This window comes from Microtus pennsylvanicus, chromosome 10 (genome assembly GCF_037038515.1).
Source record: "Microtus pennsylvanicus isolate mMicPen1 chromosome 10, mMicPen1.hap1, whole genome shotgun sequence".
Lineage (NCBI taxonomy): Eukaryota > Metazoa > Chordata > Mammalia > Rodentia > Cricetidae > Microtus > Microtus pennsylvanicus.
The window spans coordinates 3,425,860-3,497,948 of record NC_134588.1 but is presented as its reverse complement, the minus strand read 5'-3'; positions in this window follow the sequence as shown (position 1 = coordinate 3,497,948).

The following is a 72,089-nucleotide window of genomic DNA, read 5'->3' as shown; positions in this document are numbered from 1 at the left end:
GTTAAGAAATCAAAACTGAAAAATGGAACTCAGGTTGGAAACATGCTTTCAGGTATGTTATCAAGATGACTTTTAATGTATATCTTTTGCCAAACACTATTATTTAGTTTGACTAATCTCTTTCCCAATATCTAGATCTCTTCATTTTCTAAAAGTGGTTTTAGCAAAAATAAGTAATAGCCATATTGACTGATATTAGAGGTAATTCTCATACAGTTTCAGAGATTTAAGTTTATTTTTATTGAACTTCCCTTTTTGAGTGACGTCAGTGAATGTTTCTATATTTTGGCAATCTTAAATGTCGTATACTAAAAACAATGACAAAAATTTTATATTCATATTTGGTTCAGAATTTATTTATTTATTTTAATTGTGTGAGTGTGTATGTGTCTGTGTGTGAATGTGTGTGTGGTGTTTGGGCATATGTGATGTACTTGTTCACAAAGCCCAGAGAAGAGGATCAGATGTCCTCATCTATCACTCTCTTCTGACTGATTTGAGATAAGTTGCCTTCCTGAAATAAAAGCCTCTGTGTTTTAGCCTAGACTGACAGATAGCATATCTCAATAACTGTGTCCTGTGTCTGCTTTCTCTGATAGTGGAGTTACAGAAGTAGGAAAGATACCTATGAAGGTTTTGGTATCTGAATGCAAGTACTCAGGTGCTTGTTACCACTCTACCATCTCTCCAGCCTCTGATTTAAAGTTTAAAACATCATTAATACAAACAATTACAAAAGACCAAAATATATGCTATGTATTTCCATTTGCAAATGTTATAACAGTAACTATTGCCATTGGGTCCAACATAAAATATGATACCTGTATCTGAACGTGTGACTCAGAAATAAAGGAAGGGAAAATGAGATAGGTATGGTGAAAAAATGGTTTCAGAAAAAAAATATGTAATTACATTAAATTTAAACATACTCTCTATTTCTGACTCATATCCGGTGGCCCTCTTGAGAAAGAGACCTGGTCAGTCATCCTTATCAACTTAGACAATGAAACCCAATATGGACAAATTCTACAGAACTTTAATGGAGGTGGGTCTTGTATCTATCTGTTGCTTTCATTGGTTAATTAATAAAGAACACTGCTTGGCCCTGATAAGACAGAAAATTAGGTAGGCGGAGTAGACTGAACAGAATGCTGGGAGAAAGAAGCTGAGTCAGGCAGTCACCATGATTCTCCCACTCCAGACAGACGCAGGTTAAAATCTTTCCTGGTAAGCCAGCTCATGGTGCTACACAGAATATTAGAAATGGGTTAGATTAATATGTAAGAGCTAGCCAATAAGAGTTTAAAACTAATGGGCCAAGCAGTGTTTAAAAGAATACAGTTTCCATGTAATTATTCCGGGGCATAAGCTGGCTGGCAGCCAGGAGCAGGGCAGTAGGAATGTGACCCACAGCTCCTTCAACAGAACTCCCATATATATGGGCTATCCATGAATGTTTCAGCATTGCCAGGAAATAAATTTCAAATTTGGTAAATAGAGGAACAGATAAATTAATAGATGTAACAAATACACAAAAGACAATTTATTATCAATTGTCCACTACAGTGTAAAATAAAGGTGAGTTTTTCTAAAACTTATTTTAGCTATGGAATTCAATCTTCACTGGAGACAAAGAAAAAAATAGATACATATATAGACATACTGATAGATGACAGAAGATGACAAATGACCTATTATGAGATAATGGATTTCTGCCTTTTCACAGTTGAGGATTTCTTCTGTTTTTCAGTAATCATATATGTTATTTAATAGTTATGATTACTATAAATCCTTTTAATAAGACATGTAATATGTGTCTTTTATTCCAATTTTTTAAAATATCAAAGTATAAATGTTTTCATATAGTTCAAAAAATTCTATTTGGTGGACTTGAGTTTGTTATCTTTCAATTCTTTAGAATATCTACTACTTTGGTGGAACATACTAGTTCTAAGATAAATTAACATGTATGCAAATATTTACAAATATACATGCATACATATATACTTAAGTCCATGGACTTGAAATAGTATGTAAGCCTGTGAGAGAGAAACACAGAGTGACAAAGAACTAAAAAAGCTCCAAGCATGATGGTATGGACTTGCAATTTTACCTACTTATGAAGCTTAGACAAGAGGACCTCAAGTTCAAATCCAGCTTTGCCAACTGAGATCTTGATTCAAAATGTTAAAACAAAATAGAAAGGAATAAGAGAACTACAAGATACATACCAGTGTTGTGGACCATAAGCTTAATAACAAGATTATAATATAAGAACAGTGGCAGACACAGAGATAGAGAATAATAATTTAGGTAATTCTTCTGATTTTAAAGTTTTATTTTTGTATTTATATTTATTGTATTTTTTAGAGAAGTTTAAATTAATTAACATGGAATAAAGAACTAACATGGCCAGTCTAAATAAGATTTGAATATCTGTATATCATATTTAAATTTTTAAAATGAACAATTACAAAAGTAATACTAACAGGTCTCACTAATAATTTAATGTACAGTATTTATCATAAACATTGGATGCAGTTTTTATCATGTGGATTAGATGTACCTTGGTATATTTTCAGTTTTCCATCTATTCTGTTAAATAATCTACAAAGGATTAGTATATTGGCAATAGTTCTGAGGAACCATATCTGTAAGTAGATTCATCTCCATCACACAAAGATGTGGTTGACATAACTTAAAGGAAGATGAGAGAGATGTTTCTAGATCATGCTTTAAGTTTTTATATCTCTTACACAAGATTCCTCTCCAATTACAGTGTTCTCATTGGTTTTGGCTATTTGAAAAGTAGGCTTTTGTATTAATACCAATCTAAAATAATTAACTATTTTCTGAATTATAAAAATTTAAAAACTAATTTCTTATAAATTGAGGTTTTATATATTATAAAATTTAAGGTTCCCATATAGAAATTCTTTGTATTTTTCTGATTTCCAAATATCTTCATATTGTAGTCAAAAAGAAAACTAATAATTTTATGTTACATTTAAAAAATACCTATAATGTCAAAGCAGTTTTTTCCTGAAATAATTGCTTCAGCATGGCAGCAAACAAAACAGAAAGAAGTAAAAGAACTAAAAGATACATACCAGTGTTATTGACCACAAGTTCAATTACAAGATTATAATATAAGAACAGTGGCAGATACAAAATCAGTTTTAATATTTGTAATCAGAAAAATGTAGAATTACTGTAACAAAACAAACATTTTGCAAGTAAGCTTGTGCAAAAGACTCACTTAAACTATTCTCCCTAATCCTAGGGAGTGGGCAGGTTCACTAAATTAACTATTGTTTTGTTGAGAATTTCATACATGAATGATGTGAGATGTCCTTCTGTGTATGTGTTGCTTTGCTGGTTGATGAAAAAAATATGCTTCAGCTTGTACTGGGCAGAATAAAGCCAGGTAGGAAATCTGAACAGATATATAGGGAGAGAGAGTCTGTGGAGTCAGGGAGAAGCCATGTAGCTGCCAAAGGAGAAAGATGCCAGCTGACAGCCAGAACCTTACCAGAAGGCCACAACCTTGTGTAAGATTAATAAAAATGGGTACATTTAAGCTAGAAATATGCCTAAACTTTGGGCAAACAGTTGTTATAATTAATATAGTTTCTGTGTGATTGTTAGGCCCTGAGTAGCCTGGAAAAGAAAGAGCATGAATATCCTGAGTTTTGATCAAATCAACCCCACCTTCCTGCCTTACTCTCATGACACATTTCCTTTCTCTGAAAACTCCATGTGTTCTCTATCTCCTTCTCTCACATTTAGACATCTTTGGTCTATTTGTTTTCACCAGATACTTTTTTATGTATTAGATTTTTAATATCTAATACCAATCCAAGTTCCTACTCTGTCCCCTCCTTCTATTCTCTCCACTCCCTCCCACCCCACCCCCATCTAATCCTCAGAGAGGCTAAGGTACATTGCCTTGTGTAAGGCCCTAGACCTTCCCTACTATATCTAGACTGAACAAGGTATACATCCAAAGATAATAAGATCTCCATAAAACAGTATATGCAGCAGGGATAAATCCTGGTGCTACTGCCAGAGGCCCCTCAGTCTGCCCCAGCCATGCAACTGTCAACTACATTCAGAGGAACTAGTTTGTTGACCAGATACTTCTGTGTGTGTCACTATGTACTCAGGCATAAGTAGCATTTCAGGATCAACGCCTTTGAAGGAAATAAAGTTCCCTCCTTGGTAGCCTTGATTGCCAATAGCTTCCCAGCTATAGTTGGAAATTCTTGAGAAACTTTCCCATCCACACTGGGATTCTGGTTAGTCTCATATTGTGGAGATTTTACTCATTCAGTTATAGTAGCTATAAGTTAATTTGTTCAAGGGTCATGGCATACCCAGCAAATATATTTTTTACTGGAGGCCTTGACTACTTTGGCTTTTACAAATTTTCCAGAAACCTTTTTCAATGATACATGAGCTACTGGTGTCAGATATATTCCCTTTAGAGCTGAAGAGTACACAGCCTCTTATTCTTCTCATGTTCACCCTGATGTGGATCTCTGTATTCATCACCATGTATCACCAAAGACGCTTCACTGATGAACTCCGAGAGATTCCCTCAGCAATGATAGATGAGAATTTAGTTGACTGTTTATTATGATGTTTGTTTAGCAGACTAAAAGTAGCAGGTTCTTACTTAGGGTATGACCAGGCCAGATATAAGGAGTTATGCCCCAGTAAACACTAACAGTTGAGAGTTACATTTTGTGGAGTTGATATTAAGCTGTACTGTTGGTGACATTTCTTCATTGATATCACAATTCTAAGATTCTGGGATGAAGGGAAGTTAGTAGGAATGAAACTTTCATGTGCGTACTGGATTAATTACTCCATGTCCTTTGTTTACTGTATATAGTACCATCAGCAATAGAATATCAGCATCAGTTTCTAGAAGGAAAACAGGAGCAATGATAATGGACTGTAATGTTGGGGTTCTGTCAATGACATCCCATCAATAAACAACTTGAAAAACAGGAAATTTATTGTGTGTGCACGCGTGTGTATGTGTGCCCATGTGTATACATGTTTATCGTGTGTGTGTGTGTTGAGAAGCTTATATAATAGATTTTCATAGAGCATTTTAAAATCTTTCCCTGTGTTCTATCCTGGACCACATTTCCCCACAAACAGCTAATTTAACCATTCCTGCTCTGTTGTTTCCCTTCCCTTCTTCATAACATAAGTATTTTCTCTCTCATGGAAACCAGTGATCCTTTACTATTTTCATGACTTTTATGGGTACTACAGTTTAAACACAGATTTAAATTTTAAATCTACTGTCAACATATGACAGAGAACATGTATCTCTCTCTCTGAGTGATTGTCTTTCCTATTCCATCTATTTATACATATTTTATAATTTATTTTTTCTTCACATCTGCATAACATACCATCATAAATATAAACTATTGTTTTATACATTCATCAGTTTACAACATCCAAATTGTCTTCATTTTTGACTAATAAGAATACAGCAGGGAAAATATATATCAATATTAATCTTTATAGTAAGATGCAAAGTCCTTTCAGAACATTTATTATTGATAAACCTATTTTGAGAACGAATTTTAATTATGGAATTTTTAATTGCTTAAAATTCCCAATTCAAATGTGTTTGATAATAATTTTCAACTTTGACAAATCTAAGCACAATTACAACATGGTAATAATACTTAGCAATTTTAATTAGACCCATTATCAATAATAAAAAGAAGACTTTAAACATAAATGTTTATTACTGACTATTTTAGGATATAGTATTCTATAGTTCTAGGTATTAAAAGTTAGTTCAGCTGTTCAAGGCAATAGCTTCTCCTCCTGGGAATCTAAAACCCATGTGGAGTGACTCAGAATTTACTATAATTCCACCTAAAGCAGGTTTATTGTCTCTTCTGGTCTCCAAAAATACCAACACACAATGAGTTCACATAAATATTCATGCACTTGGTGCATATGTGTGTGAACACACACACACATACACACACAGAAAGAAAAATATTAAATACTAGATATTCATCAGAGAAAGAGACAGAGATAGAAAGAGAAAGTAAAAGCTAGAGGTTTCCATCAAATCCCTCTTACTCAGAGATCATGGAATCCTATGAAAGAGGAGTCAAAATATGAGACAAATAAGAGACAGAAACACAAAGCTGCATTGGGAAGGGAATTCAGTGAATCCTGCATCCTGAATCCATGTTCATCTATATTCCACATGCTTATATACTTTACTCCAAAAGGGAAGGGAGTAGGCATCAGACTTCATTAACATCATATAAAGAACAGACTTGAATTCTTCAACCTTTGGTTCGTGGAGAGGATCCATATCAATACCCAAAAAGCTAACTGACCACACACGAATTCAAAATCTCTAGATTGTAGTTACATTTGTTGTCAACAATTTTGATAGAGAAAAAACAAATTTAAACTCTCTAACCTCCAGTCAATGTGGAACAGGTTCACATCTGTGGGTCCTCATAATCAATTTCAATATGAAAGACTGCTTCATTTTATTCTATTTTATCCTGTAATGCTTCATTTTTATTTCTTAGAAGTCTGTGTTTTTCTAATGAGAAACAGAAATGAAGTAGATCTTAAGTGGAAGGTATGTGGGATAAACTGGGGGGAATTGAGGGTGAGGAAATAATCAGGATATATTACATAAGAAAAGTACATATTTTCAATAAAAGAAAAATAATAATTAAAACTTTTGAAAATGTTATTGAAAACCTTAAAGTACTAGATATTTATCTCTCTGCATTTTATCACTTCACATTCTTCTCTTCCCTACAAATTCTTCCATTCTCCTAACCACCTCATGACATTTAATTCTTTAATGTAATTATTTTTACACATATTGTTACACACTGTAGGAAGCACTTGCTAATGTGTGTGTATATACAACATACTGAATTCATTTAGCATTGTGTGTATGTACATTTGCCCAAGGCTAGTGACTTAAGATTGAATGACCTATATCTACAAGTAACTGATTCTCTCTTTCTCAGCAGCCATTTATTACTTGGACTTCTTCACAAGGTGTAGTACTTGGAGGAATTTCACCAATGTTGATATGCCAACAAGTGATATAAATTTTGTTCAGATAACCATATTATTAAAAGTTCATGGGTACATTTTCCAAGTAAAGTCTATGTAACAATATCTATCAACAGGAATCCTGGACTTCCAGCCCTAATAATAGTTCTATCCCTTCTTATATGATGTTCTCTGAACCTTAGGCAAAATTAATTTAATGTAAATGTATCAGTTGCAATTGAGCACCCATGGGCACCTGTTCTCTGTATTTTGATCAACTTCTTTAATGAGGAGTTAAAACTACACTTGCCTGTCTTATAAAGCATTTAGAATATAGCTAAAAATTACACTACTTTATAGTATATGTTGTCTCAATCCACCAATGCTGACTAAGTGTTTATAGTATTGGTCATGAATTCCCACCCATTGGACAAATTTTAATTCCAATTAAAAAAAACTTTTGGTAATCCCAAAATTTATTTGGTTATATACTCATGCATATTTAGGGATATATCAGTGGTCCAGTCATTGTGGTTTATAGCAATGGCAGCTGTTGACAGTTTACATAGCAATTTTGGAAACTATAGGGAGAAGACTTTTTGCTCAGTTTCAGCAAAATTAGGTTTCTCTAAGTCCTGCACTGGATCTTCAGCAGTTGGATCTTACCTTCAATTTCTTGAAGCTAAACAGAGGAAAAGTTGTTTGGAAGACACTGTATTTCCATGAAAACAAAAGAGAGGGTGTCTAATACCCAGCAGTGGATAATTTGTTAAGTGGCGCATGGCTCTGCTTTTTATTACTTGATTGAATTGAAGAATCTAAATGATTTCCATGAGCTGAAATTATGTTTTGTTTTATAATTATCCACATATTGTAACTTAACATGTGCTTCATTGTTTATAATTTACCACTTATTATATAGGTTCATAATGGCATTTTCATAAATAAACATCCTTGCAGTTTGTGCTAATTGTCCTCTTAGCCTAGTTCACATTTCTTGCTGGCCCCCTGCCTTCCCAGAAAAAGAGAAGATATTCTGCTTCTGGTTGCAGCATCAAGGAATATTTTTTAAACATAACATATTGTACTTCATACAGAGGCATTCTACAATTAAGTTTAAAGCCTTATATATCAAGAGATTTGAAGAAATACAGTCACCCCTACATCACCAGAATGTAATATAACATTGTAAAAACATCTCAAAGATAGTGTTTTTAAAATGGACTCCTTAAAGGTCATTGTTTAAAAAACTAATGCACTCAGATTGAATATTGAAAGTAAATATCAGCAGTTACTTTCCAGAACATGTGGTTTAAAGATTTCTTACACCAGGCAATGATCTTGGGCAGCTTTCCTGGAGCATAAATACAATTTAACACTGGTTTCTAAAGTCTCACTTGATTTGTGACTCCTGACAGTGTCTAAGCAAAAGGATTAATGGCAAGGAGTACAGTGGCTAGACTGCTTAGTGCTGACTTAGTGTGCATGTAGTTTTCAAAATTTGCTTTATAAAAAAGATTTTCCTCAATTATGTCTAATACTGCCAGTATCACATTTCAATACGATTCATATTCAAAACATATTTGTTCTAATCCTGTTTTCCATTTTGGTCTTATTTGTCAAAGGGCTATGTGTTTTTCAAAGTTGATGACACTAATTTATATCTGTGACCATATATTTTTTATAAAATTGTGTAGAATAGTACCATAATGCCTATTTCTATATATAGGGATTCAGTATTTAAAATTTTTTTAAAATATAATTCTTACTAATAACCTACTGTCATTTGGCAAATATATATTTTTCTGTGCTATGTAAGCATATTGTTTTAAATGGTTTCAGAGTTCATTGAATAATTGTTCCTCAATTAATAGAATCTCACACAGAATAAATGTTAGTGTATCAATTAGGTCCTCAAAGAGAACATTCATTAACTTTGCAACAGATAACTTAATTGTACAAATAACCCAAAGCATTGTAATTACTATGTGATTATATTCCCATTTCTTTATGACAAAGGGAACTTATAGTTCAAGTTACTGGTGCAAGTAAAATGGAAATGGGTATGAGATTGTTAATCATCCACTAAACACCCCATTTTTGGCTCCATTCTCTGTGTAGTGTAACAATTTTCTGATAAATAGATTTGAACCCAAAGATGAACTCTTGTTTTTCATTTTAGTAAAAAAAAATAAACATTAATTGGGAATTACTAGATGCTCTGTGTTACTTAGGTTTTATTATTGGTTTATGTATACTAATATTTATAATTTAATTTGTGTTCAGGCTATATAGTTATACAATAGATAAATTTAGAAATATGAGATACATCATGATTATATTTTAGTGTTTGCAAATATACATTTCAGGAGATTAATGCTAGTGACTGTTTATAAAAGGATTGATGTGGGATTTCCCTCTATATGCTGTGACTACCATTAATGAATAAAGAAACTGCTTTGGACCTATAGCAGGGCAGAACTTAGATAGACAGGGAAAACTGTAGTAAATGTGGGAAGACAGGTGGTGAAATCAGGAGAAGCCATGTAGCCCCACTGGAGCTAGATAGAACTTTGCCCAGTAAGCCACAACCAAATGGTGATACGCAGAGTGCTAGAAATAGGTTGAATTAAGATATAAATGCTAACCAATAAGAAGCTAGATTTAATGGGTCAAGCAGTGTTTTAATTAATACAGTTTCTGAGTGGTTATTTAGGGGCTGAGCAGTCAGAAACAAAACAAGCAGCCTCTCATTCAACAAATTGGTGCCAGTGTGGTTGTCTAAGTCCATGTAAAACCTAAAAAAGGTTGGATAAGAATTCTTAATAATACAAAACAAGGTTTAGCTACATTTATTTCCATGAATGGACTTTGCTTGATAGAGGCATGCTGCAGCTCCTTTAAGAGACATTTTCCTGACTCAGTGGTAGCAAAAAAAAAAGCCCTGCCATTTTGAAATGCTGGCATTCTGGGCCCTATTGCCAGCGCGAACTATGACTCTTTACATAGACTAGCTGTGTGCCTAAAACACAGCTCAGAGGCAGCAAACATCTCTGCCATATTTGGTTGGGTGGAGCAATAAGGCAGGGCCATATATATGCTAGCAATGCCACAGCATAGGTTTTTAAGAAGTGCTTAGCATTTTAAGAAGCACTTCTGGACAGTAAAGAATTACAGACACACAATAGGACAGATTCACACATAAAAAACCTCTAAATGTGTCACAGTGTTGGATAAATGTACATGGGCTTAGGAAAAAGAAGAAAAAAATAAATATAAACAGCTATAAGGAAGTAAAGATAATAAAATAAGTATTAAAAAGTAATAGAGTTAAAAAAATAATTGTTACAAGGAAACGAGGCCCTTTGTTTGTCCTAGCTGCTGGGCTAGCTTACACCCGAAACAACCACACAGAAACTGTATTAATTTAAGCATTGCCTGGTCCATTATCTCTAACTTCTTATTGGCTAATTCTTAGTTAACCCATTTCTAATAATCTCTGTATTACCACGTGACTGTAGCTTACCGGCAAGGATCTAACCAGCATCCATCTCAGGCAGGAGAGCCACAGCATCTCTCACTCTGCCCTTCTTCCCAGCATTCAGTTCTGTCTTCTACACTGCACTAAGTTCTTGCCTATCAGACCCAAAGCAGTTTCTTTATTCATTTAAGCAACACATGAACAGAAGAATCTCCTACATCAAATAATTAGTCACATAAACATGGAAAATACGCAGAGAGTCTGGATTATGAATATTATTGTGATTTCTTTCAATTTTTTGGCTGTGAAGAAGCTAAGTACAGAGAGACATTTCATTGTTTGGGCTGCTAAGCTAAACCAGTATTTATGTTCTAAAGATATCATTACTTCTAAATCTGGGTCAAAGGATATGTTGATTTGGAAAAGAGATTCTGCTTTTGTTTCCATAGGAAATGAGGATGTGTGGGTTTCTTCTAGACGAATATGATTTGATGGACCAAGATCCCCTGAAAGGTTGCCTTGAATACCCCTCAAAAATTACTTCACCCAATAAACAACAGAGACCAGTTTGGAAAAAACTGCGCCCATAATCCCAAATATTGTTTGTAAATGATTTTGACATTTAAATATGGTTATGTTATAGAGATTTGCATTGGCATGGGTTTTGGTTTATTGATCCAAATTTAAGGTCAATTTTGTTATATATGTATTTCTGCTTTCGATTAAGGTATTGCATTTGTGCAACTAATTTAAAATGTAATGTTTAATTAAGAAATACAGGTTAATAGAAAACCATCTATAATAGTCATATTCTACTCATGTTAGTCAGATATTCTATATGGGCAGATATGTAATGTATTTCAGATGGATAGGCATTTTTCAAATCTTTCAAAGATTACAGAATATGACATTGAAAATGTTTAAAAATTTAGGACTTTTCATGACAGTGAGACAACTATGCTTCTGGCACCTCCAATCAACTTCAAGAGGAAAATGGGCACTGAAGAGGCTTTGTATGGAGTATGTTAGCCATTGGGCAAAAACAAAACAAAACAAAACAAAACAAAAAACAAAAAACTGCTCTCTCTCCTGGACTGCTTAATTAGACATTCAGGACCCTCAGAGAAATGACTGCTGAACTTGCCTAATGGTGAGATGATCGTTCAGGGTTCCTGCTTTATGAAAGATCAAAATGACTGCCAGACATTCTTTAGGACACAGTAGGAAATGACTGAAAAACTGCCAATATAGGCGAAACTATCATTGAAGTTTCCCACTTTATGGAAAAGTCTGCTGAATACTATGGGCCTGTAGGCTGAAGATGGATGTCCCAACAGTACAGATGAACAGTGAGATGGCTCTGTCAATTCAAGAGTTTTGGAAGTTGCTTAAAATGAACTCACTGTTTACTTAGGTAATATTATATATCCTTCTGGAGTCTTTGATGGAGTTGACAAATTTATAGTCATAGTTTTCCTTCATTATGATAAAAGATCAAGTAGATAGAAAAATTGTAACAATAATTCTTCTTTGATACCTGTTTTGTTATATGTACACTTACTATGTTAATGTTAAAACATTCTTTTATATTTAAACAGAAAGGGGTGATATGGTATTCCCTTCTGTATGCTGTGAATACCATTAATGAATAAAGAAACTGCTTTGAACCTATAGCAGGGCAGAACTTAGATAGTCAGGGAAACCTAAACTGAATGCAGGAAGAAAGGAGGTGAGATCAGGAGAAGCCATGTAGCCCCATTGGATCCTGATGGAACTTTACTCATTAAGCCATAGCCACATGGTGATATATACATCACTAGAAATGGGCTAAATTAAGATATAAGTGTTAACCAATAAGAAGCTAGTGCTAATGGGCCAAGCAGTGTTATAATTAATATAGTTTCAGAGTGGCTGTTTTGGAGCTAAGCAATTGGAAGCAAAACAAGCGTCCTCTCATTCAACAAAGAATGATTCATTCTAGTTCCTTTCTTCCATAAAAATGGTATTTATTAATTCCATATCTGATCATGTCTAATAAAATTAATTCTAAATTTCAGAAAAAACACTTTTTTTATCAACATGGACAAGCCTCAATATTTTGAGATGAGATATCTACACTAACAAAAATAAGTTCATTATTTTTTTCATCTATAAAGTTTTCTTGGAAAGTTATTTTGAATAATGTTCTTTGCAATCAAAATTATCCACAAACTGTATTTTTTATAATTTACTTTAGGTAACTAATCTAATTATTAAATTTAATACAAGTTTTATATATTTATATATTTTATCTAAGTTTTAAATATCCAACATAACTATTTTTTAAAATGGTCCATGTAAATCTTGAGTTCAATTCTCACCACTCACATGAAAGTCTGCCTATAATTCTAATTCCAGTGGTATTTTGGCAGAGACAGGAAGATCGTTAAGTCTTGTGGGGAAATTAGTATAGGTGAATATACAAAGCTTGGGTACAGTGAGAGATCCTGTCTCAAAAACAAACATGAAAAGGCCAAGAGAGATAATTCAGGTATGAAGAACACTTATTCATCTTGTAAAGGAAACAAATTTGATTTGTAACATCTACATGATGGTTGGCTCACAATCATATATAATTTCAGTTGTACGGGAACTTGGTTTTATGTGGTACACACACAAACATTGAGACAAATCGCTCCTCCACATGAAACAAAAATAAACAAATTCTGAAAAATCACTGAGAATGGTGATAGGTGAAGACAGCCACAACTGATCTCTAGCATTGATCCCTCCCATGTGCACATACTCAAACATACATGAAATACAATGTGCCAGGAGTTTATAAGTAAATTCCCAAATTCCTATGGTGTTGTGTATTACAACACAACAAATTGATTGAATAAAGTCAATTTCAGAGGTTATTTCTTTTCTAACGTGTTTCCCACTACTGGACTTTTATGCTGCACAGGTTTATATAATTCAGCTAAACTATGTTTCTTATACTCATATAAGCATATTTTACAATTCAAATCCCAGGGGGCAGTTATTTCTAATATAAGTATACCCCTCTCTATCTTATGAAAGTTGAATATTCATATCTCTCCTACATTTCTCTGTTGCATCCCTAAATCCCTTAATGGTGATATTGAAAAAAAGGTCATCAGGAATTAGTTTAGCTATGAGGATTCAGATATTCTGAATGTGTTTTATGGCCTTATGAAAGAGATTTCACACAGAAACTCCCCTTTCTGCAAGTAAGGAAAGAGCAAGACTTATCATCTATGTAACAGCACAAGTCCCATCATCTTCTGCGTTTTCATACATTTGAATCCTAGTCTCTCATCTACAAACAGTTACAAACGAACTTCAGTGTTTTATATGTCATAATTATCTCGGCAAATGTACACATCAGCAGATTCCAGCTCCCTTTATGCTCTTTGAAGACTGTTTCCCTATCCAACTATCCTAGGAGAAATTGACTCACATCCACCTTGATCTGAAGAGGTTTTTTTTTTCCCCATATGCACTGGATAACTGGAATATTCATTCTATTTTAACTTGTTTTTTACTTTGTGTATGAAATGTCATGTTTACTTTTCTTCCACTTCTATTTACATAAAAGCATTCTTTATTGAAAATAGTTTTGCTTGCAATATATTCTGATCAAGGGTTTTGCTTTTCCAACCCCACCCAGATCCTCTCATACTTCTCCATCCATACAGTTAAATATCCCCCAAATACACTAAAAAGTGATGTGTGATCTCTGCTCTGTATGCTGTGAATACCATTGGTTAATAATGAAATTGGTTTGGCTTGATAGGGTAGATAGGTGGGGAAAATTAAATTGAATGCTGGGAGAAAGGAGGCAAAGTAAAAGTAAGCCATGCAGCCCCACTGGAGATGGATGCCAGAACTTTTCCCGATAAGCCACAGACTCATGGCAATACGCACATTAATAGAAATGGATTAAATTAAGAAGTAAGGGTTAGCCAATAAGAAGCCAGAGCTAATGAGCCAAACAGTGATTTAAATAATATTGTTTCTGTGTGGTTATTTTGGGGCTGAGCAGGCAGAAACCAAGAAGTGGCCTCTCTCCAACAAAAAATTAGCTTAACATTGCCAAATATGGAAGTATAATATAAAAGCATGAGACCAGTGAGACAAAAACTGAGTCCTTAAATAAAGAAATGGGAGACAAATGTCTACAAAATATTTTGAGTTCTCCTTTTATGACCTGTCATTGGGCCTACCCTGAAGAGTCATTGGTGTATCCACTGAGACTCCATTGTAGGAATGGTTGACAAATGAAGATAGCTTTTTTATTATGAAGAGGAACTCTTGTCAACTTATTTCCCTTTGTTCTGTGACCCCATCTATCTTGAGCCTGTCCAGGTCATGTGCAAGCTGCCACAGTCTCGGTGAGTTGATATATGTGTCAGTACTGCTGTACTAACAGATGCTGTTTAACAACCTTTAAAAACTTTTTGTTGTGACATGTGCTGATGATAGCTAATGCTAGACTGGCTAAAGGGTATGGAGAATGCTCCTCCATTGCTGGTAACACTGAAAACTTGTACAACTGCTTTGAAAATCAGTATGGTGATTTCTCAGAAAATTAGGAAACTAACTCATGACCCAGCAATAACACTGTTGGGTATATATTCAAAAGATGCTCAATCTTCATACAAGTACAAGTGCTCAACCATGTTCATAGCAGCATTATTTTTAGTAGCCAGAACTAGAAAACAACCTAGCTGCCCCTCAACCAAGGAAAGGATGGAGAAAAAGTGGTACGTTTGCACAAATGAGTACTACACAGAAGAAAAAAACTGACATCTTGAAATTTGCAGACAAATGGATAGATCTAGAAAAAAGAACATATTAAGTGAGATAACCCAGACTCAGAAAGACAAATATAATATTTATTAACTCATAAATTGCTTATAGATATAAAGCAAAGGAAAAAAATCAGGCTATAGACCACAACCCCAGAGGAACAACTAGACAACAAAGAAGACCCTAATAGAAACATACATGGATCTACATAGAAAGGTTAAAAAAAATAAGATCTTCTGAGTAAATTGAGAATGTGGGGATCATAGAAGTGTCTAGAAGGGGAGAGGAGGAGAATGGGAGGGAAGTGGGGAAAACGTTTATTTCAATAAAAACAATAAAAATAAAAAGAAATAAAACAAAAACAGAAAATCATTTTGTTGCAATTTTAAAACTTTATTGAAAACTATATAGAGATATTTTGCAATAAATGTAGCAGACAAATTGTATTATGACAATCATCAAAAATAATTCGTTGCAACATTTCAAGGCTCCCAGAAATACATGCCAATCAGTACACCACCAGAAGAGAATGCCAGACTCTCCAGAACTAGAATTATGTATGGTTTTCAGCCAGCTACTATGTGAGTAGGAACTAAATCTGTGTTCTGTGCATGAGCATCAAGGGTTCTTTACTGTCAAACCATATCTCTAGCCCATTCATCTTATTGTTTAAGATGGGATCTCTCATTTAATCTAGAGCTTACAGATTCAACTTGACTAGATGGCCAGGAAGGCACAAAAATCCTCCTATCTCTACTTTAACAGAAATGAGATTATAGGCAGGCTTTTATGTGAGCACAAAGAACAAACTTTAGGGGTCTGTATGTGTGTGTTCATGCATATACACAGTCATACAGGCATACACACTTATAAGTAAATATGCATAAGCATCTATACATATGTAAAAATTGACTCATAATTTTTGAATTCAATTCATTCATCCCATACCATAATGGAGTCATCTAAATTTTCCGCATATATCAATAATCTTATAATGCAATTGTTAGTAGTGTGCTCCTACATAAACAATAAGAATACATTTACATCTTAATTACTAGATTTGTAGTCAAAATTTTACTTGTATGTACTTTTCAGATATGCTAAATTATACATTTTGAAATGCTTTATCTTGATGAACACATATTTTCATTGAGCAAACAGTTATAAATAAAATTGCTATGTAGAACAATCATTGTTTATTTAGTTGTTCTTTAATAAAACAATTTTATTATTCCAAAAATAGAAGCAGTATATAAAATTAATCCTTGAGATATATCAATGGATAGTATTCTCCATATTTTATTTTAAACTATTATGGTGTTTGGAAGTATATGACTTATTTTGTTCTCTGTAATTTTGTTGTTACAGATGAAGTTGAACATAATTTTATGGTGAGTGTTTGTTAGAATTTACATAAATTAGTATGCTAATTTAAACTATAGAATTGTATTTTTTAAGATTTTCTTTTGATTAAGAGAATATATTTATGTAACATCTTTGTAGTCTTTATAAACACATGTAAAAACTATTAAAATTCTAATTTGATAATATACACTATATACCAAAAATTTGCTAAATTTCAATGTTCGTATATATTTATCAGACTGACTTGCTATGTGTTATTTCACCAAGTCAGTTTATAGATGAAAACATGATGTATTAATTTAATCTTTATGTGGACATAGTATTTTGTGGACATAATTATACCAACCATTAAGTAATGCCATTATTCTTAAGCACCAGATGTGCTCAGGTTAATTTCATGTTACTAACAGTAAAAATATGCTCAATCATGAAAGTTGTGGAAACATGACCATGCTATCTGTAGAACTCATAAAAAAGTTGTAGAGCATTATTCAATATTGCTGAATTTAAGGGAAAACAATGATGAATAAAAAACACATGGAAAGAGGATTTTAATTTCAAGAAATTCTTGGCCCCTCTGTTGCTTTATGTGGTAAACAGATAGTGCACCTGTGGTAAATTTGACCAAATGGATTTTCAGTGCACATTGAGACAGAATCAAATTGTGAGGTGTTATCATAGTGTTATCAACTATTTATTGATAGAAATAAAATAATGCATTTTATAAGTGTGGTTTTTTTGTATTTTAATAGCAATTAGTTACAACACCTTGTCAAGAAAAATAGCAAGCATTTGTTTTCATGAAATATACAACCACTATTTATTCTAAGTTTTACTATTATTTTGCTATTTTAGTAATAAAAAGTAAACAATGGAATAAAGGATTCCCAAATTAAATTTACTCCCTTTAAATGTAAACAAACTTTTACAAACAATTTGGGCATAGTTCTCTCCAAACTTATTCTTCCTTTTAGTTTGTCTAATTATTTGGGGGGGGTGTGGTGAATTTTCATGGAGACCTTTCTCATTTCCTCTGTCCAGCAAGCACCATTAGTCTGGAAGGAATCCACAGTTTCTCATTCTCTGTGGAAACAAAAGTAGAACCTCTTTTCCAAAGTAAAATATCCTTAGACCCAAATTTTGAAGTCAAGTTACCTTTAAAATATGTATCCTGGAGCTTGGCCTGGTACTTGGTTGTGGATTCCTGCATCAGATTCCATCAGTTACTGAATGAAGACACTTTCATAAAAGTTGGTGTATTCAAATATCTTACTACAGGGGAAGGTCAAATCAGGCACCATCTCTGCTATTGCTAAGAGTCTTAGCTGAGATCACCTTTGTGGATTTCTGGAAATATCCTTAACACCAGCTTTCTCACTAACCCCATAATGACTCTCCCTTAATCAAGATATCTCTTTTATACCTCTCCCATTCCATAATCCATCAAATCTACTATTCCTTTCTGTCATGTTCTCATCCCCTAACCCCTGCTTTCTACTACACCTTCCCTGCTCCAAGTTTTCCCAGGAGGACTCATTTAATTTGGCTTTCCAGGGAAATCAATGTAGCACTTTTGTGTCCTTTTTACTTAGATTCTCTTGAGCTATATCATCTATAGTGTGATTATACTTTGATTTATGTTTAATACCCACTTATAAGTGAGTACATTTCTGAATATGGGTCACTCAGGATGCTTTTTCTAATTCCATCCATTTGCTGCAAATTTCATGATGTCATTGTTTTTAGCAGCTGAGTAATTCTCCATTGTGTAAATGCACCACAGTTTTTTTTTTAACCATTCTTCAGATGAGGGGCATCTAGATTGTTTCAATGTTCTGGCTATTATGTATAATGCTGCTATGAACACAGTTGAGCAAGTCTGCTTGTGGTATAATTGAATATCCTTTGGGTATAAGCCCAGGAGTGGTATCATTGGATCTTGAGGTAGATTGATGAAGTAGGAAGTCTCTCTGTATATGTGCTGTTTTTATTGGTTAATAAATAAAGAAGCTGCTTTGGGAAGATGTGTCTCATTGTCATGAAAAGTCCTAAGTTCTTAAACATTTTAAATGATATATCTGAAGGTCTCTGAAAGATTTGAAGAATGCCTATCTAACCGAACTATATCTCCATATATCTAGAAAACCTAACTAATGTGAGTATAAGCTTGACTATTATAGATTATTATTTATTAAACTATATTTCTTATTAAACACTACATTTTTAAATGAGCTTTACAATGCCTTAATCAAAAGCAGAAATATACATATAACAAAATTGTGCTTAAATTTGTATCAATAAACCAAGATCCATACCAGTGAAAATCTCTATAGCACATCTAACTTTAAAAATGAACATACATTTTAAAACAATATTTGTGAATATGGGTATAGTTCTCTCCAAATTGCTTCTTGCTTTTTGTTGGGGAAAGTATTTTTGGGAGCGTTCATAGCAACCTATTGGGGGGTCCCAATCAGGGAAATGCAAATCAAAACAACTTTGAGATATCATCTTACACCTTTCAGAATGACTAAAATAAAAAACTCCAATGATAGCCTTTGCTGGAGAGGCTGTGGAGGAAGGCATACCCTCATCCATTGCTGGTGGGAATGCAATCTTGTGCAACCACTTTGGAAAGCAGTGTTTCGGTTTCTCAGGAAATTCGGGATCAACCTACCCCTGGACCCAGCAATACCAATCCTGGGAATATACCCAAGAGATGCCCTATCATATGACAAGAGCATTTGTTCAACTATGTTCATAGCAGTATTATTTGTAATAGCCAGAACCTGGAAACAACCTAGATGCCCTTCAATGGAAGAATGGATGAAGAAAGTGTGGAATATATACACATTAGAGTACTATGCTGCGGTAAAAAACAATGACTTCTCGAATTTTGCATGCAAATGGATGGAAATAGAAAACACTATCCTGAGTGAGGTAACCCAGACCCAAAAAGATGAATATGGGATGTACTCACTCATAATTGGTTTCTAGCCATAAATAAGGGACATTGGTGATCCTAAAGAAGCTAAGTAAGAAGGTGAACCAAAGGAAAAACATATAGTTATCCTCTTGGCTATTGGGGGGTCTTTGTTTATTAAGCCACATTCGTCTGAAAGCAATCCACAAGTTTTCATTGTCTGTGAATACCAATTCAAAGGCAAGAAATTCTTAGACCGAAATACTGAAGTCATGATACCTTTAAAATATATATGTTGGTTTAGAAATGTCTCTCTATATTAGCTTCTTCACAGTCAAAAAAATCAAAGAGAACACAATAATATATATAATTCAGACTCTCTGTGTACTTTCCATCTTTATGTGGCTTATTTTTCTTATTCAATTACTTTTTCTACAAGTTTACTCTGTCTCTTTAAGGATTTTGTTTTATTTTTAAAAGTTCATCTTACTAGACCTGGAAGAAGATGGGAGGTCTTTGGACTCCCCACAGGGCAGAAAACCTGGTCTGCTCTTTGGGCTGATGAGAAAGGGGGAGTTGATTGGGCGATGGGGAGGGATATGGGAGGCAGGGGTGGGGAGGAGGCAGAAATCTTTAATAAATTAATTAATTAAAAAATAAAAGCATTTCTTCTTTTGTAATTCTTTATACTCTTTTTCTTCTCTCTCCTACACCTACATATATTTATCCAACACTGTGACCCATTTAGAGGTCTTTTTCATTTAAATCTCTCTCTAGTGTGTATCTGTAAGTATTTTCTGACCAAGATCTCTTCTTAAAATGCTAAGTAGGTATGATTAGGCTCAACATGGACCTGTCTGCTTGCTCCACCCAGTCAAACATGGCAGGGACATGTTTGCTGCCTCTGAGAGCCATGCCCACAGCCTCAATTTTAGGCACACAGCAGGTCTATGTTGCCATTAAGCAAGTTTTAGCACTCTGCTCACAGACCCCATTAAAATACTCTTTAGTTGGACCTCCCAAATATGCTGGCAAACCAGAAAACCACCTTTTTGAAACCAAGCATTTTTTTTCTGCTACTACTGAATCAGGAAGAGCTCTCTTAAAGGAGCTGTTGCAGCTACAAGCTGGGAGCAAAATACTAGCTACCAAAAAGCTGTGCTTACCTATTTTGTGTCTAAAATTACTTTTTAAGCTTCCTCAGGTTTTATGTGGATATAGTTAACCACGTTATTATACCAATTTGTAGTAGGAAGTCTGTTTGTTTCTTCACAGCTCTTCAGACCCAAAATCACACAGAAACTATGTTATTTACAATACTACTTGGCTCATTAGCTTATGCATAGTTCTGGCTTACTTTTATATCTTAAATTAAACCATTTCTATTACTTTGTATATCACATGGCTGTGGCTTACTGGCAAGTTTCTGTCTGTGTGGCTTCTCTCTGACTCCACCTTCTTTCTCCTAGCATACAGTTTAGTTTTTCCCACCTAGCTCTGTTCTACCCTGCTATAGGCTTAATAATAATCACAGCATACAGAGGGGAATCCCATACCTCCTCCCTATTCTGCCTAAATGTAATTATACCAGACAGTCATCTTGAAACTTAACCATCATTTTACTTTCACAGGGTCCCATAGAAAGAACATTACCTCCATGATAACTGAAAGTAATTCTAGAAGACAACATCTCTACTCCCAACAAAGTTTGTCCTCAGGGTTAGGGATATCAATTAGGGGTTGATTATAATTGGGAAATTATGTAGGCTAAGGAATCTCTTTGAAAAAAGAGGGAAATCGGATGGGAAAATAGATTAGTGTGAACTTACACTAAAAATAATAGTGAGTAATACAGTGAATACTTGTGAGATATTATTTATAGATAATTTACATTGATATAGATTCTTGTATAGTGATACAAATTCAAATTATATTGAATATGTTCCTATTTCTGTCTACAATATCTGTACACAGTTATTTTGTCACATTGTATGTAGGCATACTTCTACTTCTTCTTAAGACATTTTGTATTTTGATACAATCTTAGGATATATTTATTATATTGCACTATACACTTCTACCTCTGATCAAGATACTTATACACTTAATATTTTGAGGTCATTGTCTTCATTTATTGCACATTTTGGAAGTTGCTTGATTGGACTTCCTGCTTAATAAAGTAATATTATTACCAAAATGCCTCCTCTTTGAGGACTAGCCATGCACACTTCCAAAGAAAAGAAAAAAAAATCATTCTTTCCCACCTAGTAGGCCTCTGATTCCCGTCAATGTTCAGCATAGCCAGATAACCTGAATGTGCACTAGTGCTGTGTATAACTTGTTAGTGAATAACAGCTTTCTAATTGCCACCAAGAACCCCTCAACTAGAGGAAAATTACTCCTGGTACTGGAAGCCTAATGTGTTAGTTCACATTGTTATTAGGGGTGAATCCACAACTATTAATTTACTATGCTACCATTATCTATAAGAACAATTTACAAACATTTGTCCTTATACTCAGAAACAAATATACTCTTCCCCCTCACAAAACATCTCTTTACAATAAAGGGAGATCACTACAGTCCCAGTCTCAATGCATCTATAAAACACTTATACATCTAAGTTTCAGGGAATATTGAAGAAGAGAGACTGAAAGATTACAAGAGCCACAGGATCAAGGAGTTTGCTTTGAGACTGTCTCCCAGTGACTTTAGAAGCTCTACCTTTAACACTTTACAAATATGACTTCCTAAATGTACATTGAACAGAATGACAACCAATGAACAATGGACAAACAAAGTATATGGAAAAATTTTCCAGGAGGCTTCAATGAGACTGAAAGACTATAGTAAACTGAGTAGTGTTAGGGGCCAGAAATGTGAAGTGCTTGTGCGGGACATATGGAAGTACTATTATTTTGTCTATGCATATATATTTTTTAATTTAGAAGGAACATCTATTTCCCTATGAATTAATATTATCACTGAATATTCAGAGGAATAACAACTAAGGCCTCTCTGCACGGGCATCTTTAGCATGAAAAGAATATTATGAAGTCATGTTATAGACATCCTTTTGGACACCAATCAAAGTTGAGTTCAGTCGTTCTTATGAAGAGAGTAAAAATAATTAGAACAGAAAAAAAGAAATATTTGAATTTTTCCATATTAAAATAAAACATGAAAAATATCAGAATATAACCAGCCAGACTAATGACAGAGAAAACCACAGGATACTGTTCCATATTTTTTAAGAAGTGAAGTTTGTATGGTAATGTTGATTCTACTTCTGCAGAGTTTCAACCATTCTTCCTTTATTATATAATCCCCAAACTTCTTCCCCACATGGACATCATATTCTACATAAGTCCTCTCCCTAGTTGTTGGCAGTTTTTTTTTATAGAGACATGTTTCATGAGGAAAAATAATAATGGCATGATGTATCTGGAGAGTTATTTCATGTCTGAGGCTGAGATACAAGGAACATATAAAGAATTTAACATACAAGAGATAAGTTAATCCAAATTTTCAGAATTAAGAAAATTTTCAGAGGTTATGAAGAAAATCAAGCCACTGAATAATTTGCAGAGATCTCAGTGCAGATGTTGAAATGCTTGGTGCTTAGTACCAGATCCAATACTTAAGAATGACTTTAGACAACCGCTTCCAGATGAGTTGATTTATGTCTCAAATGAATGAAATTTCAAAAGGTATCTTATGCTTTATGACAAACAATCAAGCCAGCATTGAGATGCTATCACCAGCTTTCCAAATTGATCCCCCAGACTCATTCATCTTTGAGCAGATTACTCAGGGAGGAACTATCTAAAGCAAATTAAGAAATGCACAAAATTCTCATTGTATCTTTTTGAAAATTTGGCCTCTTAAACTATTGTCAGTAAAAATAGTTGAAAGAAAACCTAAAATTTTAAAGTTTCTTTTTCCATTTTGAATAATCTTTAAAAAAACTATTTATGCATCCAAACTGAGTTTAGGATGCCAAGAACATAATTATTATATGTTATGCTAGAGGAAAACCAAATCTTACCCCTTACCAAAGATTTTTACTAAATTATATGATCTTCACAATCCTCTCACTGTCTACTTTGATAAACTTCAAATTTTAAAGAATACACTTTAATTTAATTTCCTAATTTTTCCTAAGTTTGATTTTTTTTTGTATAGGGAAGGGAAAAACATTTTTAAGAGGCTCTAATGAACTGTGTGAAACATCAAAGAACTTTTGGGAGTAAAGAGAAGAGGCAATGGCATGTTCTAATTTTCTCTAAGGAAGTAGTTTATTCAGCAAACCTTAAGTGTTTTAAAATTGACTGGAAGGAAGGAGGAGCTTCTGCTTGTTAAAACTCTCTGTTTAATTTTAACATTCCATTATTCATGTAGTCTCTCAGAACCATCAGGCAAGCCTGTCAAGATTTTTTTGTTGACTTCACATACAAAATTCATATTCTTGTGATACACAGATGGGAAATTTTCTAATGTCCCCATTGGCCTCCATAACATGCCTGATTTATCTAAAACCTAGTATAGTATAACTTATTTATTTTCTACTTTTCAAAACATACATTAATTGAGCAAATAATATTTTTAGAATTCAGTGCTATTATTAGTAATTTATGTCGGATTTCAAAACCAAATGTATTCAAATTTAAGAACAGCATATATAGTAAATTGTTAATATTACTTTCAATGAATTTTAATGATATCAAATTTCATTTTGGAGGAAATTTACATATTCTAGTTTCTTTTAAAAACTTACTAGGTAACTTGGAGAATATATGCATGTGTTCTTTTTAAACTACTCTCTGATTTCTGCCAATTTGTCACGTTATCATTAGCTCATTTATGCTTTTTTATATGTGCTTTACTGTAGCCATATTGTACTATTATTACTATAAGCACACAGAGATTCTATGCATTTGTTTATATTCTCATTAGGCAAGCTAGATAATTGCAGTGTTATCAAAGAGTTAATTATGAGAGCTTTTGATACTCCAAGAAGATTCTTGAGTGGTTATTGAGTTAATATTTTAAGCTGATTTTGAGTTATGCTTCCATAAACAGATGTTGAACTACAATTACAAAAAATATATATCTACAAATAGTTTTTCTTTTTTCTTTTTTTTATTGAGAAAAGGAGAAAAACATAAAACAAAAAAAGTTTCCACCTCCTCCCAGCCTCCCATTTCCCTCCCCCTCCTCCCACCCTTCTCCCCCTCCCCCCACTCCTTCCCCCCTCCCTCTCCAGTCCAAAGAGCAGTCAGGGTTTTCTACCCTGTGGTAAGTCCTAGGTCCTCCCCCCTCCGTCCATATCTAGGAAGGTGAACATCCAAACTGCCTAGGCTCCCACAAAGCCAGCACATTACGTAGGATCAAAACCCCGTGCCATTGTTCTTTGCGTCTCATCAGCCCTCATTGTTTGCCATGTTCAGAGAGTCCAGAGGGGCTCCCAGGTGCCCAAGCCGAGGTCCCCAGTTAGTTCCTTGGGCAGCTGAGGATAGGGAACCTGAAATGACCCTATCCTAGAGCAATACTGACAAGTATCTTGCATATCATCACAGAACCTTCATCTGGTGATGGATAGAGATAGAGACAGAGACCTACACTGGAGCACTAGACTGAGCTCCCAAGGTCCCAATGAGGAGCAGAAGGAGGGAGAACATGAGCAAAGAAGTCGGGACCACGAGGGGTGCACCCACTCACTGAGACAGTGGAGCTGATCTATTGGGAGCTCACCAAGGCCAGCTGGATTGTGACTACAAATAGTTTTTCAACCATTGAAAATGGTTCCATTTTTATTACTGGCCTGCTGGACACAGGTGAGGATGTATCATTACCCCAGAATCTTGGCATCCATATTGGTCTCTTCAGGATGTAAATGTTCAGTTCCTGGGAATTGGAACCCTATCTCGAGTAAGACAGAGCACGAGATGGGTTGAATGCACAGGGCCAGAAAGACAAATAGGAAAACTAAGGCCATATGTAGCCAATATTGCAGTAAATTTATGGGGTCGTGACCTATTACAACAATGGAATACCGAAATTAACATTCCTGCTACTTCTAGAGCCTATATTTCTGAGAATAATATTAAAAGATAGTACAAACATAGAAAACTGGCCATTCGGGCTGCACAAGAACACAAAGCAATTGATGTCCCTTCAGAGATACCAACAGTCTTGCCTCTAAAATGGTTGACTGTGAAACCAATACGGACAAAGCAATGGCCTTTAGCTGAGGAAAAGTTACAGGCTTTAGAACAGCTGGCACAAGAGCAATTAGATGCTGGACATATAGAAGAATCTACCAGCCCTTGGAATTCTCCTGTATTTGCGGTTAAGAAAAAATCAGGTAAATGGAGAATGTTGAAAGATCTCAGGGCTATCAACATGGTTATTCAACTTATGGACCCTCTGCAATCTGGAATTCCTTTGCCCTCTTTATTACCAAAAGGATGGTCTCTCATAGTTATTGATTTAAAGGATTGTTTCTTCACTAAAACTATACAAGAACAAGATAGAGAAAAGTTTGCCTTCATGATACCTACTTATAATAATTCTCAACCTTCAAAAAGATACCAATGGGCCGTTCTCCCACAGGGCATGTTAAATAGCCCCTCCCTGTGCCAATATTTTGTAAATCAACCATTGCACATAATATGCAAGAAATTTCCCAAGTCAATAGACGACATTTTGTTATCTGATTCAAACATGGATACGTTGGAAAGACTGAAGAAATAAACATAGTTTTACCTAAATGGGGATTGCACATGGCTCCTGAAAAGATTCAGAGGGGATATTCTGTTAATTATTTAGGTTATAAAATAGGTTTGCAAAAAATTAAGACACAAAAGGCACAAATTAGGAGAGATCACCTACAGACTCCTAAAGACTTTCAAAGACTGTTAGGAGACATTTCCAGTCTACGACCAGCTATTGGGATAACACCTGATCTAATAATACATTTGAACAAAACCTTGGATGGTGATAAAGATTTGAACAGTCCCAGAGAATTAACAGCTGAAGCAGAAAAGGAACTGACAATGATGGAGGAAAAATTACAAAAGGCACATGTGGACAGGGTGAATCCAGAGCTCGATTGTATTCTAGTCGTACTACCATCAAAAATTTCTCCTACAGGAATTTTAATGCAGAGAGATGATATTATCTTGGAATGGGTCTTTTACCACATAAACCAAGTAAGAAATTGAAAAGTTATGTGGAAAAATTCTCTGAATTAATTATAAAAGGCAAGCTGAGACTTCGTCAACTAGCAGGCATAGACCCAGCAGAAATTATAGTGCCTTTCACAGCTGATGAACTAAAGAAATTATGGGAAGATAATGAACCATGGCAAAGAGCTTGTGCTAATTTTTTGGGAGACATTAATAACAACTATCCAAAAAGCAAGAGGCTTAACTTCATAAAAAGAACTTCTTGGATCCTTCCTCGAATCGTCTGTGATGCTCCAATAACCAGAGCCTTTACATTTTATAGTGATGCCAATAAATCAGGGAAGGCAGATTACAAATCAGAAGACTTGGGTAAGGTGGAACAAAGTCGTTCTGATTCTGTCCAGAAGGCAGAATTATATGCCTATTCTTATGGTGCTAAGGGATTTTAAAGAACCTATTAATATAGTTACTGATTCACAATATGCAGAAAGAGTTATTTTACATATTGAAACTGCTGAATTTATACCTGATGATACAGAATTAACCTCATTGTTTATCCAGGTTCAAGATTTGATCAGGAACAGGCTTTGCCCTCTGTATATAACACACATCTGATCCCATATGGGTCTGCCAGGTCCTCTAGCACAAGGCAATGCAGAAATTGATCAATTATTGATTGGTAGCGTGCTACACGCCTTTGAATTTCATTTAAAAAATCATGTTAATAGCAAAGGCTTGAAGAAAGAGTTTTCAATTACATGGCAACAAGTTAAGGAGATTGTAAAGAAATGCCCTACTTGCTCTTTCTATAACCAAATGCCACTGCCTGCAGGGGCTAATCCAAAGGGCAATTAAAGGAATGAAATTTGGCAGATGGATGTGTTCCACTTTGCAGAATTTGGCAAATTAAAATATGTTCATCACACCATTGACACTTATTCAGGCTTTCAATGGGCAACTGCTTTAAGTTCAGAAAAAGCTGATTCACTAATCACTCATTTATTAGAAGTCATGGTTATCATAGGTATACCTACACAAATAAAGGCAGATAATGGTCCTGGTTATGTCTCTAGGAAAATGAGACTTTTTTGATTATTACAATATCAAGCATGTTATAGGTATACCATACAATCCTACAGGTCAAGCAGTCATAGAAAGATCAAATCAAACTATAAAGGATATGTTGAACAAACACAAAGGAGTGGAAAACACCCCTAGAAATAGGTTACATAATGCTTTGTTTACCTTGAATTTTCTCAACGCTAATGAGAAGGGAACAACGGCTGCAGAAAGACATTGGATAATGGAAAAGTCTGCTGAACTAAATCAACCAGTTTATTTCAAGGATGTGCTGACCTCATAATGGAAGCCAGGAGATGTGCTGCCTTGGGGAAATGGTTTTACTCTTGTCTCCACAGGAGAGGAAAAATTGTGGATACCGTTCAAATTAATAAAGGTCCGGTTTGAAGAAGAGAAGCCACTTGGAAAAGATGAATAAAAATTCATTCACAAGGATGGCGATCATACTGATGGTGAGAAATACAGATAGTTTGGGGGCAGCGTTCTTTTCTTATTTCCAAAGGAAAACACTCATCTTCATAGAATTTAAGAAACCTTGAATATTTAATTACTGATGGATGGAAACTAGTTACGACCCACTAAGTATCAGCAATAAAACTAGATATGTGCTGTAAGTATTAAGGTTTTATATGTCTTATTAGACATTTCTTTATAAATATGTAGAGTTGGTTTTGGAGTTGGAATATGGCTCAGTCCCTCTTCCATTCCATGCCTGTTAATAAGTAATATCTCTGAGTTTCTGTCTCAGATCAGGAGCCATGAAATGGGACAGAATAAGAATAATTATATACTTGATAAACTTTATTTGCCTTTACTCATATCTGTGTCTTTCTTTATATGTCAGTATATGTCTTTGTTGTTAATGTTTAAATTTCCCATAACAAGCAACAAATTTTCCTACAGTAATCTTTGAAGTTTCCAGGATGAAGTTGGGTCCCCATGACATCAACTCAATCTGGTTATTATGACGTCATGATTTTTTTTTTTTTTAGAGCTAAAATTAGACCTGTTTTTTGGTACCAACTGCACGAGACAGTTTTGAATGGTGCACATTTTTGACAACATTCTGGCTGTACCTGCTCAAAACGCTCAGAGGCTAGTTACAATTTTCTTAGGTCAAAGTTTAATTTGGGAATTTTACCATCATTTGCTTTCACAGGACCCCCTAAGAAGAACGTCGCCCCCAAGTCAGCTGGAAGCAATCTTAGAGGACGACGTCCCCTCTCCCAACAAAGTTTGCCCTCCGAGTTAAGGACATCATTTAGTGGTTGGTATAGAGTTGAGGGGATGGGGGAGATATGTTATGGAATTAGGGGTAATTTCAAAAAAAAGGGGGGATTAACTGGTTTGATGGGTGATTGGTATTTGTGGTTTACTGTTTTTAGAAAATTGTATTAGTACTGTTTCTTGTATATTGATATACTGAATATTGAATGTGAGGTCTCCTACCTCTATTTTTTGTATAAGAGTATGTTTATAACTTTGTCTATATTGTATTGATACATTTACCATATTACAATGTACATTTCTACCTCTGATATTATTTATATAATAACATTGTTTACATTTGATATGTAATGACATTGTTTACAGTCGGAGACCATTGTCTTCATATATTGCACAGTTGTTTATTCTCTTAGTCTTCAAGTTAGATAGGTATTGAGAATTATGTTTGTCATAATTATTTTTAGGATAATCAGGTTTTTTAGATACATAGAGATTATATTTAGTATAGATAATATGATCTTCAGCCTCTTCAAAGAGCTGTAAAAATGGCCTTTAATCTAACCTAGAATTCCATGCCAATGAGACACAATCACTCCTGGCAATGCCACTCTACTCCCAAGAGAATGTTGAGCACCAAAGACATTCCACTGGGAGCTGGTCTTCTTGGCAGAACTGGCCTTTGGGTTAAGAAAAGCCCATACCTCAACTACTGACAAAGATACAGAATATCCATAAGTGGATGAAACAGGATTGTCTTATCTTGCCAAGACAAGGTAAGACAGTTCTAAAAAAGTTCCTTTCCTTTAATAATGGTATGTCAGTTATGTTAGGCCTTAGCCAAAGTTGGTTAACTCAACATTGCAAACAAGACTTTGGGTGATTGCCCAGGTAGTCAGTTGTCTCCGTCAATTTTTGCACATTTTGGCTATCTCTCATTTGTTAAGTAATATTTATTCCCTTCTCAGATCTTTGACGAAGTTGAAGATTAGATAATTGTAATTACTCTCTGCATTATTTAGACTCCTTAGAATAGAATGTTTAGTGTATTTATTATTTGTTCCTATTGTGTATAGTTGTATTTGGTTTGGCTCTATCTTATTTAAACAAAGTGGGAGATGTAGGGGTAGCCTACATGTATGTATAACTTGCATGTATGGCGGGGTGCTCTGAGGATATTTTTTACTAATAAATATTTCTGGTGTGCTCCCCCCCTTCCCTTCTGCTTTCCTCTTCTCTGCTGGAACTTTGGTTCTGTAAGTCTTTCCCTTATTAAATCTCAATATTTTATTACAACTTTTGTCTGCCCTTTATTTACGCCACTACACACACCCCTCCTGCTCCAAAGGAGACAAAAGACAAATGGGCACAAAATGGCACAGAACAATGCCCATCTGCAATTTGTTTCAGCAAGTGAAAACACTAACCACAGAGAAGAACTGCTTTTATCTAAACTCCTGAAGATCTCCAGACAGCGGACAGAATTGCTAGAATAAATGTCCTAGCTACTCAGTTCAAGGTAGGCTTGTCTTCCTACAGATTTCCTTACCTACAGGATCTTCTGAAACCTGGAAGGTCCTGTTGTAAACAGTATAAGACAAATAAATTCCTAAAAGCTTCTGCCCTCGATGATCATGGAAGACCCTGATGAGTGGCTCTAGATAGTCAATCAAGTAAATTCTCTGTCATTTTTTAAACCAATGACTCACGTATATTTGTATTCTCCTTAAAGATCTCTCATAGAGTTTAACACTAATTTCAGTATAACTTTTTGCCATGTTTTAAATAAAAGGTGTTTTAAGATACAAATGATCGAACCAGAAAGGTGCTTTAAGATATACAATTGCAAGTTATTAAGCTGTGTACCCACAAGGTAAAAGACTAAGAACAAATGTAAGTTATCAAATTTCTCTCTCATGCTACCATTCATAATCTTAACATTATCAATAAAATGCTGATAAACAATTAATCCAACTCTTGCAGAGTACTACTACGAACACTGCTGCAAGATCAAGATTTTAAATTCTCTTTGGTCATTTTCTAAAGACACTAGTTTTTGTGCAAAAACATCTGTCACAGTCATTTGGACATAAATATGCTGCTATTTATATAATGCATGTGTCTAAAACTTAAGTTTTACAAGCTTAAAGTATTCTTGTGAGTTCCAGGAAGCTGAATTGAAAGACTCACCTTAAACAGGTCATAAATACCCCTCTCTTAATTCCCTGGCCCTGAAATTTTTCTTCTTCCTAAGCTTAACTTTGTCCTCTGCTCTGCCAACATCTTGCCAGGTCCAAGAGACACCAGACAGTTTCACACCACAAACCCTGAACATCAGTGAAACAATCAGTTATCCCAGAATGTGACTAGCACCCATCTTTCTCAGGCTCCACAAAACTCGATAGCCAAAAGTAAGTAGAAAGCAGCCTTGAGAATGCGGCTTCCCCATCCCTTTAACCTGCCATGCCTAACTAACTCTCTTTTTTGTTATGAGAGAAAGATAGAAATGTTATCAGTTTCTGACCTTCGCTGTCACCTGGATACCCTGTCCCTTTAAGGGACAAGCTCTGCTCACACCCAAACTCCCCCTCCCCTTCCCACTGAGGCAAATTGATATCTTCTGAACAGGTAACAACAGCCTCCCCTCCTTTCCCCCTTCTCCTCTCTCTCTCTCTCTCTCTCTCTCTCTCTCTCTCTCTCTCTCTCTCTCTCTTAATCTTTGTTCATTCTCTAACACCCTTACCCATTAAATAGGCTCTATACCCAAGCTCGCTCTGCATGGTGCATCTGTCTGTCTTCTACTCACCATGGTCTCCCACCCATAGAGTCCTGCCATGAATCTTTCAAGAAGTATGTAGGACCTCTAACAAGGACGTATCAGCAATGCATGAATTAATGTGATTGTAACGAAGACAATGACAAAAAATCATAAGACATGTGAGACCAAGAAGTACTGAATTTTGATGCTCCATTTTATTTGTTATTTGAGAATATTAAATTAGTATTATATAATCTGAATTACAAAAATATTTCATACAGACTTCCTTGGTCATTTTCTCCCTCCTTCTGCTCCTCATTTGGACCTTGGGAGCTCAGTCCAGTGCTCCAATGTGGGTCTCTGTCTCTATCGCCATCCATTGCCAGATGAAAATTCTATGGTGATATGCAAGATATTCATTAGTATGGCTATAGGATCAGGCCATTTAAGGCCCTCTCTCCTGAGCTGCCAAAGGACCTAGCTGGGGATATCTCTCTGGACCCCTGGGAACCTCTCTAGAGTCAACTCTCTTGCCAACCCTAAAATGGCTCCCTTAATTAAGATATACACTTCCCTGCTACCGTATCCACCCTTCCTTTATCCCAACCATTCCATTCCCCCAAGCTCTCCCCATCCTCCCCTTCTCACTTTTCTCTCCACATCTCCCCTTTCCCCCATCCCACCACACCCCCAAGTTCCAAATTTTTGCCCAACAATGGCAGACAAACAGGGCTGCTGAAAAGCCAAGGACAATGGCACTGGGTTTTGATCCTACTGTATGTACTGGCTTTATGGGAGCCTAGCCTGTTTGGATGCTCACCTTCCTAGACCTGGATGGAGGGGGGAGGACCTTGGACTTCCCACAGGGCAGGAAACCCTGACTGCTTTTTGGACTGGAGAGAGAGGGTGGGAAATGGGGGTTGGGGGAGGGAAATGGGAGGCAGGTAGGAGGCAGAAATTTTTAATAAAAAATATTAGAAAAAAACCAAAAACAATATTTTGTACAAAGCCATCATTTATTTTTGTCTTCCTGAAGCACCTTAATGAGGAGGTAGTACACATACGTTCACATGTGCAGACATCCTCACACAAGATATAAAATTTTCTTATATAAGGTAATACAATCAAAGTAATTAAAATCTATTTACTCTCATTTCTAATGTTCTTTGTCTGAAGAGAGTAAATACAGAAAGATATTAATACTGGCCTCTGACATTACATGCAAAAATATTGCATAGTTCCTCAAGGTGTGAATAGAGTTCTTTAAAATGTATTTATTAAGCTTTTTCAAAAACTTTCAGAAACAACATATATAACTCTTTTATATGTGTGGCTTTTTTCTTTAAAGCACTCGTATTCATATTATACATATTATATATGAATAACACTTCTGATAAATATTTAAATATGAAGACTCTAACTGACAACTGTCATAAGTCTTGACATGATAAAATATAAGTTGCTACACTACAGATACATAATGGAAACACAAAAAAAATCCATGATAAAGACAAAGCCTTTATCATACACATTCTTTTTAATTTTTTATTTTTTATTGATTTTATTGAGCTATACATTCTTAGAGCAGTTTCTTGTTATGAAAGACACATTATATTAGGTCATTGAGCAAGACCATAGAACAGTAAGATAAACTCTATTCACATTTATTGTAATTGCAGCATTTATTGTAAAAGAAACCTCAGGTTCTATATGGATTACATGTCTTGAACTGAGCCTTAAAGCAAAGCTAAGTTACACTGAAAAAAAAATAGTTGGGGGGAGGAGGAGGGAAATGGGAGGAGATAGAAATTTTTAATAAAAGTAAGTAAATAAATAAATAAATTTTATTGTGAATAGATGAAAAAAAGAAAACTTGTCCATATGCTTAGAGATCTTTCTAGCTACACTGCTTGCAGAGACCCAATCTTAAGCTATGACTATACCTGAGACCCCAGTGCTCACATAGCAGAAGAAAAGATTCAGACATAGTTTACATATGGAGATGCACAACATGCAAACACCATATGAAACTGAGCAGCTATAACAAGACTGCCTGCTTTCTGGATATATTACATTGGCTATGGGATACTCTTTTGAGAATCAGAACTTTGATCTGTGAATATGGTTCTTTGCTTTGCTTTGAAATAGAACTTCCTCCTCATGGTTTTCCATCTATTAATGCACTGTGACCAAAGTTCAGGACCTCAAAAAATCTGATTGAAAAACTAGTAATGAAAAAGTGAGCCAATAGACATAAAGTTAGGTATCTTCACAAGAGCACAAAGAAAATAGGGATGTCTCTATTTTCTATAAAAACTAACCAAGGAGAGTCTCAACAGAAAAAGACTTTAATACTCAAGTGACTGGGCTACTAGTTGACACTGGTTAGCTTCTTTCTCTGACCACACTATCAACACTGGATGAGCACATTAAAGTATAATGTGTCATGGGGGTAAGTATACATGTTCTCAAGAATATATGACTATTTTTTCCTTTTTAAAAAAATTGTTTAAATATTCTTTTCATTTTACATACCTACTCTAGTTCCCCTTCCCATTCTCCTGCCTGCCACTTCCTCCTCTCCACCCCCATCCACTCCTCAGATGGGGTAAGATCTCCCTTGGGGAGTCAACAAAGTCTGTTATACCAAATTAAGGCAAGACTTTCCCCCTGGATCCAGGCTGAGCAAGGTATCCCACTATAGAGAACTGGCTCCAAAATGCCATTTCATGCACCTAGGATTAGTTTTGGTCCCACTGTTAGGTGCCCTCTTCCCCCCAACAAAAGATCAAGCCATGCTACTTACACCCACATTAAGAGGACCTAGTTCTATCCCTTGCTTGTTCCCCAGCTATCAGTCCAGAGTTCATGAGTTGCCATTAGCTCAGGTCAGCTGTCTTTGTGGGTTTCCCCATCATGATCTTGACCACTTCCTCTTACACATATGATCTCCCCTCCATCTCTTCAGCTGAACGCTAAGAGTTTAGCCCAATGCTTGGCTGTTGATCACTGCCTCTGCTTCCATCCATTACTGGATATAGGTTCTAAGATGACAATTAAGGTGGTCACTAATCTGACTGTGGGGTAAGCATGTGAAACCTTCAAACAGTTAACATTGCTAGAAGCAAAATTTCATGCTCTATTTACTAGCAGCAGAGTTTAGATGACAAGCATGCTCCTGTAAGGCAATATCCCTTGGGGTACACTCCCAGATACCTAGCACCAAGGTGATTACACATGACCACAGCTGTCATAAGTGAGGTAGTACTTTGTTATTGAAAGATTATGTACTTACTCTAGATAAAAAACATTTCCTTTGTGTTTATAATCAAGTTTTTTATCTGTAGATACACAGAATACTTTATCCACTACTTAATCATATTTCACTTAGCATTATTTTTCACCATGAAATCAATCAACAAACCAAACTTCAAATCTACATAACCACCAAGAGAACTGAATAACTTGTTATACTAAGCATCTTGAAGATATTGGCTCCTAATAACTGTCAATTTGAACTGACTAAATGGTTCAGCTTGTTGGAGACCTTTATTACAATGCTTGAAGAATTGAATTTCAAATAACTGCAATGGGTTGCATAGCAGAGAGATAAAGACAGGAAAATCTCCCAGAATTCATGGGTCAACCAATTTGTAATACAAAGTTAAGCAGAACCATTAAGATAGACTTTGCCCCAAAACCAAGATAGAATAAGACTGACTCTCAAAAAATGCCTTATGATTTCACATGTGTGCAATGGAGAATAAACATCTGCATGTGTGTGTGTACACACGCACAGAGAGAGAGAAAGAGAGAGACAGAGACACAGAGAGACACAGAGAGAGTTGTAGACAGAGACAGAGAGACAGAAAGGCAGAGACTACTATTACTACAAATGACAAAAAGCGTTTTAAAAACTCATTTTTAGTGCTAGTCAAGTGACATTGCTTTGTATGGATTCAGAATGCATGGAAATAATTTGTATGCTCAGAATTAATTTATAACACAGGGCACTATTTTCTGGAGGGATGTAACATAGTATTTTATTTTACTGGAATAAGACCTCTGGGATCTCTGTGGGTATAAATACACAAAGAAGAATTTCAGTGTTTTTTGGAGAGACCAATCCTGAATCTCAAGAGGAAACTGGGCAACTCTCTCAGCACAGGAAAAGAAGAGAAATCAACTCTACACCAAAAGTGTTCATTTAAGGAATCCTGCTACATTACCATATGAGTGACTAAGGTAAATGACAAAGCATAAAATTTCTATTAAGACAAGACACATAAAAGCCAAGACTTCAGGAAAGAAGATTTTGGGGAAAATGTAACTAAATAACTAAAGTTAAGCAAAAGAAAAATATTCAGTGAAATAATGTTGGTGTGTCTATTAAGTTAGACCATATAACCATGTACTATCAGATTATGGGTAATTTGAGTTATGTGGCAATAATACCAGGAATGACATTTCCTCTTTTGTGAAGAAAAGAGCAACATATCCATATGCATACATGAGCAGACACCATATTTTCTCTACCTTTCTTCTCAATGTGTTACTTATTGACTTCTCTGCTGCACCTATTTTATCTTTAAAATCAAATAAAAATAGTATAAACTCACTAACAGATTAACTTTACAAAACTCTTTGATCTATTTTGAGCTGAAATTGATTCACTGAGCAGTTAAGCAGACTGAGAAACATATGATTGCAATCTTCTGAGAGATTTAATGGCAGCAGATCTCTTCTGTTTTTGTCTTCTCACTCTTGTACCTGACTCGTCTTTCACCAGAATAAAGAAGTTTCTGTTTTTATTTAGTCTAATAGTTAATAAGGTATCATTGATTTTTACTACTCCTTATATAAAAGCCTCTAGTTCTGGGGTATCCTTCAGACATGTAACTTTACTTTTATTTGTAGTAATATTTCTTTGGGTTATACATATATTGCCATGAATTTCTTAATTCTCATATCTATGATCTTCTTTTATTTAAATTTAAAATAACTTCTCTTGATCTTTTCAAAGAAATATCTTTTGAAGGACCGGCAAAATTTCTCAGCAGTCAAAGGCAATTGCTGCTAATTCTGATGAGCTGAGTTCAATCCTCAAGACCTACCTGATGAAGGAAATGAACTAACTCTTGTAAGTTGTCTCTGACCTCACTAACATTGTACTTATATGGACACACACACACACACGCCAAAAAACTTAAAAAGATAAAACTTATCTTTTTAAATAAAATATCTTAGCAATAGCTGATAGAATTTGTACTGAATCATCTTAGACTTTTTACATATTTAATCTAACATTCCACTACATTGTCCTTGCTAGAACAGTTTAGGGGCAGCAAGGCACATTTGTAAAATCTGTAATTCTGTATGAAGATTTCCCTACTCTAACATTTACTAGCTTGGATCCTTTTAATTTCTTGCCTTAGTTTGCAGCCACTCTGGTTGGTCTTAATCCTGCTTTGTATTACTAGCCCTGATTAGTTCTCTTAATGTGAGACTTCTTTGCAAGGCAGTGGCACTTCTCCCAGGAAAACCAGATAAAGAAGTCCATCCATCATTAAAAGTTTCAGTTTTCTTTTCTTTTTTTAAAATATAACAATGAATTCTTGAATTTTGCATGCAAATGGACGGAAATAGAAAACACTATCCTGAGTGAGGTAAGCCAGACCCAAAAAGAGGAACATGGAATGTACTCACTCATATTTGGTTTCTAGCCATAAACAAAGGACACTGAGCCTATAATTCGTGATCCTAGAGAATCTAAATAAGATAGTGAACCCAAAGAAAGACATATAATCATCCTCCTGTGATGTGGGAGTGTCATATCAATCTGTTGATTTCATTGGTTAAGTAATAAAAAAACTGCTTGGCTGGCTCTCATAGGTTAAAACATAGGTGGGAGGAGTAAACAGAACAGAATGTTGGGAGGAAGAGGAAGTGAGCTTAGTCTCGACAGCTCTCCTCTTGGGGGCAGACGCCTCAGAGAGACGTCATGCCCAGCTCCTGGGCAGAAACACGCGATGAAGCTCTGACCCAGGATGGACGTAGGCTAGAATTTTCCCAGTAAGTGCACCTTGGGGTGCTACACACAGATGATTAGAAATGGGCTAAATTAATATGTGAGAATTAGCCTAGAAGTGGCTAGATAGAAATGGGCCAAGCAGTGTTTAAAAGAATACAGTTTCCGTGTAATTATTTCAGAGCATAGAGCTAGCCATGTGGGTGGCCGGGTGCTGGGGATGCAGCCCTGCAGCAGCTCCCTATTACTACACTCCTGGAGATTAACTTTCATCAGGCGATGAAAGCAGACAGAGACAGAGACCCATATTGGAACACCAGACTGAAATACCAAGGTCAGAATCAGGAGCAGAAGGAGAGAGAGCACGAGCAAGGAACTCAGTACTGCGAGGAGTGCACTCACATACTGGGACATTGGAGATGATCTATCAGGAACTCAACAAGGCCAGGTGGACTGGGTCTGAAAAAGCATGACTCGCTGAACATAGCGGACAATGAGGACTGCTGAGAAGTCAAGAACAATGGCACTGGGCTTTGATCCTACTGCATGTACTGGCTTTGTAGGAGCCTAAGCAGTTTGGATGCTCACCTTACTAGACCTGGAAGGAGGTGGGAGGTCCTTGGACTTCCCACAAGGCAGGGAACCCGGACTGCTCTTAGGGCTGATGAGGGAGGAGGACTTGATTAGGGGAGGGAGAGGGATATGAGAGGCGGTGGAGGAGAGAGGGCAGAAATCTTAAATAAATAAATAAATAAATAAATAAATAAATAAATAAATAAATAAAAGTTTCAGTTTTCTGCATTCTAAAATTCTTCCTAGCATGTTTTGACAGAAGATTTTATTGTATTTTTATCAGATTCTGTAACTATGAATGACAGGAATGATATTTATATGTAACTATTCAACCACTACCAGAAGCAAAACTGTATGTCCACATGTAAAGGGGATTCGTGGTGTATGTGTGAGCTTGAACATTGGAAATCATCAGCCATTTATCATCCTGCAGAGTACAATTTTCACAGCTGGTTGATTACTGGATTATCTTAGAGGTGTGAGAAACCAACATGAAACATTATTACAATCAAGTGTTTTGTATTATTTAGAATGTTATATATAGAACTCAGTATTTCTTTCATAGTAAGTCTTAAACTATTTTTAGCATAATGATTTCAGTATGCTGCATTTTAAATCATGAAGGAATTCTATTTACATTTTGAACACTTACCCATAAATTTTGAACAAATTTATTTGGAAACTATAATTATAAAGAAAGTTTCAGGTTGCAGAAATTTCCTTGAATGGAAACAATGTTAGTTCAAGAATATATTTGTCTCTGAGGCAAAAACTAATTTTATTTGGACTTCTACAAAAATATATTATGAAACTGTGTCCTTTTTTTTTCTTTTACAACTATCCTTTACAACCTGATGTATAGAGCAGCCAGATGATTTCATATACGGTCAGCCTGATAGCTGGATAAAAATTTAGGTACATAAATAAGTCTAAAGATTCACATTAATGTAATTTTGTTAAGTATTTCTCATGTACACAATTGTAAGACAATCTCCCTAAAGAAGGAATCATCACATAGTTTAGCCCCAAACTATCCATTAAATTTCAAATGGTTTGTTTCAGAAGATTCTAAACTGTTTCATATTATTTTCATAAAATTGCTAAAAGAACTAGAAGAGAGTTACTAGTTATGAGTAGGAGGTGAAGCCCTTTTCTCTTTGAGAGCAAATGAAAGCCTCAGTGATGTGAAGAAGAGTAGAAAATTGTAGGTTTTTTTTCAAAGTGCACCTGCTTATTTCTACGAACTGTAGTCTTAGAGAAGAGTAGATAAGAGTCTGGTTTGCTGATCTATAATATTGTCTATAATATTGCTTGTGCATAACCTACTTGCACACAAAATATCTCAAGGCTTTGTGGTTCACTCAATATCGATTTCACTACTTTTATGCAGAATCATTATGCTGAGGTCTCATGGCACTAGAGAACAGGATAAGCCATTTTTGTATATAAAATTACTTACCTTTTGAGCACCTATGAAGCTAAATAAGCACTGGATGAAATCAGTACAGACTTATGTTTCTTTACGAAATTTGATAAAATTTTATCTATTTTCTCCTTAAATACAACAATTTTTGTGTTATATATTTGATAATCTTTTTTTTTCACTGTGTTTAAGTCTCCAACTTTTTAACTTTGTCTCTCTGTATCACTTTCTCTCTCTCTCACACACACAGACATACTGATAAACACACACATGCATTCATACACACACACACACACACACACACACACACACACCTCTCTTCTAGGTAGAGTGAAAATTTTTCTTTATTGAGGCATAATAAAATTGTGATAGCTTAACACATATAAGTAGTTATTTTGCTTGGCACATCTGCAAAGGTTTTTAGATTCCTTGTGGTTTGTGGGTGTTAGAACTACCTCCTTTCCTCATAACATAGAAAAAGAGACACCTTTCTAAAAGCTTATATTCAACTATAATTTATAAAAATTTAGTTACTAGTATTGAACAGATGTCCACTGTATAAGCTTGAAAAATATATGGTTATGTAATGATGTAAAGAAAGTGGAAGAAAGGTACATATGTGTTCCAAAATATTTGATAATTCTAAGCTTATTTACAAATTGAGTTTTATACTGCATCTTGCATCACTAAAGCATTTTTATTTGCTGGACTTATTCTTCAGTAAGGTTGGGACTAATTTTCACATCCTTGTTTTATTCATATACTTTCTTCTAGGATCTCTTGAATCCAGTATTTCCATGGTCCTCTTTATCCTTGTGTAATAAGTAAAGGGAAGATTCTTTATGGTTGATTTGGTGCTTGATGTATTTAAAAGACTTTTTACTAGTTGAGTTTATATTGCCTTGAAAGGTGCTTCTCAAATATTCTTTGATTCTATGTTTCCATTGCGCCTGACCTGCATCATTCTGTGCTGTTTGCTTCCTTCACACACAAACAAAAATCATTTCAAGAGACTCATGCTATATACACTGTTTCCCATTCAGCAGAAATAATATATTTTTCTACTTTACTTAGTATCTGTACCTTATACGTGTTTTACAACAGAAACTAATAATATAAAATTAGAGAAGCCAAAATGACCCTTGACTTAATTATTACAAAAAATAAACAAAGATACTATCTAAATAAATTAGTGTGGACTGTGAAGGCCAAATAACCTTTGCAATGTTCTTTGCCTTATTCAGTGTTAGTTTTCATGTTTGGTTATCATATTCACTTTAAATTATCAGATAGTATAATTTTTATAAGAATTTTCTTTTCTTTTACCATTTCTGACTTACATTCTTTTAAGCTCTTCAAAATATTCAATCACCCTTTAGAACTATTCATACTTTGCCTTTCTGAATCCCTGAACCACTGTATATTCACTACCATTTATTACTGAGCAACTACACATCATTTAAGTCTCTAAGAATTCAATCACCCTTATGTCATGGCTATCATCCTGAAAAAAAATGGCCAACTTCCCAGAAACATTTCTCCACTTTTTCTGATCTCCTTAGTTAGAGCCTTTGGCATTTCTAATGCCCTTCACTCTCTTAATCTGACTCTAATCCTTTTACTAGTTCTTATTTATAGAGCTTTCTTTCTAAAATTTATGCTCCAATTTTATGAATTATCTTGATAAGAGGACTTTGACTTCTGCCTTTACCTAATGTTCTGTAAGTCATTGGTGTTTTACTCAGCATAATTTGTACTCATTTTTTACCATGATCTTCCAATATATTTCAAACTCTTCAAAAATGGAACCCATTCATTTCATTCAAAGAATTGGCCCATCTCCTTGTATTTGTTAGTGTCAAAGATGAAAATAACTTTTCCTAGAGTGAAAGCACTTTTTTGATCTTAAACATTATTCTATAGCCAGAACTGTCCCAATTATGAGATCCTTAAAAGTCTCTCTAATGCTTGAAATGCAGTTTGACATATAATATAGAGTAATATTTTCTGTATATGTAATTATGTAGGATGTGTGCACATATGTGTTTGTGTGCTGCATGTGTACAGGTATACTTGCACAAATATATGTACAGAATCTGATATTGGCATCAGTATCTTGATTAAGGATGCTTATAAAAATCCCACACTAGCTCACAATTGAGAATAATATATGTCTCTTTATTTAGGGGTAGACTCACAAACCAATATCCTCTGTTGGAATAGAAAACAGCAACCAAATCCGGCAGCTGGAAAAGAGGCTGAACGCATGCTTTACATTGGCATATCTACTATAAAAGGCCATGCCCCAGTAGACAGGTAACTTAAGGGCTACTGGCTGTGGGATTTCCTACAGCATTTTCTTTCTTGTTCAATCTCCACATTATATTTTGTGGGGTATCTCACTGAAATCAGATCTACCATTGTGGTTAACCTGCCCAGCCAGGTAGCCTAGAAAATCCCTTAGTTTGCTCCCAAGCTTTGGTCTGACAAAATGAGTCACAATACCTTCCATGCATTTGCCTGTTTATTGGGAATCAGAACTCCAGTTCTCATGCATGTAGGCACTCAGTTTACCTAATAAGGCATCATCCATGCCTTATAGTGAATGATTACTTTTGAAACATCCAGGGTTACAGAAACATTGTAGATACTGAGATTCTATATATTTCTGTTTTGACTATTTAGATATGTTCACAGATATCCTAGATTTTATTAAAGCAGAAGATATTTTAAACATTTCTGTCTATCCCTCATGACATTTCTCATAATGAAATTCTCATAATGAAAAATTTCATAATGAAAATTTTTAGGGTTATAATTATGAATATGTCAATACTTCATTTTACAACCTCTTAATTTTTACTCGATTTTTAGAACAAGGACTAAATATCTTAAATATGACTTTAAATACTGAGTGGATGAGATTTTAAATCCCTATACTGAGTTTATCTGAGTTTCTTCCAATAGTTACGATTTGAAAGCATGTTTACTTCAGATCATTTAAAAAAACAGGCTTCTTATTCATCTTATAGTGTATTGCATATTCTTTTCTCATCATAGCCCAACATATCCAATTGTTTCTATCACTTAGTTATGTTCTGTAACAAGTATTTAGAGAAAATATTTCATGATATAGACAAATTAATGTATGTAACAAAGATATTGTCCTGGGTGTTTTATAAATGCATATTTATATCATCATGATGTATCTTTTTTATGATGAGCAAATAACACAAAAGAATAAACGTTAAAGGTTTAAGAACACAATGAACAGCATTTACATTATGAAATAAATATTTTAGACTGTATATTCATAATAATGGGAATTATTGATGCCAAATGAAAAATAAAACAAATTATTGGTTAATTTAATCTATGTTTTAAATAATATATTTGCTTGTATCTTTATAATTAAAAATAGCATTTTGCATACATGGTATTAAAAAGCAATCAAACTCTGTCTAAGAAGAACATACACAGATGTATTGTAAAAGGAAAATACATTCACAAGTAAAAACATAATTTTTCATAAAGGATAGTGTATAACAAAAATTCTATTTGTCTTAATAATAAAACCCCTGAATATTGGGTAAGTACTGAAAGATTAGAGAAGTAAGGAGCCAGCAACTAAAAAGGCTTCTCACCTCCACTAAATCCTCAAAACAAATGGGAAAAATCCTGTCTTCATCTCCCTATTGTCAGGCTCAAAGGCATGTGCCTCCATAGTGCTGGGATCAAAGGCATGAGATCACAAGTGCTGGGATTAAAGGTGTGTACCAGCACTGCTTGGCCTCCATGTTTAACTAGTGGCTAGCCTTGCACTCTGTCTTTAGGCAAACTTTATTAGAGCACAAACAAAACACCACAATTGTGTATACACACATTATAAACTTGATAGGTGAGCCAGTGTGTAAATATTAACAACAGCAAAAAAACAATTTTATGTCCTATTAACAATTACTTAACAGTTTTTTTTTTAAATAACACTGCTATAACACATAGGAATCTCAAAGAGTTTGGTCTGGTGACATTGAACTTCATGTTTCAAATTGACTTGGGTGGGAATGTTCATGTTGGTGATGAAATTTCATTAGTGAGTGTGTTCATGATTGTTTCTCTGGAAGTAAATCACATCTGAATCAATTACATTGGTAAATATTTTTCAGTCCTAGTGGTGAGAGCCAGCAATATTCAATCGGTGAAGGTTTGAAAAGAAAAAAAGGACAGAAGAGATAATCTTTCCCTGCTTTAACTGAGACACAAATCTGTGCTCTGCTGTCCACACTCCTTATTCTTTCACCTTTCAGCTCTACTATTGCTGTGGAGTATTAGTTGAAGATGTATTTCATTTGTTTATGCTGTGGACATTTTATGATTCAAAGATGTGTTGCATTCTTTTTTGTTGCATTTTTTAAAACTCTGTGAAACAGTGTTACTTTGCCTGTCTGATACACCTGATTTGTCTAATAAAGAGCTTAATGGCCAATAACTAGGCAGGAGAAAGAATAGGCATGACTGGCAGGCAGAAAGAATAAATAAGATTAGAAATCTGGGCAGAGGATTGAAGAGCAAGAAACGGAAAAAGACATCAAGGTCCAACCACTCAGTTACACAAACAACAATGGAGCAATGAAGAAAAAAAGAAAGATATATAGAATAGAGGAAGATAAAACCCAATGTTAAAGGGTAGATGGGATAACTTAAGCTAAGAAAAGCTGACATGACAGAAGCCAAGTGAAAGCTGGGCTTTCATAAGAACGAATAAACATCCATGTGATTTATTTGGAGGGACCCTCAAAGAGTAAAGTGTTAAAAGGGCAAAGAGTAAAAACAACAACAACAGCAAAACAAACTGTGACCTTCCCCAGTGCACTCTAAATTTTTGACTTGAGAGTGAATAATTACTGTTTTTTCTGGTATCAGAGATGACAAATTACAGGTCTCTTATCCTTCCACAACAGGGTGAGTCATTCCTTATTATTTATAATTCACATTATTTATTCATTATTCATTAGTTTCTATGCCAAACTGCAATGTTGCTTAAAATATTTGTCCAAAAGCTGTTGCTGAAAAATTCACCATCAGATATTTCACATTCTTTGGTTAATGTGTGTTGAAATACAGGGTGATGAAATTAACTAAACCTGTCCCAATTTGAAAATGATAAGTATGTGCCACTGCATATATCAAGTGACCTGTTCATAGCATCAATGCTGACAGCAAGCCCTTAATATTTTAAAACATTGTCCTGGCATTGAGGCTTTCATAAAACTTTATAAAATAGTTTTGATTATTTCTTTCCCAAGTGCCTTATCATAAGAACTATTGTGCCTGCAAGTGCCTTTACTCATATCTGCATCTGTTCCATATAAGTGACTTAGAAGCAAGAATCGTATACTGATTAAATAATAAAAAGTGCTACCTGTTGGATAATGATTTTGTACACTATATAGATTTATCACTTGTACTGGTTTAATAAAATGCTGATTGCCCCATAGTCAGGCAGGAAGTATAGGTGGGCTACCAGAATAAGAGAATTCTGTGAAGAGAAAAAGAGAGACATGTTCACCAGCCAGAAGCAGAGGAAGCAAAATGAGAATGCCTCACTGATAAAAGGTACTAAGTCATGTGGCTAAACATAGACAAGAATTATGAGTGAATTTAATTCATAAGACCTAGCTAGTAATGAACCTGAGCAATAGGCCAAACAGTTTGTATTAATAAAAGCCTCTGTGTTTTTCTTTGGGAATGAATTGCTGAGAGGCCAGGAGGGACAGAAACTTTATTCTAGAGCTACCTAAATAATTAATAGGTAATGCTTACACAGTTTGCTTAGCAGAGTTGTGAAGCATGCCATTTTCACTTAGTAAATACCTTTGCTTGTATGACTAAACTTGACAATAAATCTCCATAACATTGGGATATTTGTACAATCATTTCTGATTTATACAAATAATGGTGATGCTTGTTACTATCAGAAAGATAATTTATTGATAAGAAAAGAAGAGCAAAAGACACAGATAATATTTTATTTCAGTACGTAAATCATTTTGTTATTTGACCATGTTTGATCACATATTTCACAGAATCTATAATAAGAGGTACAGGAAAGACCCTGAGTCATTACTCTACCATAGAAAAAAATATCTGGTATTCAAAAATATAATTTTAATGTTGATTACTTTCCAATTTAATCAAAATTATCTATGAATGCTTCTTTCTTTAATAGAGATACACTCACCCATTATCATTCAATTGATCTGATTATTAAATGACAAGGCTCCTGGCCTCTGAAAGCAAAAATTCCTTTACTGATTTCAGCTTCCAGTTTCTGATGAAAGCAGAACTGAGACAGTTAACTTCAAAGCGGTTAAAGCTAGGCCCTCTCATAGGTAAAGTGAAAGTTTCAGTAAGTAATGCAAGAGCAGCATAGCTAAAATGTACTGAAATCCAATGGTAAATATTTTATGTATTGCCTTAATCATTAGTGACAACCCTATAGAACTAGGAAAATTAACATGATGCATTGTATAATTTTATCAAAATTCATAAAATTAGGCTCAGAGGAAAAGTGCAGAACTAGAATTGTAGTTTAAAGTTTTCATGTTAAAACTTGTGCTGCTCTTCAAAATCAGAGTCAAAGCAAGGCTTCTAATATGAATTAAAGGTAAATAAATTAAATAATATTAATAAAGTAAAAAAAAGACTTGTTCATGAAGATAAGTATAATGGATTCTTGGGAAATTTCACTTGAAACATCATAGTCTAGAATGCACTATATGCAGTAGTCTTACTTTTTTTTACATAGTGGAACTGCAGGTATTGAATTTGGGGTTTGGAGAATTAGGATAAAATAAGAAACCGTAAATCTCTTAGGATTCTTATCTTTCTTTCATTTCATTCTATCTCTTATCTTTCCATACACAAAAATAAATAAACTAAACCCATGAATCCCATTAAAGTTACCATTAATCTGCTCCCTCTTTAGTATGCTTTAAAAAAGGGGCCAGTAGCTTTAAGTGAAATATAATAGAGCTTGAATTAGAAAGCTTTCCACAATTCTCAGCATTTTGTTCTGGAGGAAATGTCTTGTTATTTTTCTTTTAAGTAGAAAATATATACAGTGAAGGCAGTCCATACAAAATATAACCAATTCACAGAATATGGGCTTTTCTGAAGAACAAAATAGCTAGCATTACTGTGTTATCAATATAGCTTTCTGTAAACACTGATCAACTGGTGTGCAGATTTCTAATTTTAGAACTACAAGTTGAAATAGCTGCAGCATTGATTTTATCCAAAGACATTTCAATAAATATCTTTTATCAATTCATTTTGTTAAAAAGTGAAAATATTTATGATTCCTTAATATATGTATATGAACATACATGCATATATTGTATGTATGTCAAGAAAAGATTTGTATTAACAATTGGATTAGAACAATTGTAGAGAATTACGACACAACTGAAAAAATATAAAACTTGAACAACTTTTGCTGATTGAATACTAAGCAAAATCCTCAGGTTGTTTCTGATTGTTGTACTTTTTGGGGTTGTTTACAATGAACTTATTGTTTACTTATGTAATATTATATTTTTCTGGAGTCTTTCATGGAGTTGAAGAATAGATTGATAGTTATAGCTATAGTTTTCCTTAGATATGATAAAAGATAAAGTAGATATAAATATTATAACTGTAATTCTTGCTTGATATCTGTCTTGTTATACATAAGTATACTATGTTAAAGTTAACACCTTCCTTTTTTCATTTAAACAGAAAAGGGGGGTGACATGGGATTCCCCCTTGTATTCTATGAATACAATTGGTTAATTAATAAAGAAAACTGGCTTGGCCTGATAGGGCAAAAGAATAGAAGTAGCCAGAAAACTAAACTGAATGCTAGAATAAAGAAGGGTGGAGTCAGAAAGAAGCCACGTAGCCCCACCGGAGACAGATGCTTGTTGGAATCTTGTTGTAAACCACAGACATGTGGCAATACACAGATTACCAGAAATGGGTTAAATTAAGGTGGAAGAGTTAGCCAATAAGAGTCAGAGCTAATGGGCCAAGCAGTCCTTTAGATAATATCATTTCTGTTTGGTTATTTTGGCTCTATGAAGTTGGGATGAACAAGTGATCTTCTACTACACTTTACCAACAGTAAAACAAGCAAAATGACTTCCTCACTAGGACACACATTCTTTAATTGTCTTCTTGAAATTAAACTTTCAGTAGTTTACTACTGAGATTTAAAACCTACTTAAAATTCTATATCTACCTATCTATAGGGGCATCTGAGACCTTAAATTCTATAGACCTTAAATTCTATACCACTATAGAAGAAGTTTGTTAAGGCTGTATATTTCCCAGTAAGTATTCCAGAAAGATGCTGAATAATTAAATTAAAGGATAAATTGACACGGTGTGGAAAAAAAGAAGGGAAGAAGGATAGCTGCCTGTAGGACAGATGTTTATGGTTTAGCCTTGCAAGACAGTAGAAGTGAAGATATTTAGTGCAATATCCACAAGTTTCTCTATATGCTAACACAATTATGCCAGGTCAAGAAAAAGCTTTTTCCCAAGTACAATATATTTAATCTTATTTTCATTTTTTTTCCTTTCAGTGAAACCTGTATCTAAAGTAATATGGACATTAGGAAATTTTATGACACAAATCAAATAGGTCTTTATAACTGTCCTGAAAACATCAGCTAAGTAATGGGGTTTCCATATTTATGAGTCCTTAACTTTGAAGAAATATCATAATGGTGTGCTGACTATACCAACATAGACAGTAAATTTTCTTTATGCCAGGAACTCTTATATGTATTTTATGACACTGAGTGTTGTAAAAATCTACACTTTGTCTTGAAAACCTTGAAGGCACATTGATTTTGCTTTGGGGGCAACATTGAGACAATCTGACTATGTAATCAAAGCTATATTGAAAGTTACTTTGAATATCATGTTGACCTGGTATGATCATTAATTTTGCTTTTGCCTCTGAAGGGCTGGAATTATAGGCTTTAAAACAACATCTGAAAATATTCTTATCCAATTTTGTAGTTGAGGAAATGGAAGCACAAATTAGGCACGCAGACATGGTCATTCTAGAAATGTAATATAATATTATATATATATATATATATAATCAGTTATAATTGAGTCAAAGTTTCTGGTATTTTCCTCTATTTTAGGTACATGAATAATATATGTGTTTGAAGTGCAAACAAAACATATCAAATATATTCTGCTACTGTCTTGAATTTAAAATTACACTCTTTGTACTTGATCCAAGATTTCATGTGGTCATTATTTTTAATACACATTACATTGTGCCCATGAAAGGGTTCATTGTATTCCCTCAGAATAGTTTTATCATGAAAATTTAGAAAACTAAGAGTTCATAGAGATAATTCAGAAGTTGATGGAAATTTAAGTGAAAAGACAGCAAAACAACTGTTTTGGAACAACCAAGATATGCATGATTGATGCCCTTTAAAATGGAAACAATTGATAAAAAGAAATGAACCCCCCCAAAAAAACTTCCATTTAGAATACAAAGATTTTTAATACACAATTGTATGTTCATTGCAAAGGACTTCTGTTTAGAATTCACAGTAATCATATGTATTATTTCTGGTTTTGATTAGCATGCAAGTTAATATGTTTCATTGTGACACTTTTTCAATTTTTTTTAACAAATGTGCACATTGTATGAGCATTTCTATCCCCTGTAAAAAGAGTTATAGACAACTGTGACCTGCCATGTGGGTACTGGGTATTGAACTCAGGTCGTCTGGAAGAGTCGGCACTGTTCTTAACAACTGAGCTATCTCTCCAGCCCTCAAATACTTTTCTAATTTTTTTTTATTTAATAAGAAGTTCATAGCAAACACAAATTCATGTATGGATGACAGAATTTAGTGCAGGTCAAACATTAGCAACATTCACTTTATTTGTAATTGAGTCAGTCCCTTAGTCGTTAAGTAAGTTCTATTGTTGACAGTAAACAAGTAAAGCAAAAATCAGATGAAAACTCTGTACTATTAATTTTACTGTAATTGATATTTTAATGAAATTGCTAGTTTCTTTTCATTTAAGTTTGGTCTAATAAGCTTCTGTTGTATCCACCTGTAAGTTTGAATACTTATTATTAAAATTGAACTTTTTATCAAGGTAAGTAAAAGTAGAATATTCACCATCGAATACAGGTTTATTGTTGTATCAAATAAACATTTTCATTCGACAAATTTCAGTACACTTGACCTTATTAAAGAAAAAGAATAGATATTACAACTTTATTTATGAAACAACAAATATATCACTATTCTAAGAACTCTGAAGACTAAATAGATTATTAGAAAATTTTTATTTTGTTTTGTTTTTATTTTTCAAGAAAGGTTTTCTCTTCAGTTTTAGAGCTTGTCCTAGAACTAGCTCTTGTAGACCAGGCTGGCCATAAACTCACAGAGATATGCCTCTGTCTTTCTTCTGAGTGCTGGTTAAAGGCATTTTCCACCACCCTGACAAGAAAATTTTTTACTTAAAATTTTTTTATACTGTATATTTTCAGCATTTACTCCTCCTGGGTCCTCCCCACATATCACCCAATCCAAATTTATATTATTTTTCTACCTTTCTCTCAAAAGGGAAAAACATCCAAAAATATAACACTAAAAACAAGAGAAAATTAATAATTATAAAACACTGAGATGTCAATAATGAAAAGCATACAAATATCAGCAGCAAAATAATTTTAGAGTTTCATTTTTTTTTTTACAAACTAATCTAGGCATAGGACCTGCCCTGGTGAGTGATTGGTATACCAAATGATACTCCATTGAAGACAATTGATTTTTCCTTTCCAAATTGCAAATAGCTTTTTGGTTAGAGAAAAGATTCTGTATCCACTCCTCATTCTCAGTGCTAGAACATCGTCTTGTTTGAAATTGTGAATATTTTGAGCATGCTTGTCACAGTTTCTGTGTTATATATAAGTGCATTTGTGTCTAGAACACAATATTTTCTTTGATTTATATGTGATCTGTGGGTTTTTAGTACACTTTCAGTCAGTGGTTTTACAAATTGTAAGCATTCATGGCACAGAAAGTCTCTCATGGCCACATACAATTTTCATTATTGCGCTCTTTCCCATTTTATGGTGAATCCATTTAGATTCCTTACACACATGTATATATTTTAAGAAGCTTCTACATAAGTAGGTTCCTATATGACTCCCCAAATGTCCAGTGGTGTTATTTTACCCTCCTCATATTCTCTTATTTACCCTGTCTTCTCTTACTCCTTCCCATTTAAACCTCTTAGTCTAGTTTCACTTTATCTTCTCTAAGACTATACACTATTTTTCATTGCATGGGAGAGTCCCTTCTCTCCTGGGTCCTTACTGGATACCTCATCTCTGTAATTTCTTTGATTGAAACACACATATCTAAAGTTTAATAGTAAACATCCACATATAAGAGAAACCAAGTCATGTAAAGAAAAATTTTATACAAAAACTTAAATATACCTTCTTTCTTGATTTAATTTTGTACTTCTGGTTCCTACTTTTTAATGGAATTAAACTTTCTTTAAGTCTAGAGATCAGTGTAGTAAATACTTAAATACGTACAAAATACAATTCTGATAAGTCACAGCTTCTTTTTTTCTTGAACTGTATTTGCTTTTCCACCTTTGAGCTTTTTGAACCCTTCAGCAAAGTTCTGTTTCTGTTTGCATTCTGTTCCTTTTTATATTGAGTGGTAGTGGATGATGAGGACATATCCTGGGGTATGTTGTCTCTGTAACTGTTCTGTGCTTTATTACTGCTATGTTATTTTTTTAACAAATCTCAAATTCTTAGATGATGAATCATTTCATCTCCTAACATTTCCCCTGATACCTTTATCAAAAACTAAGGTCTTTATATAGACCTAAGGGCCCAGATCCTGTACCAGAAGATCCATGCTTCCAGAGTGGTGAGTGTGTGCCCAAACGGCGGCTTGGCGGACACCCCGGAAAGGGAACTCAGCTTGCCCCCAAGCACTGCTTTCCATCTGTGGGGTCATAGGATCCCCAAACTCAGCCTTCTTTGGGCCTGAGGGTCTGGGGAAAAAGTGGTGAAGGCAACTGCTGCAGGAGTTTCTTTGTCTCTCTGAGCCTGCACCCGGCAAACGCACCCTTTTGCCTCCGAGATCCCTGGCCAGCTAGTGACCCAAATCCTGTACCAGAAGATCCATCCTTCAGGAGGATATTTGAAGGAAGAGATGGACAGGTTCCAATGCAAGAGTTCCTCCAACCATCTGAAAAACAACATGATAACGCCAGAATGCAGTAAACATATAAGAAGACTTGAACACCCTAATCCAGAAGAAATAGACTTTAAATGTAACATTATGAAAGTGATTGAGTCCCTTAAACAGGATTTGAAAAACTCCCTTAAAGAAATGGATGAGAAGAAAAACAAAAAGTTTGAAAAAAATGAATAAATCCCTCAAAGATACCCTAGGAACCCAAGAAAAAGCAATCAAACAAGTAATGGAAACATTTCAAGACTTGAAAAATGAAATGGAGGTAATGAAGAAAACACAAACCAAGGGATGGCTGAATTTGGAAAATCTGGGTAAACAAACAGAGAATACAGAGATAAGTATAACCAACAGAATACAAGAAATAGAAGAAAGAATCTCAGACACTGAAGATACTATAGAAGAAATAAACTCATTGATCAAAAAAAAAAATAAAACAGCAAATCCAACAAATTCTTAACAAAAAACATCAAGGAAATCTGGGACATAATGAAAAGACCAAACCTAAGAATAATAGGGGTAGAAGAGAGAGAAGAATTGCAGCGCAAAGGCCCAGAAAATATATTCAATGAAATTATAGAACAAAATTTTCCCAACCTAAAGAAGGATATTCCTATGAAGGTACAAGAAGCATACAGAATACTGAATAGACTGGATCAAAAAAACCCATCCCCTTACCATATAATAATTAAAACACAAAACATACAGAATAAAGAAGGAATATTAAGAGTGGCAAAGGAAAAAGGACAAGTAACATATAAAGATAAAATATATCAGAATTACACCTGACTTCTCTATGGAAACCATTAAAACAAGAAGGTCTTGGATAGATGTGCTGCAGAAACAAAGAGACCATGGATGCAAGCCTAGACTACTATACCAATCCAAGCTTTCTTTCATTATCAATAGAGAAAACAAGGTATTCCAGGATAAAAACGAATTTAAACAATAAATAGCCACAAACCCAGCCTCACAGAAAGTAATAGGAGGAAAATCACAACCCAAGGAACCCAACAACAACAAGAATAACTCAGACATCTAACAACCCTCCACAAGCACAAGCCAATGAAGGGAAACAAACAAACTCTACCACCACAAATAAATAAATATAAATAAATAAATAAATAAATAAATAACCAGAGTTAACAACCACTGGTAATTAATATAACTTAATAGCAATGGGCTCAATTCACCTAGAAAAAAAATACAGGTTAAGAGAATGAATGCAAATGCAGAAGTCAACATTCTGCTACTTACAAGAAACACAACTGAACCAAAAAACAGACATCTACCCAGAGTAAAGGGTTGGAAAAAGGTTTTTCAAGCAAATGGACCTAAGAAACAAGCGAGTGTGGCTATACTAATATCTAACAAAATTGACTTCAAGCTAAAATCAATCAGAAGTGATGGACAAGGACACTTTATACTCATAACAGGAACAATCCATCAGGATAAAGTCTCAATCCTGAATAACTATGCCTCTAATATAAAAGTACCCACTTATGAAAAAAAAATACTTGAATTCAAAACACACATCAAACCCCATACACTAATAATAGCAGACTTCAACACTCCTCTCTCACCAATTGACAGGTCAACCAGACAGAGACCTAACAGAAAAATAAGGGAATTAATGGAGGCAATGAATCAAATGAACTTAACAGATATCTATAGAATATTTCACCCAAATAGAAAAGACTATACCTTCTTATCAGCATCTCATGGAACCTTCTCAAAAATTGATCACATATTCGCTAACAAAGCAAACTTCCAAAGATACAAAAAAAAAAAAAAAAAAACTACCTGTTTCTTATCGGATCATCATGGAATCAAGCTAGAATTTAACAATAATTATACCCCCAGAAAGCCTACAAACTCATGGAAACTGAACAATCAACTACTGAACAACCTGATGTGGGAAGGTCATATGTCTGTTTCTTTCATTGGTTAATAAAGAAACTGCCTTGGCCCATTTGACAGGCCAACCCTTTGGAGTAGAGAGAACAGAATGCTGGGAAGAAGTGAGGCAGACTCCATGCTGCTCCTCTCCATGCAGACACAATGAAGCTCCAGCCCAAGATGGACATATACTAGAATCTTCCTGGTAAGATACCACCTTGTGGTACTACAGAAATTATTAGAAATGGGTTAAGCAGATATGAGAGTTAGCCAAGAAGAGGCTAGATATAATGGGCCAGGCAGTGTTTAAAAGAATACAGTTTCCATGTTATTATTTCGGGGCATAAGCTAGCAAGGCAGCCGGGAGCTGGGCAGCAGGAATGCAGCCCACAGCTCCTACTACAAATGGTGCCCAGATGTGGGTAACTGAATCCACAGAAAGCCTCGAAAAGCTTGGGAAAGACTAGAGTAAAGCATGTTTTCTTGGTAGCAGCAATTTCTCAGGTCTGCTCAGCTTGCTAGGGGCAAGCAAGCACTTTCATCTAAGAAAGGCTTCCTGACTCAGCTTTAGCTACAAACCTTGCAGCTCTTTTAAGAGGTTCTGCCATGAAACACTTAAATGGTGTTTATGAAAAGCTGAATGCATGCTTTTTGGTTTTCAGACATAGCAGGAAAAAGCTGAGCCGTTTAAAATGCTGACTTTCTGGGCTGTCCTGCCAGGGCAAACTCTGACTCTTTCATTCAGGCGGTTCATGTGGTTTCCAAGCATATGCTGCTGAAGCTTGCTCCCTGGCAGGGACATTGAAATGCCACAGAGTTGTGGCAATAAAAATGGCTATAGTAGTACCTCCACCATGAGGCTGGAAATCTAAGGAATGGGCTGGATCCAGTCATTAAATCCACGGCTTTAACCCTCTCCTTAAAAACTCAAATAGTCAGAAAAGAGAGATATACATTAAAGTGAGATTCAAAGAAACTCTAAATGGTTTACAGTGTGTTTAAAAATATATGCAGGCTTGAAAAAGAAAAACTTTAAGTTTTTAAAGTAAAGAAAGAAAGAGAGTAGTTGGGTGTGGTGGTACACACCTTTAATCCCAACACTTGGGAAGCAGAGGTAGATTGACCTCTATGACTTCAAGGTGTGCTAGCACACACCTTTTATTTCCAATGCCTGTGAGGCAGAGACAGAAAGATCTCTGAGAGTTCAAGGACATCCTGGTCTAATGAGTTATTCCAGGACAAAGCCTGTCTCAAAAAAGTAAAAGTAAAAATAAATGAAATAAAGGTTAAAATAAAGCCGCACAAAGATGAAAAATATACAGAGAATCTTGATACTGTATGCTATTATGATCTCTTTGAATTGTTTGAATGCTAAGGAAAGAGCATCAGGTGCTAAAAGATATTTGTTTATAAATGCTGCTGAACTAATCCAAGATAGATATTTTGAAAATGCCTTGACTTCAGAATTTGGATCTAAGGATATGATACTTTGAAAAGAGATTCTTCTTTTGTTTTCACAGAGGATGAACCCCTGTGGATTGCTTCTATCCCAATATGGTATGATAGACCATGACCTCCTGAAAAGTTGCTGTGAACACCTTCAAAAAATTACTTAACTCAACTGCTGACTGAGATGAATCTAGCACACAGGTTATACCATGAAAAACCTGAATAACAACACCCCCATTCAGCACAAAGCAGTTTGGAGAGAAAAACTGTGCCCATGTTCCCAAATATTGTTTATAAATATTCTTTTACATTTAAAGGGGGATATGATATAGATACGAATAATTTGCATTGGTATGGATTTTAAGGTCAATTTTGTTACATGCATACATATTTCTGATATTGATTAAGGTATTGTGATTGTGTAGTTCATGTAAAAATGCAATGTTTATAGGTTGTTAATGGATAGTCATCAATAATAGTCAAGTTTGTAGTCATGTTAGATTTTCTAGATGTACATAGATATATTAGATAGAAATTCTTAATATCTTTCAAAGACTATGACAGTTAATGTTTTAATAACTTAGGGTTTTTCATGACAATGAGACACGTCTGCTCCTGGCAGCACCAATATACTTCAAGAAGAAGATGGGCATCGAAGAGGCTCCTTATGGAGTTTAATAGCCATTTGGGCAAGAAACTGCTCTTGCCTGGACTATTGCATAAACTGGACACAAAGAACCCGCAGAGAGAGGACGCTAAACTTGCCTAAAGGTGAGATAATCTTCCAGGGTTTCTGATTCATGAAAGAGTTTGCGAGACATTCTGCAGGACACAGCAGATAGTGACTGAACTGCCTTTGTAATTTCCTGCTTCATGGAAATGTCTCTGGATACTATGGGACTGAAGGCCAAAGATGGATGCCCCAGCAGTACAAAAGAACTCTGGGTGACTGTCCAGGCAGGGAGATGTCTCTATCACTTCTAGAGTTTTGGTAGTTGCTTATTTCTTGTTTGCTTAGGTAATATTATATCCTTCTGGAGCTTTTCCTGGAGTTGAAGAATAGATAGATAGTTATAGTTTTCCATTGTTATGATAATAGATAAAATAGATATAAATATTGGAACTGTAATTCTTGCTTGATAATTGTTTTGTTATATGTAATTTTGCTATGTTAAAGTTAAAGCCTTCTTTTTTTGTTTAAACAGAGAAAGGGGAAATGATGTGGGAAGGTCATGTCTTTTGCTTTTATTGGTTAATAAAGAAACTGCCTTGGCCCATTTGATAGGCCAGCCCTTAGGTGGATGGATTAGACAGAACAGAATGCTGGGAGGAAGTGAGGCAGATGCCATGCTGCTCCTCTCCAGGGCAGACACAATGAAGCTCCAGCCCAAGACGTATATACACTAGAATCTTCCTGGTAAGACACCATCTTGTGGTACTACAGAAATTATTAGAAATGGGTTAAGCAGATATGAGAGTTAGCCAAGAAGAGGCTAGATATAATGGGCCAGGCAGTGTTTAAAAAAGTACAGTTTGTTTGTTATTATTTCGGGGTATAAGCTAGCAAGGCAGCCAGAAGCTGGGCAGCAGGAATGCAGCCCTCAGCTCCTTCTACAACAATCCCTGGGTCAAGGAAGAAATAAAGAAAGAAATTAAAGTCTTCCTTGAATTCAACGAAAATAAAGACACAATGTACCCAAACCTATGGGACATTATGAAAGCAGTGCTAAGAGGAAATTTCATAGCATTAAGTGCCCACATTTAAAAAAAAAAAAACGGAGAAAGCTCACATGAGAGACTCAACAACACAGCTAAAAGCTCTAGAAAAAAAGAAGCAGACTCACCCAGGAGGAGTAGAAGACTGAAAATAATCAAATTGAGGGCTGAAATCAACAAAATAGAAACATAGAAAAGAATCCAAAGAATCAACGAAACAAATAGTTGGTTCTTTTTGAGAAAATCAACAAGATTGACAAGCCCCTATTGAAACTAATCAAAAGGTGGAGAGACAATGTGCAAATTAACAAGATCAGAAATGAAAAGGGCTAAATAACAATAGACACAGGAAATTCAGAGAATCATTAGGTCTTACTACAAAAGCATATATGCCACAAAGCTGGAAAATGTAAAAGAAATGGACTTGTTTTTAGATAAATACAATATACCAAAATTAAATCAAGACCAGGTGAAAAATTTATGTAGACCTATAAGTTGTGAGGAAATAGAAGCCATCATAAAAAATCTCCCAACCCAAAAAGCCCAGAACCAGATGGTTTTAAGCAGAATTTTACCAGAAATTCCAAAAAGAACTGATACCTATACTCCTTAATGTATTTCACAATATAGAAACAGAAAAGGCATTGCCAAATTCCTTTTATGAAGCTACAGTTACCCTGACCAAAACCACACAAAGACTCAACCAAGATAGAGTATTACAGACCAATCTCGCTCTTGAACATTGATGCAAAAATCCTCAATAAAATACTGGCAAATGAAATCCAAGAACACATCAAAAAACAATCCATTATGATCGAGTAGGCTTCATCCCAGAGATGCAGGCTGGATCAACATATGAAAATTTATCAATGAAATCCATCATATAAATAAACTGAAAGAAAAAAAAACATATGGTTGTTTTATTAGATGCTAAAAATCATTTGACAAAATTTAATACCCCATTATGATAAAGGTTTGGAGAGGTTAGGGATACAAGAATCATACCTAAATATAATAAAAGCAATATATAGCAAGCCAACAGCTAATATCAAATTAAATGGAGAGAAACTCAAAGCCATTCCACTAAAATCAGGAACATGACAAGGCTTCCACTCTCACCATATCTCTTCATCAGAGTGCTTGAAGTTCTAGCAATAGCAATAAGAAAACATAAAGATATTAAGGGGATTTGAATTGGAAAGGAAGAAGTCAAACATTCGTTATTTGCAGATGATATGATTGTATACATCAATGACCCCAAAAACTCTTCCAAAGAACATCTACAGCTGGTAAATAGCTTCAGTGATGTGGCAGGATACATGATCAACTCAAAAAAATCAGTAGCCCTTCTATAAACAAAAGATATAGAAACAGAGAGGAAAATCAGAGAAACTTCACCTTTCACGATAGCCAAAAATAGCATAAAGTATCTTGGGGTTACACTAACCAAGAAAGTGAAAGATCTATTTGAAAAGAACTTTAAGATTTTGAAGAAAGAAACTGAAGAGGACAACAGAGAATGGAAGGATCTCCCATGCTCTTGGATGGGTAAGATCGACATAGTAAAAATGGAAGTTCTACCAAAGGCAATCTATAAATTCAATGCAATCCCTATCAAAATTCCAACAAAATTCTTCATAGACCTCGAGAGAACAATAATCAACTTTATATAAAAAAAACAAAAAACCCAGGATAGCCAAAACAATCCTATACAATAAAGGAACTTCCAGAGGCACTACAATCCCGGACTTTAAACTTTATTACAGAGCTACAGTAATGAAAACAGCTTGGTATTGGCATAAAAACAGAGATGTTGGCCAAAGGAATTGAATCAAAGACCCCGATATTAACCCACAAACCTACGAACACCTGATTTTCGACAAAGGAGCTAAAAGTATACAATGGAAGAACGAAAGCATCTTTAACAAATGGTGCTGGCATAACTGGATGTCAACCTCTAGAAGAATGAAAATAGATCCATATCTATCACCATGCACAAAGCTCAAGTCCAAATGGATTAAAGACCTCAATATTAATCCAACCACACTGAACCAGATAGAAGAGAAAGTGGGAAGTAGACTCTAACACTTGAGCACAGGAGACCACATCCTACTTATAACCCCAGTAGCACAGACAACAAGAACAACAGTAAATAAATTGGACCTCCTGAAACTGAGAAGCTTCTGTAAAGCAAAGAACAGTGTCATTAAGACAGCCATAAGTGGATTCTAGCCAAAAACAAAGGACATTGAACCTGTATTTCATAATTCTAGAGAAGCTAAATAAAAAGGTGAACCCAAAGAGAAACATATATTTATCCTTCTGGATATTGGAAGTAGACAAGATTGCCGGCAAAAATTGGGAGCAAGGGAGTGAGGTTGGGTTGTGGGGAAAGAGGAGAAGGGGAGTAAAAAGGGAGAAGGGGAGGTTTGAGGAGATCTTGGAGGAAAAGGTTGCTTGAGATGGACGAAGAGTAGATATGGGAGCAGGGAAGAAGATACCTACGTTAATGGAGCCATTTTAGGGTTGCCAAGAGACTTGGCTCTAGAGGGGTTCCCAGATATCCAAGGGCATTTCTACAACTAGGTCCTTGGTCAGCAGAGGAGAGGGTGCCTGAACTGGCCTTCTCCCATAGCCACACTGATAAATATCTTTCATAGAACCATAGAACCATAGGCTATGGATGGAGATAGAGACAGAGACCCACATTGGAGTACTAGACTGAGCTCCCAAGGCCCAGAGGAAAAGCAGAAGGAGGGAGAACATGAGCAAGGAAGTCAGGAGCACGAGGGGTGCGTCAACCCATGGAGATGTTGGGACTGATCTAATGGGAGCTCACCAAGGCCAGCTGGGCTGGTACTGAATAAGCATGTGATCAAACTGGACTCTCTGAATGTGGCTGACAATGACGGCAGACTGAGAAGCCAATGATAATGACATCGGATTTTGATTCTACTTCTTTACTGACTTTTTGGGAGCCTAGTCTGTTTGAATACTCACCTTCCTAGACCTGTGGAGGGGGAGGCCTGGACTTCCCACAGAGCAGAGCACCCTGACTTCTTTTAGGACTGGAGAGCGAGGGTGTGGGGGAGTGGAAAGGAAATGGGAGGATGGGAGGAGGTGGAAATTTTTAAGAAATAAATTAAAAAAGGACCTCTAAATGCTCACAATGTTGGATAAATGTATATAGGCTTGGGAGAAAGAAGAAAAAGAGTATAGAGAGTTATAAAAAGAAGTAAGTCATTATAAAAATAAAAAATAAATAAATACTCCAAAGGAATGGGAAACATTTCATTTCTTTCAATTGCAAAAGAGTCGGGGACTCCAAAATGAATAAGCTGATTTAACAAGAAACTGAAGACATTTCTTCAAAATCAACTTTTTGAAGTTTCCTCTATCTTGCTAAATATGGCTTGAGTATCTTTTTTTTCCCCCTCAGCGTTCATATTTATATATAGTAGTGGCTGAGTGGGAGGTAAATGGAAACAATTAAGACACTAAATAACAAGGCCCTGCACCTATCTTCTACAATGCATTTTCACCAAATTATGTTAAATTATGGACATTTAATAAAATATGTCCAGATAACTGAAAGGGAAGATGGATTTAAATTTAACCTAAACAACATTTTAAAGCTTAGTAGCTTTTGAAACATAAAGGAAACCATAATCTGAAAACTATAATCTGAAATCTAAGTACATGTGATTAGATTTTAGGAATTTCCAAACCTTTTCTGAAATATAACTCCATTTTTAAATGTATATTTTAGTATGTCTCCCTCATCATCAACATATTAAATAATTAAATTTAAATTATTTTAACAAAGTAAACATTCTAACTGTATTTTTTTATTATTTAGAACAAATCTTTATGTTTCTCAGCTGTTTTTTTGTTTTGTGACTTGGAGTAGACAGTAAGTGTTGTGTTTCCAACTGTGTGGCAAAGACAAGTGAGCAATGGCCTATGAACAGTCCCACTCTGTCCCACATTGTCACCTGCTTATATCCTGATAAATATGTTGTTCTTGTCAAATTAAGAGAAACTAAATTAATTCCGTACACAGAGAGAGTTTTTCTGGTGGCCAGAATATCAAGGAGCCCAGAGCTTGTGAGCTGGAAACACAAATGGAAGCTACACAAGTTGCTACACAGAAGGGAAAGTGGTGGTGGGTGGGCATGTGCAACCCTGAGAAAATGCTATGCAGCCACTCAGTAGCTTTGCTGTGTCAAGGTTTGCCAAAAAAAAAATCAACAAAAAACAAACAAACAAACAAACAAACAAAAAAACCAAAAAAAAAAAAACTGCTTAGTTAGTGAAATCAGTCCAGGCAGGTTGGTTTGGGAGACATTCTGAGCCACAGCCCTTGGGACTATGGATCTTTATGGGCTGGGCCCAGTGGGCATGGAGGCAGGATTCATGTGGGCAGCAGATGTAGATGGACGCTATAAAGTATTCCCACACAAGTTCAGAATTTAGTATAATAAAGGGTTCTTTATTTATGCATAGTTCACAGATCACAGTCCTTGCATGAACCAGGGAAAGGAACTGAATCCAGCAGCAGAGAGAGAGAGACCACACAAGCTTTATATCTACGTTTATAGTACAAGAGACAAAGCCCAAGTGGGCTGGTATCTTTAAGTTTATTGGCTGAAGGAGTTTCCATAGCATTTTATGATCAAGCATGATGATTAAAGTTCTATATTCAGGACATATATGATACAAAGAGATAGTTGACTACTGCAAGTCACTCACTGGATTCCACATATGGTTCATGGCACAACTGTATTCTTAAAACATTAATGAGTAACAAATGTAATAGATAAAAAGAAAAAGCAAATGATTCCTCATGCTACCATGATGCTACTTTTCCTAGTTTGTTTTGTTCTATAATTAAAAGCAGAACTAAATAAAAATATACTGACTTTTCAATCTGGCCACTAGTTATTTTTATGTTTTCAGAGAAACAAAGAGAGGAAACAAAAAGAAAGGAAACAACCAACTTGAAACCATTAGTGCCTGGACCATCAGAAACATCATAAAGCAGTGTGAAGAAAACTATGCACAAATTTTCCAATATCATTTATAAATATTTCTTCTTATTTAAAGGAGGTTGAACATAAATTGTTAATGTTCACAGCCAAGGTCTTTCTTAAGCAATAAAAAGGGGTAATTGATGGGCTCGGATATTAGGTAGATTTCTGTGTGGTTACTCACACCAATAAAAATAGTATTAGTGATATTATCTGTGAGCTATTATATGTAGACAATTTACACTGATATAGATTCTTGTATGTTGATATAAATTCAAATTATATTTGTTATATTGAATATGCTTCCATTTCCATTTACAAAATTCTATGCAAAGAATTATTGTCATATTTTATGCATGATTGTTTGTACCAATGCTTAAGATATTTTGAATATTGGTGAAATTTTAGGATATATTTATCAAATTGCATTATATATTCTACCTCTGATCAAGATACTTATATATTATTTATATTTTAAGGTCATTGTCCTCATTTCCTGAAAACTTTCTTAAAGATTGTTTAACATTTTAATATAAAGCATGAGTCTTTAAGCTATGTAGATATTAAGAATTATAGGTCAAAAGTTATCAGTATTTGTCATACTTATAATTAGACTAATCAGGTTCTTTGGATGAATAGAGATTGTATTCCACATAAAATCTTCAAAGAACTGTAGAATATAGCCTTTAAATAACTTAGGATTTTGTTGACAGGAGACACAATTGTTCCCAACAGCACTGTCTATTCCTGAGAGAATCTTGGACACTGAAAGAAACCCACTTAGAGCTTGTATTCTTGGCAAAACTGGCCTTTGGGTAAAGAACTGCCTCTGTCTCAACCACTGACAAAATGTACAGTGTCCAGACTGGACAAACAGGACATAAGAATAAAGACTGCCAAACCATCACAAGCCAGGTTGAGATGGTTTTAAAATATTTCCTACCTCTGAAAATGGTCTGTCAGTTACTCTAGGACTTAGCCAACATTGGTTGCCCCAACATTGTTAATGGGACTTTGGGTGATTGCCCAAGCAGTCAGTTGTCTCTATCATTACTTGTCTCTTTGGAAGTGGCTTAATTGCACTTCCTGTTTACTCAAATAATATTGTTTCTCTTCTCAAGTTTTTGATTGGGTCGAAGACTAGATATTCATAGTTACTTTTCTCTCATCACTTAGCTAAGCCATTTTTAATTATAAGACTTAGACTCCTTAGGATTGAATAACTATTGAAATATTTAGCATATGCTTTTTTGTTTGATATTTTCTATGCTGGTTGTAATTCTAATTTTTATGTATATTTTTGCCTCTTCTTTTCCCTGGATAATACTTGATATTTGGTATTTTTGTATATAGTTTTGTATTAGGCTTAGAACTCTCTTATTTAAATAAAAGTGGGTGTTATGGGAACTCCTTCAGCCAATAGCCCTTAAGATACTGTCCCACTTTGAGTATGGTCTCATGTAATATAAATGCAAGAGAAAAATATGTGTGGGCCTCTTGGCTGTTGGATTTGGTTTCAGTTCCCAGTACATGCAAAGGCCTGTGGATTGCTACTCTTTCTGTGAGTTTATCCCCAGATAAATAAACCTTTGTTATATTTCATTCTGGGCTATTGTGGAACTCTGTTGTATCTCAACATGTAACTTTTGTGTTCTCATTGTGAACTATCTGCGTTCATTTCCTGCACCCTTTATATGAATGGGTACAGGAAAAATTTCCTTGAGCAATAGGGATCATATTACTCAAGAAAACCCATGCTTTACCCTACCAACACATGGAAATATTTAATGGTGAATGGCTAAAATATTTAATGGTGAATGGCTAAAAGTCATATAAGAAAAAAACAGCATGATGATATGAAGCTGATATTCAAGTTAGCAATGAAAATTTGGTTGGATTTAAAGGTTGTATTAGTAAATGTGTAGAATTTGTAGGGAGTGGGATGTGGGGAGTGGGGGGAGGGGAGTGGGATGTGGGGAGTCGGGAGAGGGGAGTGGGATGTGGGGAGGAGACAGAAATTTTTAATAAAAAAAGAAAAAATCTGAATTCAAACAAATAATTGTGCATTAAGGATTTTTCTGTCTCCTCCCCACCTCCCATTTCCCTCACTCTCCCCCACTCATCTCCCCCTCCCTCTCCAGTCCAAAGAGCAGTCAGGGTTCCCTGCCTTGTGGGAAGTCCAAGGTCCTCCCCACTCCATCCAGGTCTAGGAAGGTGAGCATCCAAACATGCTACGCTCCCACAAAGCCAGAACATGCAGTAGGATCAAAACACAGTGCCATTGTCCTTGGCATCTCAGAAGCCCTCATTGTCCACCATGTTCAGAGATTCCGGTTTTATCCCATGCTTTTTCAGTCCCAGTCCAGCTAGCCTTGGTGAGCTCAGATCAGGTCAGCCCCACTTTCTCAGTGGGTGGGTGCCCCCTTGTGGTCTTGACTTTCTTGCTTATGTTCTCCTTTTGCTCCTCATTTGGACCTTGGGAGCTCAGTCCAGTGCTCCAATGTGGGTCTCTGTCTCTATTTCCATCCATTGCCAGATGAAGGTTCTATGGTGGTATGCAAGATATTAATTAGAATGGCTATAGGATCAGGACATTTCAGGCTCTCTCTCCTCAGCTGCCCAAGGACCTAGTTGGGGACATCTCTCTGGACCCCTGGGAACCCCTTTAGAGTCAAGTCTCTTTGCCAACCCTAAAATGGCTCCCATAATTAAGATATATACATCCTGCTCCCATATCCATCCTTCCTTTATCCCATCCATCCCATTCCTCCAAGCTCTCCCCATCCTCCCCTTCTCACTTTTCTGTCCCATCAAACCCCACAGCCCAGCTCCCAAATTTTGCCCAGCAATCTTGTCTACTTCCAATATCCAGATTTTTATTTTTATAAGTTCTGTGGTCGTTTTTTTTTTTTTTTTTTTTTTTTTTTTTTTTTTTTTTTTTTTTTTTTTTTTTTTTTTTACTTTCCGTTTGCTTCTTTGCTTGAGACAGCATTTTTCTGAATAGTTCTGAATATCCTGAAACTCAGTATGCAACCCAGACTGTCCTCAAACTCAGAGAGCTCCCTATCTCTATGTCCCTATTGTTGGTATTAAAGTTGTGTACCTGTGAATTTCACAATGAATCTAGTGTAAAAACAGAATTATTATATGCTTATTTTACTTTTACATTCTCTTCATATTAGTTTAAAATTAAGAAACAATTTTTTATTGGTCTGGCCAAAATTTTCTGCTAGTAAAAATTTCTCCAGACACCCCTTATAACTCACATGGTAGAAGAAGAGAACCACTTCTAACAAGTTGTCTTTTAACCTCACACTCATGATGTGGCACATGAATGATCACACACACACATAATCATGCAAGCAAATATTTCTGAGTGAAAAGAAAACAAATAGTAAAATCAATATAAATTTCATATTGAGTAATTAAAATAGATTCCTCAATGTTTCTTTTAAAATATTGTTGCTATAAGTATGACCAGTACAACTAAAATTTCTTTTTCTACTCCTAATTTATAGATGCTTTCTGTATTATTTGCATCATGTTACTCATTATTTCTACTTTTTTTAAAAAAATGATGGTGCATAAAATCATTTTAAAAATATCTGCTAGGTATATGTGTTAACAAATTTTGAGTATGGTTTTTATTCAAATCTCATATTCATAATTTGTACTCAGTATTAAAAAGTATATTATAAAACCTGGCTAAAGTTTATTACTAATTTTGTTAATATTTCTGGTAATAAGTAGAAAATTCTTTCAATCCTATATTATTTTAATATTTGATACTCTTTACCTCTATTAGTTGGATATACTGATTTAGCTTATTTCAGATTGTTTTTTAGTGTTCTACTATACATTTTTCCTGGGTAGAAAATTAATATGCTAAATAGTCAATCCTAGCAACAAAGCAGATGTAATTGGCATGGGAGCAATTGCTGAGCACATAGCATGTTCTGTTGGCTCTTATCAGACCTCTTGCATATATGAACTAAGTTGTTAATTATGAGTATTTGAATTTGACCCAGTGTTTTAAAGTAGATGTGGTATTTAGGCAAATAAAATAATTTGCTTTGAGATGTCAATATGAATGGTAGAGTATCCAAACCCTAACATGTTCAAAATAACAGAGTCATTTGTCTTTTAATTTTGATTTAATTCTCTTTAACTTGTTCCATGCTGCTTAAAATAATTTAGGATTGAAAAAAAAAATTTTCTACTTACAATAAGAAATATTAACAAAATTAGTAATAAACTTTAAATTTGTTTGGCAAAAATTACAAAGATATGTGGAATTCAAAATAAATACATACAACGTGCAATGGAGAAAATAAGATTAATAGACAATGAGAATAATTAAAGGCAGAATATTTCAATTAAGATAAAAGTAAACTCAAGTATATTTACTTACAGATGTCTCTTGTGGGAGGTTCCAGAAATGTTTGGTGGCATACTACATATGTTTCATTCATGGTTCACTTGTTTGGTGTGAGGCACTAGCAAATATAAATATCCTTAGACTCAAATTCTGAAGTCAATATACCTTTAAAGTAAATCTGTTGGTTACTTCGTTCCTTCATAGTCAAACAATTCAAAGAAAACACAATAATACACATAATCTAGTATCTCTGTGAATCTTCCATCTTTATGTAGCTTATTTTCTTTACTTCACTTAATCTATGACTGTTTGTACTCTGTCTCTTTAAAGACTTGTTTTGTTTATTTTTAAATCCATTTACTTCTTTTTATAACTATCTGTATTCTTTTGCTTCTCTCCCGAGCTTATGCATATTTCTCCATCACTGTGACTTATTTAGCAGTCTTTTATGTCTGAATCTTTTCTATTGTGTATCTGAAATCCTTTACTGTCCACAAGCACTTCTTAAAATGCTAAGCACTTCTTAAAAATTTAATCTACATCATTACTCGGGTACACACAGTACTTTCTGCTTGCCCTTCCCAGCCCAGGATAGCCGAGCTCTTTGATGCCTCTGACAGCTATGCCCACAGTCCCATTCTCAGGCACATAGCCAGTACATTCTGCAATTAAGCATACTACAGCTGTCTGCTCATAAACCCCACTCAAATTCAGAGTAGCCAGACCCCCTGCCTGAAAGAGTCAGAGTTTGTGCTGGCAGCATGGCCCAGAAAGCCAGCATTTCAAAACAGTGCAGCTTTTTTCCTGCTACTGCTGAATCAGGAAAACCTCTCTTAAAGAAGCTTTAGCAAGCTGCCAGCTGAAAAAAAAAAGTGGCTAAACTTTGTTTTTTAGTGTATAGAATTCCGTTGGAAGCCCTTTCAGGTTTTAAGTGAATTTTAGTTAACCCCATGGGTGCCAATTTGTTGAAGGAGGCTGCTTGTTTGTTTCCTGGCTGTCCAAAAACTGAAATAATCACATAGAAATTGTATTATTTAAGTAACAGCTTGGCCTATTAGCTCTATCTTCTTATTGGCAAACTCTTACATATTAATTTAGTCCATTTCTATTAACCTCTTTATCACCAGGTGGCTGTGGATTACAGGCTAAAATTCTGTCTGGCTCCGATGGGGCTACATGGCTTCTCTCTGATTCGTCCTTTTTCCTCCCAGCATTCTGTTTAGTTTTCTCCAAGTAGATCTGTTCCCTGTGCAGGCCCAAGACAGTTTTATTTTTAATTAACCAATGGTAATCACAGCATACAGAGGGAAATCCCACATCACTCTCACAGTTCCTTTATGCATGGAGGAAATCTTTGGAGAGGAAAGGTATTATTAACCCAACTACCTTGAGGAAGCAATCACTTTTAAAATTAGTACTTTTTGTCATGTTCCATAATTAATTTTGGAAATATTCCAAGACATCCCTCCAAAGCAATATTCTTTGCTAAGCATACAGGAATTGCTTTACCATACCCAACCTGAGAACATTTTCAAGTAATCAGGAACTCTCGTATGACAGGTTGATCTAAAAGCTGTATGTCATTGACTGTGACTACACTCTCCTTTCCTTCCCAAAGAGCAGGATGTATCAGGAACATAGGCCTAATTGGTCTCACTCTGGCTTTTCTGGATTTTCATCAGAAACATCAGAATCAGCATCTTTCTGTTCCACACACTGTACCAAATGAACTTCAATTTCATCCTGTGCAAAACACAAACATGCCCTCTCCCCATACCAAAACATTGTCAAGATCCTTTCATAAACATGTAGATAGATCTTTCCATTAAACTTGAGCAAATTATGTGGTGGTGCATTCATGATGGTGGTGCTTTCATGCCAAAATCTATCCATGGCAGATTGTTCACAGACATTCAACTTTAAAATTTAAAATTTTTAAAATATAATACATATATGGTGACTGTTGGTATAACCCTAATTCCAACATTTTTGTTATATTTTCAATTAAGACTCCCATGTGTACTTTTAAAATTCCTTGCTCCTGCATAGTATATCATCTAAAAATCCTTGAGATGAGTTTTTCCAGAGACTGATATTGAGATTTTAATATCATTACTTTAATGGCACCCAGATAGGAATTATTTATTGAAGGCATTAATGACCAAAATCCCTGTGATGACTGACAGAGGAATTTCCTTTTTATCTAACATTCCATAGTGGAAAAGGGATAATATATTCATTTCTGTGATTTTTTCCTGCAAGCCTTAGGACATTTTTCTCAGGGTCCTGGAGGGCTAGAATGTTAGTCAAAATCAATGCAGAAACTTAGAAGGATCTGGTTCACTGACATGAGGAAAAGAGAGCAATCACATTGGCTGGATTGTTCCACATCAGGTTTTAGCAAGGTCAGGACTCATAGTCATTTGAAGCAGGTTGTTATAGCAATTGATACTTGGATGTGTTTGTCAGTCAAGTGGAAACCTGTTAAAACATGCAAACTGGGAACATAAGTTAAATTTATTGACTCATTCAAAACTTTTATACTCATATTCTCAGTAATTAAGGAAGGGGAAGAGTCCTAAGATCAGGAGAAAGAAAAAAATACCATAATTATTTTGACTTGTGAGAAGTGGATTCAGGCTATATAATTTTCTAAATTTTCCAAAGTTTTTAGAAATCTCCATTTTATAAAGGACATAAAAGTTTCAAATATATTATTATTAGTCAGTACTGAAATTCATATTGTAGAGAAAGGAGGTAACAAAAACTAATTTGGATTAAACAGCATTATAAGCCTATATTCAGATGACAACCAAAACAATTTAAAATCTTGAGATTGTGATCCAAATAGTAATCAATGATTGCTCTATTAGCTTAGCAAAACTCTATTAATAAATGTTAAGCTCTGAACTTTTGAAATTCTAGTATAATAATATTATGAAAGGGGAAAGAAATCTTATAAATTTCTATATACATCTTAAGCCATTATTTCTCATAAATTGTATCTATATTTTTAGAATATCTTCTCAGATCAACATAATCTCCAAGCTTTTAGGCCTTCAAATCCTTACAACCTGTATTGATGTTCTCAATTCTTTATTTTTGTATCTCAGAATTAATATAGACTCATAATTTAAACACTTTGTCCTATGACTAAATATTATAGGAGCAGTTAGACAGAAGTTTTCATTTACCTACCTAGATGTAATGTTGAAGTTTTTAAGAATGTGTTTGGACTTCTCTATGGAAGTCAGAATAGCTTAGAGTTTTAGCTTTGTTATTTTATAGGAGGCCAATTATATAGAACTCTATAACTGAGAGGGTTGCACTATGATAGTTAATTATTAACTTGTATGTAGGACCTCAGTCTTCTTTTCACCTTTAAAGAACATGATCACATAATTAACATGACTATTCTTCAGTGAAGAATCACCAGCCTTATTCATAGAAAAATTAATCATAATTAGCATAACACAGTTAAATATTCAACATTTTTATAATTTTTCAATAAACTCAGCATTGTACACAGATGAATTCTTTTATTTGTCATTTCAGTCTCTTGTTTCGCCCCTTGTCCTTCAGACAAAATGCAAATCTCCATCAATGTCTCCTCTCATGAGTTCTTCCAGCAATCCAGAACATTGCATAGATACATTTTAAACAGGAGCCAAATATATAATATGTATGTATCACAATAAGAATAATTTAATTTTGCATTAACATATAAAAACCTTTACTAATGTGAAACTTTTGAAATTAGAAGCAGTTTTCTTCATCTTAATCAATAATAATTTTTAACCTATTTCCTTTAAGGATGATAAGTATTTGTAACCCATTGGATCTAAATGATTAAAACCTATATATTTTTATTTTTCTATGAAATCAAAAGCATAATTTTCCCCAAACATAATGAATTTTTAACTTTTACTTTAAAGTCAATGCTTTCCAAAGTACAGAGGTTGGTATGACTCAACATTTTTTCAAGCAGTATCAATTAAGATGAGAAACTGGTGGCCAGCAGAGGAGAATTTGAGTGTTATCATAGTGAAGAACTTGACATAGTAAAGAAATATGGAGAGAAGTACTAGTGGTCACAGGGTGTCTTTTGACTACTGGTATTCCTGAAAATAAAATCTTGTTAACTTCTCCGGCAAAACCAAAAGATTCTCTGTTACACGTGCATGCAGTTTTTCAACTGCAAGCAGTCAATTCTCTGCTGCCCCATACATAAGCGCATGCATGTTTCCTTGTAGTATATCTGCCTGCCTGAGAATGCATATGAACTCCCTTTCCTCTGCAAGAGCTGCTGGTTGGCTATGGGACAGAAAACAACAAAGGGAAGTGGCCCTTGCCATGCCTCTTCTTAGAGAATTTTTGCTTTAGGGACCCAAAGTCCTGGAACTGATCGAATACATATGCAGATGAGACTAGAGGCAGAGGTTGCCTGTCTCCTCTTCCAGGATAACAAAGAAGATCAATAGACAAAAACGAGCAGTAATAACACAAAAACAGGTACCAGTACCATTTAAACTTTTTAAAGATATGATCACATAAAACAGAAACATAATAACAGTCAAAACAGGGACCAAGACAAAACACACTCATTCATTCACACACACGCTTTTAAATCTCTAGATTCATATTCCCTTCTGCAGGGAACCAGGGTCATGCATCCTTTATACATTTCAAAAACTGAAGCAATTGATGTTGTCCTTCCTTAGTACCCCAGCCTTAAAATATATATAAGTAAATGTACAAATAGCTGTTTTCTGTTGTCTTGCCCCATATTTACTTTTTTTACACTTATGTACAAGTTACTTCTTAATTTACTTCTTATTTTACAATTACTTATTTTACAATTATACTCAAGTTACTTCTTACTTCTTTTTCACACTGTGCAGCTAATTTCTTTTTTATATTTACACTGCACAACTGCTAATTCTCCCAGAATATACTCACTGCACCCTGAGTACCCTTGGAATCTGCAGTATCCATATGTAGATATGTAGATACCCCTCCGCAGAAGGCCTCACGTTGGGCACCACCTGTAGGAGCTGACTCCTACAAGGGCAGCTATGGTTCCTGGATAGGGGATCCTCTAGGCCAAAGAAAAGTCAGAAGAAACAGAAGACAGGATAGAATCAGGAGGTCTATCTGTTCATGCCAAAGCAGCCAAACAGCCCAGAGTTTATTTCTGAGCTTGCTTATATACAAAAACAGAACAAAGCACAGCAAAATAGTCAGTCAGTAACTAACACAAAACCATTTCTGTCCTTGAGTAAGCAGCCTCCTTTCCAATATGTGCTTGCTGCTTGTAAGCAGCCTTAATTTCTATCTTGATGTTTCTGAGGTTTGTCGTCAGCAGTTTA